At 37.1% G+C, this 72089-nt stretch overlaps 3 protein-coding genes across 3 annotated transcripts; 1 reads left to right on the top strand and 2 right to left on the bottom strand.

Annotated features, from left to right (window-relative positions):
• Positions 1-41031: 41031 nt before the first annotated feature.
• Positions 41032-53717, bottom strand: LOC139741230 (signal recognition particle 14 kDa protein-like). Its single transcript, XM_071651825.1, has 5 exons — positions 53349-53717; positions 49940-50012; positions 46410-46531; positions 45687-45719; positions 41032-41173 (listed from the first exon to the last, which is right to left on the bottom strand). Exons 1-5 carry the CDS (start codon positions 53370-53372, stop codon positions 41078-41080), a joined length of 348 nt encoding a protein of 115 aa, XP_071507926.1. The 5' UTR covers positions 53373-53717; the 3' UTR covers positions 41032-41077.
• Positions 53718-56238: 2521 nt separating this feature from the next.
• LOC139741229 (SUMO-activating enzyme subunit 1-like) lies at positions 56239-62190 on the bottom strand. The gene is made up of 7 exons (XM_071651824.1): positions 62003-62190; positions 60667-60838; positions 59972-60228; positions 59073-59269; positions 58181-58325; positions 57561-57630; positions 56239-56697 (listed from the first exon to the last, which is right to left on the bottom strand). The coding sequence occupies exons 1-7, from the start codon at positions 62083-62085 to the stop codon at positions 56605-56607; spliced, it is 1017 nt and encodes a 338-aa protein (XP_071507925.1). The 5' UTR covers positions 62086-62190; the 3' UTR covers positions 56239-56604.
• A 266-nt stretch (positions 62191-62456) lies between these two features.
• On the top strand, positions 62457-70997 carry LOC139741228 (protein dpy-30 homolog). Its single transcript, XM_071651822.1, has 4 exons — positions 62457-62470; positions 64693-64745; positions 69331-69533; positions 70279-70997. The coding sequence occupies exons 1-4, from the start codon at positions 62461-62463 to the stop codon at positions 70346-70348; spliced, it is 336 nt and encodes a 111-aa protein (XP_071507923.1). The 5' UTR covers positions 62457-62460; the 3' UTR covers positions 70349-70997.
• The last annotated feature ends 1092 nt before the right edge of the window (positions 70998-72089 follow it).

Raw genomic sequence — 72089 nt, 5'->3', positions numbered from 1 at the left:
TTATGTTTTATATCTGATGAAGTCTTTTTTTCATGATGCGTCAGAGAAAAGGTGACATTGAATTAGATGTAAAGTCACTCGCTATACAGAAACCACTGTTTCCTTTGAGGGCGTTCCGATGTGTTAGCGAAGAAAAATGCAATGCATATTCCCCATTATGACACTGATCCAGTTTTCTCTAACCTCTTGGTATTTCCAAGGAGGTTAAGAGAATGATGTCACAACCGTCTTATTTCCTTTGCTAGATTTTTTATGCCGCCGCTCGAAAACATGTGAAGCGTGTGCCAAACTGGATCTGCCGCGCATATAGGAAGACGATTGACTCGTGTTCATTGCGTAATCACCAGCCACTTTCTGGGAAAAATAATTAATGTCTTCGTGGTCCTACTTATAAAAGATCGGTAATATACATGTATAATGATAAAGACACGGGGACGCGCGAATACAAATTGCGCCATAAAATGATTAAAAAAAGAAAATTACTTGACTGGGCATGTCTAAACACTAATCTGACACATCTATCAATAAAGAATTATACCTGAAGATTATTCCATATTAGTTTTATTATGGAAATGAAGTGGAAAGTGATAAAACCGGCTTTCCAACATGGTACAATTTTAGACATTTTCAAATGATACAGCTCTGATTTACACTTTTGCACAAATTTCTGCAAGACTTCTGTTTCAAATGCTTTATCATTAAGTGAGATTTCATTTCATTTCATGAATAAACAAACAAAATGTAGCCAACATTATGAATCAAAATGAATCTTCAGATTGCTCAGCAAGACGGTGACATCGAACATTGATCATATAAAAGACAGAAATGCACCTTTGGAAATCTTTTGTACATCAATAGAAAATGGACAACTGTTTGAATAATACAGCCAGTTGGAACTCCAACTCTTAAACTTCCTTGGTATTTCTCACAGACAGTCAAACATTATGCCAATCTCTGAGAAACAAACATAGGGCACTCACACAGAAACTTATCAGGACACGCAGTCAACTGCTTCTTATACAACGTATACATCCGTTTTGCACGGTGAGTATATGAACTCAGTGCCTACGATATTTTTGTGGTACATCGTGGAGTCGATATACACGGTGATTCCTGTTCCCACAAGGGATAGGTCAGCGGCGGATCTTCCGGCAAGATATCAACAACGGATCACATCAGCATACAACGCAAACTGAACTTCTCTACTCAAGTAGGTCATAATGACATCGTTTCAGACGTTGTTTGAACCTATACAATGATTATTTCGTCAATATCATAATCATCATGTATAGGTGTCAACTATCTGATTACAGCGACGTGTGCCTGGGCATGTAATCATTACAGACAATGACAGATACGTAAATGATATACATCTAAGAAATAGAGATTGTTTCGATGCCTTTTACGGGCTGTTCCATGATCAATGCTTATAACCTTCTATTTATTAAGTACGATGAAAGTGCATTATTTTGTGTTAGTGTAAATACCAGAAACAATAATAAACTTCATCGTTTAGCCGTCTGTCTTCCTCACAACACCGGAAAATATTTTAAAAGAAAAATATATAAAAGTTTTAGATAGTAATAACAAACAGCAACGACAATCTCTTGGATAGATTGATATAGACTGATTGTTCAGGAAAATTGTATAACGACGAGTATACTGTCGTGGCCTCACTTTAACCAGGTGTGGCTCTCCAATTTTGGATATATGTGTATAATTATAGTAAAGCAAACTGAGTTTGCTTTATTATATATAATGTTTGAGTAATTTTATTTTGCTGTTTTGTATATTTTGAATTATTTCATTGCAATCATAACCGTTGCTTTTGAGTATTTATGCCACACTGTTGCTACTGTCCTATTACTTTCACCGCCGTGCATTTCAATGCATATCATTGCTGTTTCGGTGTAGTGAATATCACCTTAGGCCTATGTCATGTTAATGTTTACCTTTTTTGCCCTCTATTTTGCCCTGTTTTGCCTTATTCTGTTCAAGTGCTTACAAATTGGTTGCTTTTTGTTATGTTTACGTCCCTAGCCCTGACGAAGACCTGTAAAAGGGTCAAAAGCTTGGCAGCAATATAAGGCAATAAGTGAACTACTATATAATTATACGTACATATATACACTCAGCAAAAAAAGAAAGTAAACACTTTTTCAAGATTGTATTTCTCATAGAATATTTGGCTAAAAGTTAATGAATTATATACCATATTGAAGGTAATTTAATTTGCTATCAGCCTAGTAGGTCAATAAAAAGGGAAACTTTATGCATGAGTGAACATCTTTGTTTTTCTCTTCCAAGGCACAAAATTAAAAATTGCAAAATTGAACAAGTTGTTATTCATGCGCAAGTGCTCTTCCATATAACAATAAGAACAAAAGACAAATTTAACACAATTAGATACATAAATTAAGTCGCAAAATTAAACCTTTGATCTCGACAATATCTTTGAAGCCCAAAATATCAATAAAGGCCAAAAATAAGGGATTAAAATGAAGAATCTTAGGTCAAACCCATATTCCAATGAAATAAGAGAAGAAGCAATAATAACAAAAATGGTAGAAATTTCAATTTGTTTTCAAATTAGGAAAATTGTGAATAATCTTTGGTTCTAAAATTTAGCTCATGAATCCTTAAATTACTCAATAAAAAGAGTAAAATCAAGAAATTATGTTTATTTAATCATCTTTATGCCATTACTTCCTATGTCGTTTGAAGTTTAAGCTGACAGAAAATTCTTATTTCCCCCTTTAGTTTCCCATTTTCTTTTTGTTTGAAGATATAAAGAGACAAAGAGAATAAAAACTTGTTTTTGCTATTTCATTCATGTCTCTCATTGTGTTAAACTGGCTTTTTGTTGTCATTGTTATCTTGAAGGGCATTGCCCAAATTAAAGACAACTTATCAAATTTTGCAATTTTTACTTTTGTGCCTTGGCGGGCAAAAATGAATGTGTTCACTCATGCGTAAAGTTTCATTTTGTATTAACCTACTAACCTGATAGCCAATTAAATTACCTTTAATATGCTATATAATACATTGATTTTCACTAAAATCTTCTATGAAAAATATGATCTCGAAAAAGTGTTTACTTTCTTTTTTTGCTGAGTGTATACATATATATATACATATATGTAATTATATATATATATATATATATATATATATACATATATATATGTTATATACACACTACTTGGTGATTCTATCCTTTTATGAAGAGTGCTCGATATCCTCAAAGGAAGAGCTTTAGACAGAAGTATTGGAACAAGTTCACGAGGTTGACTGCAGGTTCATCCGTATTTATTGCAACTCTTAGTTTCATGCAACCTCCATGAGGTGCAATCATCAGGCAATCAATATATATAAAACATATGACAAATATTTCGATATTCTTTCTTTCGTCACATAAGTGATGATCAGGGTATATATCCTCCACTCTCCAGTTATCACATGGTCCCCGCACCTGTACCCGTTATGGTGACAGGGCCTTTTCTGTTATTTCCCCACTTCTTTGGAATAAACTCCCTCTTTATAATCGTAATGCTGAAAATGTTGATAGGTCCAAGTCATTGTTGAAAACTTATCTGTTTACACAACCTTAATTCTGTTGCTGTTGTTGTTTTTGCTGTCGTTGTATCAATGCTGTATTTTACTTATATGTCATACTTTCTTCTTTTCTTTTTCCGGATTGATGCGCTTAGAAACATCAGTATTAAGCGCTATATAAATGTTATTTATTATCATTATTGTGAGAAACTACAAGTCAACAAATATAACAAAGGAACGAACTGAACTGAAACTGGAACATGCATTTGCATTACACGGTCTCTTTAATGATAATACAGCGCCTCTAGCCGACTGAATCAGCCTGATTAAATATAACATTAAGTCATTCATATGGCATGAGAAAAGAATAGAAAATGTGTCTTCAAGTACAAGGTTTGACATGACCACATTCAAATTATACACACTACTTGACACAATTACTCAAACGCTACGAGTACTAAATACGTATAGATTAGCAAATACTCAGTATAAACATTCCCCACGAGGTAGAGAGCAGAGACGAAAGGAATAAAGTCGGAAGACTGATTGCAATCATGCAATCAGGCAATTAAAATGAGTCCATCTTTAAATGTTTTTAAACGAAGATTTAAATTAATCTTATTGGAAAAAGAAAAATAATTTCCTTATTCGGGTATTACTCTGTGTGTTTGTTTGTTTTTTGTTTTGTTTTTACGTGTCTATTGTATTTCTCTCAACATGATGTTTAATTACTTTGGTTTCAATTTCCATGCACTTTGTTCAACTTAATATGACTTTTATCATAAAAACTTTTGTTATGGTGGCAGCTGCTCATAAAACTTATTATTTATTTATTTATTCCGTCATATTTAAACAGGGTAGTCCCCTCAGTTTCACAACTGCTTTCCAGGGGAGCCCTGTGTACATATACATAATAAAAACATTGGATTACAATAGACTTCATTAAAAAAAACATATACAAGTATAACACATATACACAAAACAATACAAACTTTAAAAGATTCTTTAGACCATGGAGACTGACTTAAAATGTATTCTGAATTCGGCATAAACAAAATGTATTATTATAAAAAAACCTGTGTAATAAAAATTACTGTAATGACACATCAAAAATAAAAAACTGAGTTTAAAATACCACAAAAGGGGTTAATGGAACCAAAGAAGAAAAATCAATAATAAAACCCAATACAAACAGTTTAAAAAAAAAAAATTATCAAAACATTCAAGAAATAACCATTATACCATAATAAATATTTATTTAAAACGTGTAACTCAATTGACGGCGTAATTTTCTAAATCTTTCAAAAGAGGGGCAAGTTTGTAAGAATACTGGTAAGGTGTTGAATATTGCACTTTCCTGGTAAGAAAAAGATGTTCGCATGTATTCTGTTCGTGGTGTAGGCACAAAGAGGGGGCTGTTGACTGCGTATTTGGTGAGGTAGTACACTGGTCTAATGGCAATGAGTGGTTTTAGATAAGCCGGCACTCTGTCATTTAAAATCTTGTAAACCATTATACATTGTTGGTATTTAAGTCTTTGTTCGATTGATTGCCACCGAAGCGTTTTCAACAGAGGAGAAGAAGACGAAAATTTATCGGCATTTAAGGCCAGCCGAGCAAACTTATTCTGGCATCTCTGCAATCTTTGCGTACATGTTTTAGTCTTGTTGCCCCAGACCGTACAGCAATAATCCAGATAAGGAACAATTAAAGAAAAATACAAATTAATTAATATTTTCTGGTTAACGTAGGGCTTAATTTTAAAGAGACATGCATATGTTTTAGATACTTTTTTTTACAATGTTATCCACGTGACTAGACCAACTTAAATTCTGTTTTTCTTGCTGTCTCCACATTTTGTTACATTTGTATTGTCAATTTCAATTTATTTACATACCTTGTCTGAATGTTTTTTACCTGTTTGAATTGAAGAAACGCGAATTACGAATTGAATTGAATGCACATCACAATATCTCACATTTTCTCCTATGTAACGTAATATTCGGGTTGACTATAACTAATCGTAAGAAGAAGAGTTATATCTCCCACCTGTTCACACCCAACAAGCGTCCTACGTTACAACGGCCTAAAAAAACGGCCCCTTTTTTCATTTCTCTTTTGTGTGTGTGTGTGTGTGTGTTCAGTGTATTTTTTCCACTCGGTTTTTGTCTAATATTTTTTTTTTTTTACTTTTTTCCACTCGGTTTTTATCTAATATTTCGTGTGTGTATGAAATAATCATTGCACACCCACAAAAAAAAATATTGGACAAAAACCAAGTGGAAAATGTACACTGAACACACACACACACATACACGCACACGCACACACACACACACACACACACACACACACACACACACACACACAAACACACAAACATAAAGGAGAAGTGAAAAAAGGAGCCACTTTTATTTTAGGCCGTTGTAATGTAGGACGCTTGGTTGGGTGTGAGCGGGTAGGAGATATCTCTTCTCAGATTAGATACTGTAGTCCATTCCACTTCATCTTAAATATCCTTAAAGTACTACTGTAACGTACAGAAATGAACATCCAACATCATGCATTTATTTGTTTTTGTTGTTGTTGTCGTTGTTGTTCTTACTTGTTTTGCGAAGGAACCTATAATGAACCTCTTTTTAGTGATTGAGTTATAAGTATTTTTTTTTTCATTGTTTATTTACTGCGGATATGACACTAATGCGAGACAATATACCAGTGGCTGCTCCTGGCCGGCACGTGAGAAGGTACTGTTATATCATCTTTTTTTTTACTATATGTTTTTAGCACGGATACTTTTGGGCCGCGAGGGGAGGAAGTACGCAAGAAATGCCAGCAATAAGCCTACAAAGTGGAAACAATTTAACTGCGAGATTCAATTAGCCACCACGCGAGGCTGTCGAGACGGAATAAACGCCAATCCAAGCGTGAGGATGCGCATATCAACTAATTTTGTGCTTCGGCGCATTTTGCAGACGAGAACGTATCGAGACACCAGCGCGCTCTGATTGTGTTCTCAAGGCGCATGATATTTCCATAGTTCGTGGGGAAATCGTCAAGGAAAGTGTTACCATCCTTTTAAAACTGTTTTGACGTCATCAAGTCTATCAAATTCCTTTGAATGTATACCTTGTTTTGCAGATGCTACTGAATTTGAAGCTGGGAGGAGTATGAATAGTAAAACAAAAAAGAAGGGAAAAAAAGAGAAGAAGGGCTTTGTATTTCCTTGCGTAGAGTTAACTTTGTTTTATGATTTCTGTACGTTACAGTAGTTCTTGTAATTGTGCATCAGCCTCAATGAATTTCACACACGAGGTAACCATAGTTGCTTTACACAGGATGTGTCTTTTTTTTAACAATGATGACAACATTCTGTTTTGTGCTTGGTTTCACCCTTCTTTCTGATGCCTGTCATTTATGTTCCCTTAGCAAACAGTTTAAAATTATTTTAGATTTGGCGAGAAGGTCCTCGACATTCCGCGCTGTATCCTTCTTTCCAAAGTGCGTTCAGGGTAATGTATAAACACTGGGATAAACATATTACATCTAGTAAATGCACTTTCTTCGGTTTTAGTTTGCCGGTTTTAATCTATTAGTTTGTTTTCACACAGTGTGATGGAAAAGAGGGGAAGGAAGGTGCGTAAAGCATGCTTTGCTCGGATAATTTATAGGGGACAAAAATGCTATAGATTCCTTTATTTTTATTGTCTTCGCCTTCAAATCATGCCAAATGAATCCTTTTGTGATCAAGAAAAGAAAACTACAAACGGCTTCTTTCGTGCCAAAAGTAAGAAACAGAAACAACACACACATTCACACATGCATTTGCACACATCAGTGCGGGTATCTTTATCATCACCGACAAGTCTTACAGAAATTATAATCTTTTTAAGCTTTGTCTCCTCGAGCAAACTGTATAAGTAATGTTGAAATGAAAGAAAATGTGAAGTCTTAGTGGTGAGCACATAGCATGTAAGAGGAACTTGGTACAGTGTTAGACGGCACCGAGATGGCATTTGCATTACATTCGTGATTGGAATACGTTATGTCATGATACAGAATCTGCGTTTTGTTTTCATGAGTGTTTGCTTTCCTGTTTACTCTTTTCTCTTTCTTGCCTTTTCTCCGTGTCTGCGCACCTGTGGTAAAAGGTCATAACTGCCGACAAGTGCCGGGTACTCATAAGTTTCTTGTCGCACAGGGCAAAACCCCGTGCATGAGTTTGTTAACGTTGTCATGAAAACGATGCGTGTGCTTCACGCTAGAGTTAAAATCTCTTCGAAGCCACGGAAATATCTTTTCGAAATGCAAGTAATCCTCGTTATTTTTTCTTTAGATTTCATTGATTAGCAAATGAAGTGAAGACTGAAATATGCATATGATATAATAGTCTGAAAAGCGCGTTGAAATTCTTGACAAGTCTGAAATGCGCTATGTGAAAACTAGCTGTTATTACGATATTGCTTAATCGGTAATAAGGTATTGTAATTACCATTGCACGAGCAATAGCAGAATTCACTGAGCATTAACTGTGGAAAACACATTCACTTAAAATGGTAAAACTAAAAAAAAAAATCACATGAAAATAAAACGGTCAATTACAACTCAAACTACGCATAGCATTCTAATAGCGTGAAAAACCCTGTGCGTGGATTAACGCACCATTGTTGATGTTCTCACGTGCAGTTTCAGCTGGCTGTTATTGTCTTCTGTTATAGGCTATTAAATACGGGCTTCTCCAAATACAAACAAACTAAATTGGTTTACAAAATATCGCGTTCAAATGTATGCTGTAAACTGATTTTCCCTTTATTCACGTTCTACAAAACCTATAATATCCGACAACTAAAGTTTAGGCTTTTATCGTCAGGCGTCAAAAAATCTAGCACTTGAAAATTTCATCCCTCAAACTTGCAAAGACGAATTATGCTTATACCCCCACCCCCTTCCACTTTTTAATTTTCAATTCAGCCACAAGACACAGCTCTGAAATGCCAATATGCGAAGGTTCCTGGGATTACCAATAATGAAACCATTTTACCCTAAAGCATGATTCATTTTTGAGGAGAAAACAGTCACTTAGAGACTTCACCGGTTTCAGCTTCAAGCTGCTGTGCATTCTGTAAAGCTAAAAAGTAGTGAATCTGTGCGCCCTATTATCCATACTTCACTAACATTGAGAACAGTGTATTTGATATACGAAACACAAATCATGAATATCTATATATACATTATCCATACTTGACTAAATTGAGAACGGTGTATTTTGATATATACATGAACCATATACTTGACTAAATTGAGAACGGTGTATTTGATATATAGGCCTACATGAAATTATGTACTTACATATACGTACACAAATCATGAATATATCTATCCTTGACGAACACCAGATGTCTAGACCGTTTCGTTTCGCCGTTGTTGTTTTTTTTTCTTCCAGAGAAGGAATAATCATTGATAAGAAGTAATAAAATATACCACGAGAGATTCGCAGACTACAGCGGGTAGAAAATCAACTTGTAAAAAAAAAAAGCTAACTTTCTCCCCCTTTGTCCGTATAGGGGCATCTAATTATTGTAGTAAAAGTGGTGATGACCTTTGCTACCAAAAGGTCTCTAATTCCGCAGAGATTATTTCCGCACGTGAAATGGGAACTCGATAATTTCTTGTTGCTGCTCGTGATAAACAGATCCTGAGCACCCCTTGTTTGCTCTCTGTCTCCGCTGGCATTGGTTTTGCTATGTCTAGCCCTGATGAAAGACCTCGATTTCTCAAAGTTTGTTTCCTGTGAATTTTGGCCTACTTTCATCCGTGTGCGAATGAACTGCTTTCACTGCGCGCAATTTGCGCGAGAAAATGGAGCGTCAAGCACTTCAGAGCTACGGTAATTCGCGTGCTTAAACTTCCCCGTCCCCATCCAGCCCCCATACCCCTCCCATATCATGTGGTGTCTCCATGGCGGATGAAGGTATATAGGCCCAGAGCACCTCGAATCAGTTCATTCAACTTTCACACGTGAGCAGCGGGGACACCCAGCAAACATCGTGAATTAAATATCACCCTCGGCTTGGTTCATTAATAAGACCGGAGTGGAGGATTCCTGCTGCAGCATGCCAGGATGGGGTCACTAACTCAGGCGCAGCACTCCTGGGGGGTCTCACCTTCTCGAAGCGGCTGGCGGTGGCGGATATACTTTCAAATGTCACACTAGTCTATAAGGAGAGAGGAAAATAGTGGGCTAAAGACTCCAATTTCCTTTAGAAATTATGAGGGTGAAAAAGAACAACATTTTCTTTCAATTTAGGGGAACCTCTTGCGAAGATTCTCTATACTTTTTGATTTATTGTATTTTTTGTATTGTATTGTATTGTATTTATTCAGACAAATTAAAAACAAAATGTATAGGGGTGCAAAAAAAGGTACGAATACCTATGCATGCCTGCACCCCTGAAGCACATCATCACCAAATTAAACAAATTAAAAAATACGATCGGAACATTGAAATACAAAAATCTAAATACATTTAGGTACAAACATTATACAGTTACTGTGAAATAATTAGATGATAAAATGTTGTTAGAATATTGTTATTCCATCCTATGACAATATATATATATATATATATATATATATATGTATATATATATACATATATATATATACATATATGTATGTATATATATATATATATATATATATATATATATATATATATATATATATAAAGTTACAAAATATTTGGTATAATGGAAAACTTCCAAAAATGTTTCCAAACGTTTCCATATATCCTTTTTTTTCCAATCAATAAGGTCAGCTCTCTCCTTCTGTCTGCCCCCCCCCCCTGCGTGTGTGTGTATTTGTGTGTGCGTAGGTGTGTATGTCTATGTGTGTGTTAATCCGCGACGCGTTTGGTGACGATTACCTGCTACAATGGCGTGTATACCTGAGATTACCTATATGCTGCCAATCCGAAATACCGACGCTCACCCTCATGTAGTGGCATCGCAGACAGAAGTCTCACACTGCCTCACACGTATAGTTCCTTTTTCACTCTCTTCTTATGTCTTTTTTCCTTGTAATTCTTGATTGATATTACATACTATGACAAGTTCCGGATGATCTCATCAGTCCCAAAAGAATGGACCGTTTATTTCCACACTATTTCCTTGTCGACCAGAGCTGATCGTTCTTCAAATCATACTACATCATACATCGTCAGTTTGATCTATTGAATGTCCTCCAGAGTAAATAACAGTATAGATGAAACGATGAGAATCGTGATAATTGCCTTTGATTGCATAGTGTTCCCCTGCTAATCTAATACTCAATTCGGAGGTTAATACCAATGCCCTTTATAAAATCTTAACGCACCCTATTCAGGCATGCAAGCAGAAATATACAGTGTATCTACTAGACTTTGAAAATACATAGATCCAGTCATCAAGATTTTGGTAAGAAGATGAGTCTGTCGTTTCCAGCAGTATTTTATCTTGTATTTTACATTTTTTAAAATATGACAGTGTAACATAATCTGGTTAGTAAGGTTGAAACAATCACAAAATGACGCAGTGACTGCGACTGATTGGGCATGCGCCGCGGACATCTTGTGATTAAAAAGAGAATGAAACCCGGATATCGTGGGTTGTGGGAATGCAACGATACCAGTAAAAAACATTCAGCGAAGTTGGAGGAAAGTCGTACAATGCGCTCACAGGTTAAGTATGAATTTTTAGAGTTTCTGTCCCACCATCGCTGGATGAGAAGACTGCAACATCATGTGACGTCAAGCATGGACGACGATTTCATAATATAAAGACGATTCAAGATATTTTCACTTTTCTATCATATTGAAATAGCACTTGACGTAAACCTCTTTCAGAAATCAGGGGAAATGATTATTACTCTTACCATGTGTGTGAGTAACAAGTCGAGAGAATGCGTGCTTCTCATTTAAAAACAAAATGAGAATTTTGTGAAATTCTCTTTATATTTTCTTTTTCATCCATGAGTGACGTGATATTTTCTTTGTAATGTAGTGTTGTTTTGCAGAGATTTCAAATATTGTTGCAGTCCTTTCAGCCAATGACGGTGGCACCGGATCTTTACAAATTCATAACTTTTCAACGGATCGTCTGGACTTTTTGATGCTTTAATTCGGTGGGTGTGTTCTACTAATTTTGCTGCATTCACTCAATCCACATGTTGTTTTGTTTTCATTGAAAAGTCACTTGAAATGAAAAGTGCATTTTACCTGCCAATGGCTTTGTGTAGCTTTGGACACACGGGAAATTTGTGCGTCGATTTCGTACTACTGCCGTTTTGGTTTTATTTTTTAAAGGAAAAAAGCTTGAAGAGATTTCTGCCACAGACACCAAAACGCAGGCATCGATAGACATCCATATCAGTCATAGATTATCCAACAGTTGGTATACTGGATGAGAAATTCGAGTTCAAACATTCAGCGCATTATGTTGTTTCAACATATCAGCTTTTGCGCGGAATTTCACTGATATACGTGTGTGTGTGTGTGTGTGTGTGTGTGTGTGTGTGTGTGTGTGTGTGTGTGAAGGCTGAATATAATTATATGTATACTGGTAAAGGTATTTATTGATCTTTTTATGTATTTATTCACTGTTCATTTATTTACTAATTTATTTATTATCATCTATCTATTCATATATCTATTTGTTTATTCATTCATTCATTTTTTATTCATTTATTTGTTTATCTATTCATTCATCTATTTATTCATTGATTTCAGATGACTTTTTCACACTGTTAAATTTGTTTTCAGCTCTATCGAGAGGAACCGCATTTCTCAATTGTACATCAATTCTTTGTCAAACTAAAAAGATTTACGAGGGAGAATGTTTTTACTAGCACAACGATAAGCATTAATTTGATATTAAGCAAGTGTCCATATTATCCAGTAGCGTCAATCCCATTTTCTTCCCAGAGCGCAAGTTGTTGTTGTTGTTTTTCTTCAGTCTATCATGATGCAATCCATTGTGTCTGCATTATTGTACCTTTCTCGCTCAGTGGCGACAAAACACATCTCGTTCTTACGCTTGAAATCCTAAGTAGGTGAGAGCGTTCGTGCAAATTGAATTGTTGCCGTATAATCTACTTGAGTTAAATGCATCCATGCCGAATACAAGAAGCGAGTGTGCGTCGCGTTGTGTTCCTTACCATGTCAGATCGAATCACTGGGTATCACGTCGCAGTGCCAGCTAACCCTTTTGAACAGCTACGAACGATCTCGTCACAGTGAAACCGTTGAGTCATACATAATTCCCGCCATGCGGTCGACGCACGGGACAAGTGATGAATTAGCGCGGGAAAAGCGCTTCTAGTGTACAAAACGTAGGTACATCGTCTGGTTCACGTGCGTTTTCTGTGTTTCACAGGACAGTGGGAGTTAGGATAGCGCATTTAGCATGTTTAGTGAGTATATATCTGAACTTCTGAAGCAATCTAAACTCTGATTCCCTGTAAGCACCTTAAATGGCAAATTACATATGAGTCTTAAGTATGACAAAAAAAAAAGCGTCGACGCTTTCTTGTAAAAGTATCGAGTCCTCATAAAGTACACATTACAATGGAATGGAAAGATCATGGGTATCATTAATTTGCTTTCTCTTAAAGCTAACACACAAAAATAAATATTTACCAGAAGAATTCTTCATTGAACACCAAGTAGGCCCTATCTGCTGAAGATGAACCATGATAATCATAATCATTTGGTTGGATTGCTGCACCGCCGTAATGTAAGGTCTATAGGGTTCCAGCTTTGCAGCGGCGCTGGTGTCTGAGCTATAGACACGTTATCCACAAAGGTCCCGTCCGGGGTCCCGTCTTAGCCGTAGCTCCATGGTCTATAGCTACATGTATACATTCCTACCCGGTAAGAAGCTGATGCACCAGTGTGTCAGAATCAGCATGTTTGCTTCCTATAGGGATGGCGGGATCCTGGCTGGAATACTCCCTAAGAAAATGGAATGAATACATAGAATATTATTCCATGCGGGTTTATTTAATTCCATGGGTATTTCAATTTGAATTCTAATTACAATTCATTTTATTTTTATTCTTTTTGCAACAAAACATAACACAAGATAGATCAGGAATAACATTTATATCAAAAGCATCAACTGGATTGAGCGAAAGATAAATGATTGTTAACAAATAAAGATATACATGCATACATACCGGCAAAATACAAAGTCACGTTTAGATTTTAAAAAAAAAAAAAAACTGAGAGGTCCGCGAGAATGCATGCTTGTATATTGTGAACCACTACAAAAAAAAAATCAATGAGAATACTTATTCACAAATATTTAGCACAAAAATAATCTAAAACAGGACGGAACAAAACAGGAGAAGCACAACAACATGACATGACTTGACGATTAAAAGGAATGAGGCCAAACAGTAGAAAGGAAAGAAAAAAAAGAGAATGCCTACTCGCTGAACAAGGAAAACGGAAGAGGGAATTGAGGAGGTGCTTCGGACGGCTGATGGCTCCACGCAGCTGAGCAAGGATTATGCAAGTCAGATGACATATTTCATTACGTAATGATAGATTCAAGGATTGATGATTAACCTTGAGGCTGTTGAGACCTAGCTACAATGAAATATGAATATCCCGGCGAGAATTTAACAGAAAGCATTTCAACTTGCGCTTAAAAAGATATAAAGATGGAAAATGTTTTATTTCACAGATCAATGAATTCCAAAATTTAGGGTCAGTGTATGTAAACGTATTCTGAACGTATTCTGAGGTGGTGAAGATGAGACACTGTAAACTGCTTCGTGTTGGAAGAGCGCTATACACAAAAAGAAAAAAGAAGAAAAGAAAAGAAATGCTAATGGAAAATGCCAGACAGGTTTCAAAGAGAATTGCTCTCTTCTCCAATTTAGATTTTCAAACGAAAAATTGTTTAAAAAAGATTTTTACTGAGATGCCAAGGTCAGGGAGCAGCAAGGCGTGAGATTTTGCTGGATGACAGGGAGCAAAGCTGGGGACGAGACCGACCCCCACGAGTCATAAAGCCCACGATTCGTAAAGTCCACAAGTCATACAGCCCACCAGTTATACAGCCCACGGGTTCGACACTAAGTAAACAAAGCCCACGAGTTCGACATCAAGTGAAATATGTCCACGAGCTAAACAACCCAAGTTCGACACTACGCGAAAAAGGCTCACGAGACCGACACTATACGCCAAGAAGGCTCACGAGACCGACACTACGTAAACATAGCCCACGAGACTGACAATGAAATGAAATAAGGTTCGTCATTCCGAATGTTCGTAAATCCAAAAATAAATTCAGGTTAGTTATTCAGAAGATATTTTAGCTATTCCGAAACATACAAAATTCTGTATACGTGTAGATGTTCATTAATCCAAAAAAAAAAAAAAATGAAATAGGGTCCGTCATTCCGCTGGTTCGTAATTCCGAAGGTTCGACAGTCCAGAAATGAAAAAACATTCGTTAACGAGAAAATGAGACTGACGAATCTTATTTCGATTTCGGATTAACGAACTTTGGGGATAACGAAATTTATTTTATTTTCAGATTATCGAACGTTTGGAATCATGAAGTGTAACCAAATCAGAAAGTACATTTACCAGCAGACTTTAGTCCATCGTTTTAGTGGTGACGAAAAAGTCAAACTCTCTCAAGGAAAAAGAGACATCAAATAAAGAAGCAGATGGAAAAAAAAAACCCTTCCGGCCTCACAGTACTGCATTTAAATCTATATGATGGTTGGGTCCAGTCTTATGAGTAATGTAATGTATTGACATTCATGTTGGATTTAAACATGCGGAAGCGATAGTATATCACGAAATTTCATCGAAAAAAAAGTAAAATCTGTAGGAACCTATGTGAAGCGCGTGAGAGGACAAGCCTGGAGCAAGATGACGGACTTACAAGTAGCACCTATCCACAAGTCAGCGCCTGCATGCTGTTTGCGAGAGGGACTCGAGACCAGCCGTCAAATATTTGATCACCCCCTAACTGGTGTTTTCTGTGCAATCGATTCATGTAATTATGAGGGGAGAGGTACACCTGTTTGGGGGTGGGTGGGGTGGAGGGGGGGGGGGGAATGGATGCCTCCAGACTGCACAACGACATATTGGCAATTTTATTCTTTTTTGACTGTGCTGTCTCCATTCAAAATCAGAAATATTGCACAATAAGGAAGGAGGATGGAGGACAAGACAAGTGCATATTATGTTTGCCTCTGACTGCGTTAAATCGACCCCTGCACTCATTATTTTCAAAGAAATTTTCAGAAAGAAACATCAAGGTTCTATTTCTTTAATTCAGCGGCTACACGATGATGTTCAGGGTCGCATATAGCTGTTGACTTGGTGTGTTTTTATTGCTATCCAGGAACAAGGGGCTTTTATCCAGATATTATACCAAAGAAGTGATCGCATGGATGATCTCCGTGTGTACTGACGGATATGTGCTCCGAGATTTCAAATTTAAACAATAGAAATAAAGATAGTAGAGTGAAGAAAAGGGGTCAGCAAGAATTTGCCAATTGAGTATATGAGAGCATAGTTTGTTCTTGTTTACACAAGATGATAGTAATGACACTATAGATGAGATAGGCTTAACACTCTTTTTTCTTGTATTAAATGAGATTTCAATTTGTAGTGTGTAAAATGATATACGATAAAAAAATACATTAATAGTAATTGGCTGTTCAGCTGTTATCGTCCTGTATGAAAACATGTTTGAATCAAAGAGATATATTGATAAATCATTCACCAGTGATTTTTTTTTTTTTTTTTTTTATGAGAAGAAGTGTGGATGAAAGGGTCGGCTTGAAGAAAATAAAAAGATACGTCATTGAGGGAGGAAATCAGGAGCAGACGATCTAATACCCCATTACTGCTTGACGGTGTCAAGTGTCTGCCATCTCCCCACCGTTCTGCGTTTTTCCCAAGTCTAGATGAGCAGGTGAGAATGTCAATTTATTCCTTTTAAAGGCAGCTAAGGTAGGTGTGTATCTCTCTGGTAAAGGACCAAAATTCGTTTGCATGGGTTGCATCAAAGATCCTACACAGGATCTTTGGTTACATCCGAAAGCAATTCACGGGCACGTACTGCATTACCGCCGTGGAAGGCTGTCAGGAAGTGTGTATTTTCACTGCAGAAAACAAACAACACACCGACGCGCATGTTTCAAAGAAAATTGTTAATAGAAGGAGATGTTTTCCGTGGTGCGATCACTTGGTCTAATTAGTCGTGTGACTCAACTGCAGTCGCAACATAGGGTGGTTCATGTCTCAGAAAGATAAACAACACGCACTGTTAAGCTTAAAGGAGACCAAAAACAAACATAAACGTCGGTTGAGTGAAAGGAGTGAAATTAGTAGAACACATCAGTAAAAGTTAAAGGAAAAATCAGACAATTGATTCAAAAGTTATGAATGGGTCAAGTTTCGGTGACGTCATAGCTGGATAAGAAGACTACTACAGTTCATGACGTCATTATGGAAAATAATATGAAGAAAATCCTTAAAGAAAATTCATCATTTTTCATTTTTTCTAGCATTATGAAAGAGTATTTGACTTACCTCTTTCAGAAAGCAGGGGGAATAAGGAGAATTATGTAATGTCATCGCTAAATCTTATCTTTTCCATTACATAATAAGGTTATGTTATGAAATATATGTAATGATATTATGTTATTAAAATTTCATGAACTATATGTAATGACATGGAAAAATGATGTTTATGGATCAATTTAATATGAAATTTGTTACTGGAAGAGTCGTCGCCGCGACTTCCGCGACTGATCGGTAGTCGTGACTCGTGCGACTCGAAAGACCCAAAATGGGATGTGCTCTCACCAATAATGTAGAAGGCAACTCCAGAGCGATGTCCGAGACGTCTCCGAACAAGGTGACAACGTATTCGCAAGGAAGTCGAGGGGACTTCTCCGAGACGTCCTCTTAAGTGCGGACTTGTCTTCGCGACATCTCCACATCGTCATCGGCAGGTCACAATCATGGTGGATCTCAAGGTCATGGATTGGGGACATGCCTTGGAGACTTTGCGGAAAAAAAATTAGTCTCCGCGACGTGGGGTACGTCGTGGAGACATCTCCGAGACCTACTGAAGGCTGGAAAAAAAGGTCTCCGAAAAAAAATCGAACATGTTCGATTCTCCCGCAATATATAAATATGATTATTATTATGAATATAGTTGCACATGTATTGGGTATGATTTAATAATATAGTTTTGTATAATTCCTGACAAAAGTTTTGAAGTTTCGGTACTGCCATAGCTGGATAAGAAAACCACAACAATTTGTTATGTAACAGCTGGACAACGATGTAAATAAAACAAAGAGAATTCCACAAAACAACCATTTCTTATGAAATATTCACATTCTTTTCTCTTGTTATTGATATGATTTAAAGGAGATAGTCATTCCCCTGCCATTTCTTTCATTATGCTATAGAAAGTGAAAGTATGTTACATTCTCTTTATATTTTCTATATATCTATATCTACCATGCATCACAAGTTGCTATAGCCTTCTTATCAAGCGATGACGGGATACCGAAACTCTGAAAATTCATACCTTTTGAAGGGGCTGCTAGATTTTCCTCAAACTTTACACTCGTCATGTGTTCTACTAATATTCTGCGTTCACTCAATTACCACATCAAAACTCAGCTAAAAAGAAAGCGAACATTTTCCAGTTCATAGTTTTCATAGAAGATTTTGATAAAAATCAATGTATTGCATAAGCCATTTTAAAGATAATTTAGGTTATCAACTTGGCAGGTCAATACAAGGGAAACTTAAGGCATGAGTGAGCGCATTGGCCCTTATCCTCCAAGGCACAAAAGCTTTATTGGACAAATTTACGTATTGTCATTCATTTGCAAATGCCCTTCAGGATAACAGTGATAACAAAAGACATATCTAACACAACGAGAGACATGAATTAAACAGTAAAAATAAGTTTTTGTTGTCTTATATCACTATATAGGCTCGAACAAGAACAAAGTGGGAAACGAAAGGAGAAAATAAAAAATTTCTGTCATCTCAAACTTCAAATGACATACGGAGTAAAGCCATGAAAGTGATTAGATGGACAGAATTTCTTTATATCTTTGCTCTGATTTAGGAATTCAAAACTCCTTAGACAAATTCAAGAACAACATATTTTTTACCTAATTTGAAATAACAATTCAAATCTCTACCAGTTTTGTTAATATTGCTTCTTCTCTTAATGTCATTTGAATTTTGATTTGACAGAAGATTCTTCCTTTTCATCCAATATCTTTAGCCTTTCTTTATCTTTGGGGCCACAAAGATATTATAGACATCATAGGTTTGTTCTTGCAAATTGATTTATGTTTCTTCTTGTGTTGAATGTGTTTATTGTTCTAACTGTTTATGGAATAGCACTTACGCATGAATGACAACTTGTTCATTTTGGCAATTTTTAGTTTTCTGCCTTGGAAGAGAAAAACGAATGTGTTCCATCATGCGTATAGCTTCCCTTTCTATTGACCTACCATGGTTGATAGCCAATGATCTAAATCTTAATATGGTAACAAAAAATGAATTAATTTCTAGCTAATAATTCTATGAGAAATATGAAGTGAAAAAGGGTTCATTATCTATTATTTTCTTTTTCCTTATTTGCTGAGTGTACATTTTAGGTTTCATTTCCCTCTTAAAATTTAGCCATAACAGGCGTCGTTATATGCTGTCAGCTTGGTCGTATTTCAGGTATAGTGCTCGCAATATCTGGAGATTTCCTGGTCGTGTCACCCATAAAAATGTTCAATTTCAACTTAATGTGTCATTTCACATCGGCTGAAAGAGAGAATTGGTATCTTCCCTGACTTTTAAGGGAAATGAGAGGAGATTTAAAATGACCATTATAGTGTTAACAAAGTTGATGCAAACTTTTTGGTGATACTGCATGAACTCATTAGATTTACTCACAATCCTTTGATAAGTGATCTAACCGACAAAGGCGCACGAAAAGGAAAAACAAGTGAATCCATTTCACTTAAATAATATAAAAACAAATGAATGCGCAAAGATGTTTTTCATTAAAACGCTGTATTCTCGTATGTTAGCAACATCAAACAGGGCTGTGAATTATTTGCTTTTCATATTGTTCAAGTGTTGCATCTGGCGCTTTGCTTAATAAAAAAAAAGATATTTATGCAAGTCAGTACGGAGGCAACTTCAGCTTTCAATTAGTGTATACATGAATAATGACATCGTTCAACATTTAGGTGTGTTATATCGGTTGGATGCCCGCGTAAGGACAATGGAGATGAATGAGGCAAGTTTACTACTTTCCTTATAAGGATTCATCGAGCGTCATTAGGAGTTTGCGGTCGATGATTCTATATAGTCAACAGACAAACAGCAGGAAAAAACTGCAAGGGATGTTGTGTGTACGGTTCTTTCCGTCGATGAATAATTCATGGTAACTTGATGACAGTGCTCTTTCATTCTCGTCAGAGAGGATAATTCAAGTGATTTTTCTCACCTCGAAGAACGGGCGTGACGTTCGGTTTAGGAAGGCGTTAGTTTGTCACGGAAACGGCGGTGTCTCTTGCGTCACGAGGAATAACCCAGCGTGCTTTGTTCATGTCATCACAGAGAATTACCCGGATGAGAGCAATCTCGACCACAGATTTGCGGTACTCGGCCTATCTCCATTCTTACTTTTGATTTCGTTAATTTCTTTCTACAACGTAGTGGGAAAAGGCGACATAATGGAAGCGACGAGCGCGGATTTACGAATAGAAAACGTTTTCACCAGAACGCAGCGACGAGGATAACACCTTTTTTTCACTCCACCTTCGTTCGGGAACTCTTAAGATAATGTTTTATGGTATCGGGTGAAGGCAATCTGAAGTTGATTTGTATAATGATATCAAACTAAAGTCAGAATTCCTATATTGTCGAGGACGAGAGTCTGAATAAGCTTATTCATCCAAAAATCAGCAAGATGTTTAATGATGAAGTCCTTTCAGATATCAAAATCACGTAATTATGAAAACTTTTTTCAGGTCTATTATAATAAAAATAAATTTTAAAAACTTTTCAGGTCTGTTGTTCACACATAAGTCAATATGATAATGTTGGCGTCAACATTATATACTGTGATTTACATTGTGAATTACGTTGACCGGAGGGAAAAAAATAATTTCATTTATCAGTATTTTATTTACCAGAAAAGTATTTTCCTTTTTTACAGATTTTAGAATATGATTGCAATTACAAACGTTTGAAGTGGTCCCATACGGTATTATACTGTCATTAATTATTGAAGTCGATGAAAAGGAGCAGTTGTCGTAGCATGGTCGTAGTGACGTCAGCAGTAGGCGAAAAAGAAGTGGTAAGGAGTGGTGGAAGTGGTGGTCAGGAGCGTTATGAAGAAGAGTACTAGTGGAAAATAAGGCAGCAGAGGTTACAAAACGTAGCAGTAAAAGTAGTGCGGAAGAAACAGCACAAGTGGTCTTGTTCAATAGCAGAATAGCGGCGGAAGTAGTAATGGAGCAGTAGAGGCAAAGGTAGCACTTATAAGCAGGCGAGTCACTAAGTCACTAAACAACTAACAAAACATCACCAAGGAAGCAATATCAGGGTTTTAAGATCGGTAGACTGCCAGAGAATAGTAACAGAGGCAGATGTATATAATAGAAACATCGGTAGGCCAAATAGCAGGGATTATAGTAGTCCTATAGTACTATAGAAGTTGGCCTAGGTGTATCAACAAGAGTGATAGTAACAGTAGATGGCATGTAAGGTATAGTAAAGTAGATGATAGTGGTATCAGTGGTGGGGAAAGTAGGTGGAATAGGTGTAGAAATTGTACTTTCAAGGAGTTATCCGTAAACATCGATAGACATGACTTTGTGATGTGGGACATCGTCCCTGCTACCCCGTCGTTTTACAGACTCGCGCTATTCCGGGATCGTTGCTCAAATCGTATACTTTGGTCGACAACAACCTCAAAATCATGATGGATTCTTTTAATTTACTACCATGCACTTTTCCACTTTCGATTTCCATCTGGGACTTGATCTGGTGAACGCAATGGTCGTACATTTTCTGCGATCCTGGTCAGCAGCTAGTCGGACGGAATACGAAAAGACACGTTCCTGGAGTATTACATCTGCATGCCTCATGCTCCGCGCGTTCGAATGTTGCTCCGAAGGGATCGTCTGTGCAGTCGACTTTCTATAAAACATATAAATCATACCCCGTAGATGGCGTCAAGGAGGGACAGACTCGGTTTCTATTTGCCGAACTCGAACATCCGGGAAGCAAGGCACTCTGGGATCGATACCTTCGAGTGTGATTGATAGTAAGCGATAAAATGAAAAGCACTTCATTTCCTATTCGGACCTATGATATTTGACATCAGTGTTGAAATGAATTCTATGATATGCGGTTTTGTAAATTTCGCTTTCTCTTTTTCGCTGAGATCTATTTGCCAAGACCCGAATGTGGATGAGGTCAGAGGTGTCCGTTGAGAAGTATGCGGCTATGTATATGACATATTGTATGTAACGCGGAATAAAAGGAGCACACACAAACACACACACACACACACACACACACACACACACACACACACACACACACACACACACACACACACACACACACACAAAATGCAGTCACTAAAAATATGTCAAAAGCAATATAAGCGTTTTTGACACAGTATAGTTTTCTTCCGATATTACTTGTACATTCGTACAACTTGCTTGAAAATCCGAATTGATAAGTTTAATGGACTCAGTCGCGACAGTATGTTACTGTTCAATTTTGGATTATATGGTTTGATTTTAAACCTAGTTGAAATGGTAACTAGCCCGTATGAAAGTTCTAGTCGAGTTGTGCAACGATTCGAAATCACAGAGCAAAATCACGCAATATTCATGAACTGGAGGCGACAGCTAATAGGCCTAAATAAGACTGAATCGATAACCGCTCTCAAAGAAAGCACTTTCCGTTTCCAGCGTGAAGCAATATTTCAGCTTTTTAGAAAGTACTTTGTTAATGATGTTTTGGTGGCATTGACATTTTGTTAATTTGCTTCTATTGCCTCCCCCCCCCCCCAAAAAAAAAAGAAGGCAAATAGGTTTACAGACTGTTGACAGAATTTACGCTTTTGAAACATTCTGCGCCTATACCCTTTTCTGCCTTTGTCAACAGCCAGAAATATACCATGGGTCACGCGCTCACCGTCCTAAATGAGCACCTTACAAGACGACGCAAACATACACACGCCGAGCCCTAAGGGAAGAATGTGTAATTGGTGGCGTTTAAGAATTGGCTGTCGCTGGTGTCGCATATCGGATATGTAGCTAGGAGCGAGCGAGAGACAGGGACAGACATGTTTAAGTAGATTACAAGGGGAATAGTAAGAGATATGGAGAGAGAGAAGGAATGAGACACTGTTGCAGGCCCTTTCATCTATCATGTAGCAACAAATTTTGAGGGCAGACGAGAAGAATGAAAAACCCGTGACTGTCTTTGATTACCTTGCTGCAAATTCCCTAAAAATCGAAATCACGGAGTGTTATTGCACTTTTACTCGTGACGTCACGATTTCCATGAAATAGCCTATAAAACTTGTATGCCTAACCAAGAAAAAAAAAACAGATGGAAACGTGAACTGGCATCGTTTTCCACAATTCACCGCGATACAAAATCCCACGCTCGCTCACTCGATCTTGCCCCCACCGCATCCGGCTGCCGGCTGCGTTTCAGCAGGGCTCTTCCTGAGCTCATACATCCATTCAAGAGACGTGAAAATCAAGACGCCTGTGCATATCCATAATATTTAAGTAGCAAGTACAAACGAGACAACATTCAAGAAGTCCAATAATGAAAAAGCAAACGATGTTGCTCCTTTGGCACTGGCGTAACACTATATCAGCGATGACCGAGTTGTTCTGCCAGTAAATGTTATCGACAGGGGGCCCACAAGAAAAAAAAGTCGTACCCAAAAAGAATGAACGTCGATCGACTTAAAAAAAAATCCTATGAATCATTAAGTATTAGTAAATGCATACCGCGGGGATGCATATGGGAAAAAGCTAATAAGTCAAAATCTGATTACGATGTCAATATCATTATGATCATTCAACTCTGCCACCACTTTTGACTACTTTCTTGTTCATAGAACATCGTACGCATCGTCCTTTCAGCCTCAAGATCTCAAGATTACTTAAATCGATATCCATAAGTATAGTTTCATTTATTTCTCGATAAGTGAATATGAAATCCATGTCTGTTTATGATGTATTAATGGCGCAATTTTTGTTTAAAAACTACATTGTGCTCAGTTGATTACAACGTCAATCTCGTCAAACTTTTTCTATTTTCTCGGTTTTCTTTTTCTTTTCTATTTTCTTTTTTTTTCTTTGCAAATTAACAACTCGATATAGTGACCAAAGGAATTGTAGAGCAGATGTTATCATGTTGGAATTATCTATGGCTTGGTCATGAAAGGAATTTTTCTTTCTGAAAAGACATTGTCACAAGCAATTCTGCAAATGAGTTCATATTGACGTGATTTTTGCCTCTTACAACTTTCATTTAGTGTATTCTTATTCTGTCTGTAGTAAAGTTTCCTCGTAGATAAACACGAAAGGCTGGGTGTGTCAGAAAAAAAGTATAATATTTTTCTCTTCGTAATTTGGATTTAAGGTCACATTCTGTTTCTACTTCGGGTAACCTCTGAAGCAGTCGTTGAATAGTTAACTGTTCGTTCATGAAAATGTAAAGAAAAAAATGTGCAAAACGTCTCTCCTGTTATGTTTGAAAAAAAAAAGACTGTCTAAAGGAATACATTCAACAGACGAATGAAAAAACGCCTGTCAACAAGGAGACAAGAATCAATGAACAGCTTGCGATCCCAGTGAAAAAGGGTCATCCTTCGAGACCGACACCCACGAGTCATACACCCTACGAGTTCGACATTTAAAAAAAAGGTCCATGAGTCATTCAGTCCATGAGTTCGACACTACGCAAACAAGGCTCATGAGACCAACACATTAAGCCCCGTGTTGCAAATCGAACTCGTGTGCTGTTTTCAACGATAGTGTCGAACTCCTGGGACTTATTTGCCTATAGTGTCGAACTCGCGGGCTGTATAACTCATGAGCTGTATAACTCGTGGGGTGTAGGCTGTATATCTCATGGGCTGTATGACTCATGGGCCGTATGATTCGTTGGTGTCAGTCTCGTGACGTGCATTCGTGGAAACACTGTGTCGTGCTCGGCGGTCTAAAGTCTCTAAATCATGTGTATATAAGCCAAATGCTCAAAATGTGTTTGTGCCCTTAAAGAAGAGCTTGACAAAATTACAGAAAGCGAAAGAGTGGCTTTAAAATGCATCTCTCCGGTTAGAAACTTGATTAACATCCAGGAGAACAAGAAAAAAATATATAATGGAAGAGGAATAACAAACTAGTTGGAATACGTTCGATTTCTGTCTTCTCAGTTTTTATTAGTGACAAGCGTGATCCCATGAAAAGGCAACGTGACCCCGCTTGGATTATTGGCACGAGAAATTCAAGATGTGCTCAAATTTGTCGCAACTAAATTCGTATAATTCGGACTAGATTGTGACACTGATTGTACACGGCGTTGAGTGACATTTATCCACTACACTACCTTGGAAGTCCAACTCCGGGACGACATACTATGAAGCCATTGCGTATATTGTGACAGTGAGGCAGCTTTTGCAATCTGCATTTACAGTATAATACAACAGTACTTTGGCTTGGAAAGCCTTACAAAAAATCTGAAGTTCGATTACCTCTGCTTGAAAAATTCACTTCCTCGTAATCAAAAGGAAGGACACGAAAATTGGTTCAGAGTATTCTTTCATGCAGTTACCTTCGTTGGTAAAACAAAAGCAACAACAAAAAGTACACTTACATACCGGTAATTACATTAGTTGAACTATATCTTGGCTTTGTAATGCACCAAATCTTTTGTGTTCACTCGCCATTATTGGTCATCATGAGCTCCTTTTTTAAGGGGGGGGGGGGTGAAAATCAAATGCAGAAAAATCTGCACGACAGAATGTTTTCTTGAGAGCGGTATTCTGCATTTCTAGGCGAAGCACTGCTTCAAAAATTTAGTCGAAATGAGTGTGTCCTCGGTGAAACTTTATCATGATTTCCCACTTTCCTTTCTTGTATACCATATCCGCTATATTCACGCACGCGCACATACACACACACATATACACTAACAAACACACGCACACGTACACACGCACACGAACTCTGGTTTGCACTCATATTCGATCTTTTTTTCCATTTCTCATTGAATACATTGACTTTTAGAATGACCCGTTAAGTTTGACACTTGGCCTAAATACCAAAGGACTCACGATTGACTCCACTTCTTTTCTTTATATCGCTCTGCGGCAACATCTCATATCGATTCTTTTCAAGAATTATGTTTCGTTTCCATTTCCATTTCGATTATTTAACTTCCAACAGGTATATTCACAACAACGTCTTGAAACAAACAAACTGCGAAGTGAGAAACAATGTTGTGAATTTCATGACAAAAACCAACAGAAAATTATTGGAAATGGAGGGGAAAGGACCTCTCTCCTCCTTTTCTGTTTCCCCTTTTCTTTTTATCTGTTATATCGTCGATGAAAAGGAAATCTCCTGGCAAACGAACGAATTCATAACAGATTTATCGTTACCCATTATACTTCATGTAGACGCTACTAGTAGAGGCGATGGATGAATACAAGATTCGCTTTGTCAAACTATCGCTCGCATGAATTTGGCACAACGCCTATTCTTTCACTTTCATTGATCAATATGATGTAAGCATGTGAACCTGCCATTCTTCTCAGCAACTTAGTAACCTCTGCTCGGAAAAAAACCTCCCAACACGACAAACATTTACCCTGTGACCAATGTGAGCCTGTCTATTTCACGTTGAAAATTATTATGTTATATGTTCCAGAGCATCAGACTATATTATTAAAGACAATATACAGATATACATTTTACTGACAAGTAAGCCAACGAGAACAACAACAGCAACAACATCAACAACAAACAAGGATAATCGTTGTCTTTGTTGGTAAGTAACATAGTTAGAATACATAACTTTTTGATATGTCTTCATCACTTTTGAAGGTTTTTTTTTTTTTGCCACTGCCTAAACGCTCATGGAAGAAATTGTGAGTGAGAGAGAGAGAGAGAGGGAGAGAGAATCATTCATCTTGTTCGCTGTTAACACAAGGAAGTAACGAAATATAAAATACTAATTTGCTTAGTAACATAAATGCATACGGGCATGGCAACTGATAGTACACATGATAGACAAATTAGAGTGTGGGAAGGGCGTGAAGAAAAACACAAACAAACAAACAAACAAACAAACAAACAAAACAAAGCAAACAGACTAACTCTGGTATAGGGATAGAACCATAAACTTGGCACAATCCCAAAGCAGTCGTATAATGATAACTTCGTGCGCAGAGCTAGGTGTGTGGAACGGAACTTTCCTGAGCTGGTTGGAGTCTCAACGATAAATATTTTATGCCATTCCCAATCTTCATGCGACGTCTGGGACAGCTCTCTCTCTTCCCTCCGCTAGAAAACGAATTAAATTTTCAACCTTTGCGCGCGATTAGCTTTCACCAACATTCATATAATGTTGAATGGATCGCAGTGTGTCGACACCAGCGCAAATACGGCGCGTGCTCCCGCGCCACGAGCGACGGCGGCCGAGGGTTCGTCTCGACTCCCTTGACACAAACCTCTGCTCACTGCTGGGCTCTTCATTCACTTATGAGGTAGCGTAGAAACTATGTAAATTTGCCATTCGCAACCCACCATCTTGTATCGGTTTACCTTAAATGCGCATGAATAAAGTATATCGATTGCTTTCCGTTCCTTCTGTAACTGAAACGCCCGCAATAATCGCTGGTGAGCTAGAGGAATGACATTAAAGAGGCAAGTACCTTGGCAGGTGTAGGGAGGAAGAAGTAAGTCAGGTGAATGACGATCCCTTCCACATTTTCAGCATGACGTAAATATGGAATGAGAGCCCATGTGCCGTTTGTTCAAAGATCGTCTTTCAGTTTGGCAAATGTAAGGCTTTAATGAGCTTTGCGTTCTCTCATGCGGCGTACTTCATGTAAATTCAAAGGATTAAATGAAAGCACGATCAATTCGTGGTCCACCGGAGCCCCTGATTTTCTGGTCGTATATAATGCGTAGGGAGAAAGCAGACCTGGAGACATCGGTTGAAACATGCAGCATCGGTTGAAACATGCAGCAACGAAAGGATCAACACCATTCGGTTCTAGATCCTTATCTGCGGAACAAATCTAACAAAAAAGACATGAGCAGTATAAAAGAATAGTAAGAACATAAAGATCCACATAACACAAGGCGGTTAAGGTGGTATTATGATAATTAAACTCGCAAGTCAAAGGGTGATCCTCGTAGTCAAGTTTCGAATCAACAAAAACTGACTGATGTCGAGATTAGTACTTGTAGTAACATACGGTAATAGCATTGCCAAGATGTTTGCTCTAGATAAAGACACCACGTATTAGACTGAAAGCATGATCATATGTCAAGAGTTAGAAGACCGGAAATCAGATGAAACACGAGTTTAAAAACATTCGCAATCAGCAGTATGAATACTCTTCATTTATACTGTTGTGATTTCTCAGTGGTTGAAACAATATGCAAATCTTAATTTGACATAAGAAACTGGTATCGACGCACGTATTTCTGCTAAAAGCATGCTTGATCGGCAGCTGAGAGGCTCAAAGTAATAGGATACTTGGTTGGTTGGTAGGTTGGTTCGTTGGACATGAGGTTGGTCTGCTGGTTGACTAATCAGTTGTATGGATGATTGGTTGATTTGTTGATCCGTTAGATGATTGGTTCATCGGTTGGTTGGATGGTCGGGTAATTGGTCGATGAATACAACTTGGTCGAATGGTTGATTGGTCGAAGGGTTGATGGGTTTGGTTGATTTAACGGTTTACTGAATGATTTTGATTGGTTGAATAATCATTGCTCTACTTGGTAATTCGTATATATGGGACAGATGGTGGCTTGGTGACTGTCGGATGGATGATTTATTGATGGTATTGTGGTCAGCCAATGAGATGGTGCGTGAAATGATGGTAGTTTTGCGATCGGTTAGTGTGGGTTGGCTGGACAGCTGAGCGGACTGCTGAGGCGGTTGGTTGGTTGGTCACTAGGGGCTTGGGTGGCTAGGGCGAGTGGCTACAATAATTATTGTTTGGTTCATTCGCTTTGTTGATCAGAGTTTATCGGTTAGTTGGGTTTGGATCTCATGGTCTGCTCAATAAGAGGTGCAATCAAAATTCAAACTTTTGTACAGTGTATTCTGAAATAGGTCATGTTGGATACACTGGATTTTTAAACTTTGGACAAAACGCAGTTTCCGCAGAACGAGACTCTGCTGATGCTAGCGAAGAACTACTTTCCATAATATGCTTTGCTGCTTTAAAAATAAACAAGGAAAAGTAGAAATTACGCGGTGCGTAATATATGTCCCCGCCGGAAGTAGCATTTTGTAGCAAAATGTACAATACAGGTCAAAAATCAAGGTCAAAGGAAAAAATTCTGTGTACAAGTTTTGAAGCCCTCACCTGGTGCCATCACATAAAGCAAACGGATTCGAAATCGGGTTAGAAATGGCGAAGGAGTAACATTTTGTAGCCATTGTACAATATAGGTCAAAGGTCGAAGAAGTCAAAGGTCAAAATTCTGTGTAGAAGTTTTGAAGCCCTCACCTAGTGCCATGATCACATAAAGCAAACGGAATCGAAATCGGGTTAGAAATGGCGAAGGAGTAGCATTTTGTAGCAAAATGTACAATACAGGTCAAAATCAAGGTCAAAGGTCAAAGAAGTCAAAGGTCAAAATTCTGTGTAGAAGTTTTGAAGCCCTTACCTAGTGCCATCACATAAAGCAAACGGAATCAAAATCGGGTTAGAAATGGCGAAGGAGTAGCATTTTGTAACAAAATGTACAATATAGGTAAAAAATCAATGTCAAAGGTCAAAGGTCAAAATTCTGTGTAGAAGTTTTTAAGCCCTCAACTAGTGCCATCACATAAAGCAAACGGAATCGAAATCGGGTTAGAAATGGCGAAGGAGTAGCATTTTGTAGCCAATGTACAATATAGGTCAAAAATCAAGGTCAAAGGTCTAATAAGTCAAAGGTCAAAATTCTGTGTAGAAGTTTTGAAGCCCTCACCTAGTGCCATCACATAAAGCAAACGGAATCGAAATCGGGTTAGCAGAGCTACCAAGTCTCACGCATTCTGCGTGAGACTCAAGCATTTAGAGTCCGTCTCACGATCTCACGCAGGGCACCCATTTTTCTCACGCATCGGGTGAAGTCTGCAATTTGGGCCAAAAATAAGGAGCATAGCTCGAAGGATTCAAGTGATAGTTGCAATTGAAGGTATATTTCCCTTTTGTCTTTCAAAATACGTAAAAAATAGCCACTTAAGTATGCACCTGATCGCACTATTAAGAGCTAAAAATTGAAAAGGCTCCCTACTGTGAAAAAAAAAAACCCTCCTACACCCTCGCTCGCGCGCACATTCGCGCGCCGAGATGCACAGTCATGAAAATCTCACTCATAAAAAATTTTTGAACTTGGCATCCCTGGGTTAGAAATGGGGAAGGAGTAGCATTTTGTAGCAAAATGTACAATACAGGTCAAAAAATCAAGGTCAAAGGTCAAATAAGTCAAAGGTCAAAATTCTGTGTAGAAGTTTTGAAGCCCTCCCCTAGTACCATCACATAAAGCAAACGGAATCGAAATCGGGTAAGAAATGGCAAAGGAGTAGCATTTTGTAGCAAAATGTACAATATAGGTCAAAGGTCAAGGTCAAAGGTCACAACTGAAATTCTGTGTAGAAGTTTCAAAGCTCCCACGTAGTGCTATCATATAGAGCAAACAGAATCAAAATTGGCTCATAAATGACAGAGAAGTAGCAAATTGAAGATTTTGATCACACACGGACGCACACACGGACACACGGACACACACACGTACGGAGCCCGTTTCATAGTCCCCTGCTCGAACTCGTTCGGCGGGGACAACAACACGTATATCAACTGATATAGGATATAATGCACATGTAGATGTATAGATATACACATGTAGGTACATACAAGCGTATGATCTACACATCACGCACACAGGCATTACCGACCAGTGTAACGATTACCATGCAGAGTGTAAGCTATAGCCAGGAGCGTTCGAAACTTTGCGCTTGTAGTGTGGATTCATTTAGCATGTTTTCATTCTTTTTTAAGTTCAAAGACTACACATGTTAATCATTGATCACATTTATAGAGTGATACAGAGCATGTACTGAACAGTTACTGTTGTCCGCATGATAGAGCATCCATTACTGGCGCCTTTCCCTGGATATATGAATGCATGTGTGTGTGTAGTGCCCACTGTTTGCATTCGTAGGGCGAATAACTTCCCGAATTAAGACAGCATCTTCATCCATCACGCCAAGACAAACTGTATAATCCGCATCGAACTCTCAATTTCCACCGTGTACACACAGCCAACAGATCAGCAGCGGATAACCGTTCGAAAAATGTATGGCACACGAAAATGTCGGAGATCGAATACGATTGCTCCATTTGCATTGTGTCAATTCAATTGTGAGAGTCGTTGACTCGGGAATTTAAGTAAAGGAAATAATTCTGCAACACTGACAAGAAATTAGGGTATCTGGCTGGAGAGTCATTACATATACCGGTGTAAGATATCAAAATTTTCGATCTTAAACCCTCAAAAAGATTGGGAGACATCCTACTATTTTGTCGAAATTCTTGTTTATTCTTTCTCTCTGTACGATTTTAATTCTTGTAATCAGAATATCTCAATAACGCCAAATCAAAACAGCTTCACTTTATTTTCATTTTACATGTAGTCACTACATGTATTTATACCCATCGGCACAGGAAAAGAGAATTTCCCCTTGCCAGTGCAATCACTCAAAAGTCATTTAGATGTCATTTTGTGAAGTGACATTATCAATCATTATCTTCATGACCATACGTCATTTATCACCTAAATTTGGTGTACACAAACTTTCGGTTATGAGTCAACAAACTGTTCCATCACTGTCCGTGTGTGCAGCATGACACACGCGTCTGCGCGCGCCGAAATTTTAACTTGTTCCAATTAATGACCTCTAATTCTCGAAAGAAATTACAAATTTTGCAAATTAGGGTCAAAGGTCACAATTCATTTAAATATCTTTAGAAATACACGCCCTATCGCCCCCATATTAAGCATACATTAAACCACGTCAAACGGATCATTTCATATTAAAAACTAGAAATGTCGCTATGGCGACTGATGCCTCCACCATAATGCATGATTCTCCCAATAGGCGTATAGTGCAATGTCTTCATAATGTGTGATCCATGACAGTTTCAAATAACTGGCAAAATATTGAAATGACAGGTTTGTCAGAAATGTCTTGAACTGGGTTTGCTATAATTTTCTAAGAGTGCAGGTATACATATTTGGGGAATTGAGAATTTTTACTTGAATTCTAACAGACCTTTTTATAAGTTTATGCATTGAGTAATTTCCAAGGTATGAAGAAAGGGTGTATTGACAGCACAAAATAGATTGTTATTTTTATCTATTTATTTTCATTTTTTTTTTTTTTGGGGGGGGGGGGCATTGAAACCTGGCCTTTGACCCTTAACCTTTGACCTTTGACCTTCTGGCTGGAAATTTCCCAGAGAATCTCCATTAGGTAATGTATGATTGTATTAAGTTTTGAAACTAATAATGCAAGCATTGCATATACTAGTATATGAGGGAAATAGTAAAATTTTGAGGAGTTGACCTTGACCTTTGACTCCTGACTATTGACCCATGACCCCTAAATTCCCTAGATAATCCCTGCCAGTCAGTACATGCGTATGTACCAAGTTCCACGAAGATACATTGAACCATTTGCGAGAAAAGTGATATTGCAACATTTTCACCTAACCTTTGACCTTTTGACCTTTGACCTTATGACATTAAACTCTCTCTGGAGAATCTTTACGCAGTAGTACATGTCCACACCAAGTTTCAAGAAAATACCTTTGGGCATTGCATAGATATGGGGGAAATTGCAACATTTGTAGCATTTGACCTTGACCTTTTGACCTTTGACCTCTTGCCAATGTCACTAAAATCTACTCAACTAATTGTTCCATCATACATCATCCTTGGACCAAGTTTGGTGAAAGCTACTTCATCCAGTTTTGAGTTATCACGTAAACAGATACATTTCAGGATTTGACCCTGATCTTTGACCTTTGACCTCTGTCCGATTTCACTGAAAAACTAATCAAGTAATTGTCCCATCATACATCATCCTCCAACAAAGTTTGGTGAAATTTGCTCCATACAGTCTTGAGTTATCGCCTAAACGGATACAATTTCATGATCTGACCTTGACCTTTGACCTTTGACCTTTAGCTGATTTCACCCAAAACCTAATCAAATAATTGCCCCATCATACTTCATACTTGAACCAAGTTTGGTAAAATTCCAGTAAATATTACTGAAGTTATCGCGTAAACGAAAGCGGACGGACGGACGTACGGACGTACGGACGTACAGACGTACGTACGGACGTACGGACGGACGGACAACCCGAAAACATAATGCCTCCGGCACCACTTCGTGGCGGAGGCATAATAAATTGTCTAATTTAGACACTGTCTTACCTATACAAATTAGGGTCAAAGATCAAACGATTGAATTTCTGTATCTTAGGAAACACATGTCCGTCCTACCCCCCATATTTCGCACACATTAATAAACCATGTTAAACGGATCATTTCATAAAGTAAAGACTTCTTCATCAGGCGCCATACTGGCTTCGCAAATTAGAGTCAAAGGTCAAATGACTTTTGCTGTATGGTATGGTTAATGACCTATCGCCCCACATTTTGCACAGTGCACGTCATATAGACCATATGTTACATGATGGATCATTTCATAAAACAACAACTTTCCTATCAGTTGAGATCTTGACTTTGAAAATAAGGGTAAAAGTTGAAAAATATTTACTTCTGTATCTTAGAATTTTGTATTCCTTTACGTTTGCAAATCATACATGCCCTATCACCCCTACATTTTTTACATATAAAACCATGATATACATTGTACATGTACATTGATCATTCCATAACTAAAACCTCTTGATCAGATGATCAGATCTTGACTATGTAAATGGCAATCAAAGGTCAAAATATCATTGACTTGGTCCTGGGATGTATAGCCCGTAAATGCTGTCAAATTTTGTATTCATTTAGGACAGGCCACCAAAATCATTTCAGGAAGTTCATGTAATTCATACTTCATTTATATTTTGCTTCTTAGGACTGAAGATGACATTTCTTATGGTCATCATTCTTTGCCATTAACTTTAGATTGCTGCAGATCACCTAACTATACACAGCCCTGTCGCTGTACACAGCCTGTCGCGTTGTGTACAGCGACAGGGCTGTGAAGAGTTACAGATCACCTAATTCACCAACAGTGACGAGTTAAGTCTATTAAAAGTTATTCTTAGCATCATGTAGCTAAAATCTAAAATAAGTTATCATATAAATCACCTTACACGCCCTGTGGAAACGGGTTAGAAGCTAAACTAACTGAATAAACATACAGAATGCACATAAAAGTCAACATATTTGCGTAATCGATGAGCTGTAATCAAAGAAATAATTTATCATATGACTGTCTTCAATATGCATTCTTTAAAAGCATGTCAGATACTATGCGCATGCAAACATTTTGGTGATCAGGTGAACAGTTTGCAAGACCTTGTGGGTCATCATGCCCCCTTCACCGTCTTTTGAATCTGCTAAAGCACAGTCCTTTTAGGGTTAAACAAAGACATAAAAATATTCTCCACCACCGACACGAAACTGAATATGTGATAGTCTCTTTAATAACACTTGGTAAAGCACTACAATGTGCTGAACAAAACAAAAGAATGAGTCAGAATCCATGTAAACTGACATGCAAAACTATGACAAATTTCCACAGAGAGTACCTAACGAAAAACATAGTGAACATAAAAACTGCAAGAAAATCATCCCTTATAAGGTATGCACTTAAAATGAAATGGAACTCAGTGACATCCTGAGCATTTCATTGTACTTTGTACCATTCAACATGTCATTCATGTGAGTTACTATGACAAACGTCCTGTTTATGACTGGATACATTTTAACCACAAAAACTATGAAAGAAGACTATATCTGTTGGACACACACAGAAATAAAGTAAAATCCTAATTCACATTGTTTAAACATGTATAAAGAAAGCAATGCTAATGATCAATATCTTCTAAAACGTTGGAAAAGAAAAGGAAAATGAGCAATACTGAATCGACATGTGATATCATACCAAATGGTAACTAGAAATATCGCTATGGCGACTGGTATGCCTCCGCCTTAATGCATGGTTCTCCTAATAAGTCTATACTACAATGTCTTGACAATGTGTGATGAGTTTCACATAAATGGTAAAATATCAAAACGACAGGTTTGTCACAAATGTGTTGAGTGTTCACTTTCCTTGAACTAGGTTTAATTGGATGGATGGCTATACTGCCTAAGAGCACAGGTATTTGGGGATTTGAGGATTTTTACTTCACTTTTGACTCTTTTTTTACAAGTCTATGCATTGATTAACTTTCAAGGTATGGAGAAAAAGTGTAACTAGAACCGGAATTTGTCAACACTGACAAATTAGGTGATCCGATCTCTTCGAAAATCAATGATTTGAGTCCTGATCCCAATAGGCATGACCATACCGGTTTCATTTGTGTCGAGGAGACATTGGCCGTGTGATGTTTGGATTCTCATTTAGAAAAGGAAGTCAGACTTGCCATCTTTGGTACCGAATTCCGTATCCACTAACGAAGATACAGAATGAAGTATATTTGACCTTTGACCCCACTTTGCACACCCAAGATGGCATCTGAGCAAAAAGTGGTTATTTAGTGAAGTGATTATTGTAACATGCCCTTTGCGTGTGCAAAATATGGGAAAGACAGGACATGTATTCACCAAGATACAGGATGAACAATTTGTGACCTTTGACCCTAATTTACCTACCCAAGATGGTGTCCGATCAAGTAGTTGTTATTTTATGAAATAATGTACGTGACATGAATTAAACATGTGCAAAATATGGGGGTGATAAAGGCTGTTTTTCTTGAGGTATTGCAAAGAAAGTTTCAGAAAAAAAATATCATAAAACATCAAAAATAAGCTTTAATTTCAACCAAGTTTTTTGACATGATGCCGACGTTGTATGAAGAAACGAATTGCACATTACGATAGCCCAAACTCTCAGCTACAACATATAAAAATCTGGGAGAAATTCACAGAAGGGTAAGTGAGCTAGTTCTCGATAAAGACAACCATGTCAATTTTCACATCTAGAAAAATTCCCTCCCATAGAGATAATACGTCATAACGAAGATAGAGGAAAAAAGTACATATGACCTTTGACCCCACTTTGCACAGACAAGATGGCATCTGAGCAAAAAGTGGTTATTTTGTTAAATGATTCTTGTAACATGGTCTTTGCGTGTGCAAAATATGGTAAAGATAGGACATGTATTCACCAAGATACAAGATAAAACATTTATGACCTTTGACCCTAATTTACATACCCAAGATGGTGTCTGATCAAGTAGTTGTTATTTTATGAAATAATGTACGTGACATGAACTAAACGTGTGCAAAATATTATGCTTATAGAGCTTGTTTTTCTTGAGTTATTACAAAGAAAGTTGCAAAAAGAAAGGAATATCTCAATACAGCGAAGATAAGCTTTAATTTCAACCAAGTTTTTGGACGTGATCCCGACATCAAATGAAAAAATGGAGGGCACAATAACGATAGCCCAAAGTCTCAGCTACAACATATTAAAATCTGGGAGAAATTCACCGAAGCATAAGGGAGCTAGTGCTCGATAAAGATAGTCATGTCAATTTTCATTTCCAGAAAAACTGCACTCCCATAGAGATAACACGTAAACTGGTCAAATTTGACAAGATTACTTTCAATCCATTTTTACGAGGTAATGCCGTCATCCAATCAAAATGTTGTTATTACATTAATGAAAGAGTATTTAATAAGCTACATCATACTGAAATCTGGGTGAAAATTGGCAAAGGATTAGTGCGATACGCTCGAGTGAACTTGAAACTTGATGACGTCATTTAGAATTTACTCTTTTTACTTTATTAAGAAATGTGATATCTTTTAATCATGTTTTCAGTATCGCCAACCCATGAAATGACATGTACAACTCATCAGCTTTCAGAATATAAAAAGAAAATGGGGGGTCACCGTCCATCCTGACGAGAAATATCAGATTTAAAATTGGCGGTTTTTTGGCATTGTTGCACTGTATACCGCCATTGACGCGCGCGCGGAATTTCAACTTTGACGGGCCCGTATAACGTCATATTGAGTGGGATTGACTTGAAACTTGGTAGAAATATTCCTTGACATTTCAGGCATCCGATAAACGTAAAAAAACGGGAAATTTCAGTTGCATATGAGCTGTGCATGCGTATAAGTGCGCACGCGTACGCGTCCGTCCGATTTTTTCAATTTTTCAAAAAATGCTCCAAATGGTCTGAAACGTGTGCAAAAAAAATTTGAGCTCGATTTGAGCATACAAATATTTCAACGCGCGCGTTTTAAGAGAAAATATGAATTTTGAGAATATGAGTAGAATGCGCATAACTTGAAATATATGTGACGTAAATTTCATTTAAAAATTCCATTCCATTAATGAGATATGACTGAGAAAGTGTTTTCATATAATGACGTCATAGTGACGTCACGGTCGACTGATCACTTTGATTTTAGTTCGATTGCCGTCTTTGGGAGACGATACATATATGGTATAAGTTTGAAATTGATAGAAGAGGACTTTCTGAGCTAATCGATGCACAACTTTTGGGGAGAAATAAGAAGAAAAAGACGAAGAAGAAAGAATCCGTACAGAAACAGAAGGTGATCCGAGAGGATACTCGGATCACCTAATTAAACTATCAAATACGTGGTAAAATTTTTGCATTTTAACTTGGCCTTTGACCCTGGACCTTTGATCCTATGACCCTAAAATTCCCAAGAAAATCACTGTCAGGTAGAACATGCAACTTAGTACATACTGTACAGATATGTACTAAGTTTCATGACGATACCTTGAGTCACTTTTGAGATATGGACGAAGAAATGAAAGTTAGCACTTTCACTTGACCTTTGACCTTTGGGCAAGAAACTTCCCAGAGAATCTCTTGAGTTATAAATGTATATATCAAGCTTCAAGAAAAATCCGGCAAGTATTGTATTTGAATAAGAGGGAGAAAGTGAAATTATGAGTTGACCGTGACCTTTGACCCATGACCTTTGACCCATGACCCCCACATTCCCTAGATAATCACTGCTAGTCAGTACATGCATATGTACTATAGTTCCATGAAGATAACTTGAACCATTTCCAAGATATGGAGAAAAAAGTTAAACATTTTCACTTGACCTCTGACCTTTGACCTCATGACTCGAAACTCTCTCTGGAGAATCTTTATTTGGTATTACATGTATACACAAAGTTTCAAGAAAAACCTCCAGGCAGTGCACAGATATGGGGGAAAAAGTGAAATTTTGAGCATTTGACCTTGACCTTTGACCTTGAGCATGTGTGCCCAAAAGATGATAGGCACAACTTCGTCCACTCATGCACATACCAAGTCTCATTAGGATACCTTAAACGTTTTTTTAGTTACGCGTCCACAAAATTCATTACGGACGAACAAAAGGACGGACGGAAGGACGGACAACCCGAAAACATAAACAATGCCTCCAGAGACACTTCGTGGCAAAGGCATAAAAATTGAAAATGACTCATAAGAGATTCCATTACGTGTATGTGTTGCAATTCAAGATACATTGTGTATAGTTGTCATATGATATGTGTAAACCCTTTCATACCTCGATGTGTTGGCTGGTAATCATTCAGTGGGCAAACGTGTATAAAACATACCTGTTTCTTATCATAAAAAGGTAGTAAGTAGTGGAAACAGTACAAGTACCATTGCTTAGCAAAGTATTAACAGTATTCAATTTGGAGGCTTTTTATATAAATAAGTCGGAGGCTCAAAATTCAAGCACTGAGTTCAACTTTCGACGATCTCACTAATTTCTGTTGATCCAGATCAAATGAGTACCGTCATCATTTAATGTGTACACAAAACCGGGGTTATTCATATTCACATAAATGACTACACGTGTTATATAGACAACAGAAGCCTTCTTGGCAAATGCTATAACGTGAGTACAAGCACATTTCCATTTGATTTATAACACCTGTGAGTGCATTGTCTGTTGCAGTGACTGGCAAAACTGTCAAAACATGGGATAGGTAGGAGTGAAAATAAAAATCAAATTCATTCGTTAAATTCATTCATTGAGTTAAAGATTAATTATCCCTAAATTTTATCCATTTCTAACCAAAAATCTTCCACTGACATTTTTGTACAACATAACAAGTCAACTTAGCATGTGCTGTCCCTCACTTCTCAGATATTCAGTGGTAACTCAGTGTAAAGAGATCTAATATGATATAAGAAAAAACCTCTAGCATTGTAAAATCAATACATGTACCTTTCTTTAAGGCCAATGGAATAACTTCCTTTATATTTCAACATTTTAGCTGCTGATATATAGCAAAGTACCTGATACATGGTAGAAAACCATTCAGTCTCAAAGATCTTTGTATGCTGAGTTTCCACTAGAACAGAAGTACAATTGTTCAAGTTGCATATATGATGTACACAGCAATTACGGTTTCATTTATCTTTCAGCATTTGCAGATAATATCACGAGATACCTGATTTATGAAGACAAAATTGAGGTGTGAATTTTCTTCCATTTGTCTCCCTCTACAAATGAAATTTGTAAGATCGCAACTGCTGATCAGTAATTTCACAAACATGTTGGAAAAAAAGGAACCGCGGGACTCCAACCCGAAGACAAAATTTCAAGGTCCCAAAGGACCATCCTATGCCAAGTTTCAAATTTACCATGAATTGTTGCATTACAAATGGAAACAAAATTCACAAGTTTGTCTTTCCTAGTTCATGCTACTGATATACATGTATAATAAACTACATGTACTAGTCCCTGAATTTCCAATTCCCTGGTGCCTTATAATGGCGAGTCTCCACCTTAACAGGAAAATGTCCATCAATGATGCAGACTACACTGGAGTAGATAGACTTTAACAGTGAAACCTGCATTTACATGCATTACTGGTTTACGCCTGCACTTGGTGTTCAATGCTTGTAGCATTAGCTTATCACCCGTTTCAGGGCAAATCAAATATTCATATCTTGCTGTCGATCATATACTTGCACACACAAGCTGTCAAGATTGACGGATGTGATGCCACAGTCAAATAATTACAAGGAGAATACCCGTGGGCATTTGTATCCCATGGCAAACATGCAGCAGTCTTGCTGAAGTCAATTTTCAATTGAATGTCCATCGAAGGTATATATATGAAATGTGCTCTGTCTTATCAAAATACAGAAATATGAATGAATAAATTTAACCAGAGAAACCTAGTCCAAATTGATAGATCTCAAAACTACATTTGCCACATCGATTTCATAGAGTACACAGTCAACAAAGTCAATAACAATGTACATTCTGACACAGTTTGACACAAAGAGTTACATTGTATATGGAAGATCATTTTCATAAATCACAGAAAACAGCACTATTAATTGTGAACATGAAATACAGGTAACATTGTCAGAAACCAATGAAAAAAAAAATACTTGTATATTGCAATTCCAACACAGTAGCAACAGGAATGCCAAACTTGCAAATAGCACTGCAGTCTTCTGAGGGCTGAAAAGGCGCATTTTTGGTGGAAAAACAGGACTTTTACCTTTCCTGCAATATACATGTACATTGGGAAAAACAGTATTTCCTATACAACTGCAAATACATGTATATCATGGAAAAAAAAAGAAAAGAAAAGAAAAAAAAAGAAGAAACAGTTGGCAGTTGGCACCTCTGTAGCAAGACACTGGTCAACAGATACAGGTTGGCAAATTCAATCCACTGTTGCAAATTAATTTGACAAGCCACATTAGTCCCACTCCTCCATTCTCATGTCAGTAAAAGGACAATTTCTTTCCAACAGGACTGGCATATATACCGTTGATACAATAAGGTACATCCATGTCTCTTTTCCTTTTCTCCACGCACCCCTATAAGATGTGAGTCATGACCACATGCACAACACAAGTAATTTGCACTTGGAAAGAGGTACAGCTTGAGTCTCTGGGGCTGCTGCGGTCCAAAGAAAACTATGTTGCTTTGTTTGTTTTGCTTTTGCTCTTTGCAGATCTCTTGTCTCTCTTCTTCAGGCCATCCATGTTACCCTTCATGACATTGGCATAGGCCTGTAAGGGAGACAAAAAACAAAATAAAGGATGGGCACATTTTGGAATGATATATGGCAAGGAATTTACCCTTGAGCATAAATCCATTTGCTACAAAATGATAATGATGATGATGCTGACAATTAATACAATATCAATAATGATGAAAGTATTTCAATGTCATTATTGCGGATAACTGTTAATAATCTACTGAGCATGTTCATCAATAGCGCTGTTTTTAGTACAAGTATCACAGATTTATCATATCCACAATTTATAATCATGACAATTACTGACATCATAATCATCAATATAACCTCCATCATCACTGAAATATCACTTTAACCGTGTGATTCAAATTCATTTTTTGGGAATGTAACTGTATCAGTTGTGATTTGGTATTTGTCTGTTTTTAGTTTATTTGTTTGTTGTTGTTATTGTTGTTGTTATTGTTGCTTTTATTGTTGTTTTTAATTTTTGTTCACTGTAAGCATTCAGAGGGTGAAGGAAATTTGACAAAAAAGTTAATGACACAGACCCTGTGAAGCCCCGATACAGTAGTCTACACACTCACAACATAACTCTTCAAACATCAAACTTTGAACATGTCATGCATACACTCATGTACACGTAGAGGGCCTCCTCAAACTTTGTCTCTCATGTGTTTTATAAATCTCTTACAATCTTTCTTCACACACTTGTCTCTCTTTGAATACAAGCTTTCTTTAACACTCACTTCAACTGCTCAGCGAAGCACTGGCAACATCTTCACAGTGCTATACATGCAATACCGCAGCTCATTAGAGCTGAGGATCAAAGTGACAAATGACCTACTTCTCACCAAGGGTTAGTTGGAGACCCACTTTCATTAAGATTTTGTCTTCCATTCACCAATTTTCAAGTGCATCGCAGGATGACAGGCCTGGGGTTAAGGACCGAGTGCACTACACAAAATGGACTCTCTCACTTTATTCAACCTGTCCTTCAGGGCTGTCTAAAAACTGTAAAAAGCTTTACATCAGCAGTGAGTTAAAAGAAAAAGTAGCTCAAGAAGGGTTTGAAAAGTGAAAAAAAAAGCAGCTAAAAAGGTCTCAGTTAAAAGAACAAAAATAGCAAAAACTGCTCAGTAAAAAAAAAAAAAGAAGTAGCTCAAAAAAGGCTCAGTTAGCTCAAAAAAGGCTCAGTTAAATCAGTCTTCTAATGGATTATGGCCATCATAGCAGTCACAAAGGATTTCATTCACAGCTGCCAGCCAATACACCATGCAAAATCAAAGTTGTAACAATCTGCATTACCCATGGTGGACAGAATAAAGATATCTTGCTCAAGGATGTTACAAGAGAATATGCCATAATATCAAAACAATTTCAAATCATGGGACTGACGCATTTGACTGACATGCATGACTTGACTGATATCCCTAATCAACAGCAATAATTTGCTCAATCATCATACAAAATTTGAGTGATGTCACACTGTTTTTACTAACAAAATTTTAAAAGGAAAAAATATCCTTTCAGTTTACTTCCAAGGACATTTTACTTCATTTCTTTACTAGTACACGATGCATCATTTGAACTGAATAGCGTGTATTTTTCTTCTTCTTTTTGTATAATATCTGAAATACTGTATATGCCATGTATTTCGCGAGTCTAAATTTTTGGGAATCGGGAAGTATCGAGAATTCCTGACGATTTCGCGAGTGGTTAAATTCACGATTGTGGAGTCCTGTACTGAACGGAGAAGAGTACACGCATACGTCACATTCACTTCGGGAATCAGAGTCAATATTTTCGCGTGTCTTCAATTTCGCGAATAGCACCTGACTAGCGAAATTCGCGAAAAAAAAACCTCGTGAAATATTCGGCGTATACAGTATTCTTGCCTTAAACATATATTCAACTGATTCAAAATATTTTTGTTTTTTACTGTAACACTTCTCAAACACTTCTTAAACAGAGTGTGTTGCATTCATCAAACTCAACTTTCCCTCAAATTTTGCTTTGGCCTTTGTCTTCTTGGTAAGGTAAAGGGTGCAATAAGTCTCCTATACATGTACTACATATTATCTATTGGTCATGTTAACATGACCTCTCTTTGACCTCCTGAGACTACTACCTTCAAATTGGGCCAGTAGTGAGAGACTTTAATTACAACCTTCAGGAAAAGCCTGAGAGAATTGTCTTTTGCCAGCAAAGATAACAATTGCTTGCCATCCGTGTTTGTTTTCTTTCCCCTTTCTGTCCCATTTGAAGTCCATCACACTTTCTCCAAGCTTGTATCTAAATATCATGATGGACACATGCCAAAGAGTGTAGGGGACTTATTGAAGCATCAACACACACACACACACACACACACACATCCACTCAGAACTTGTTAAAGATGTACTACAAAGGTAAAAAAAAAAACCCAAACCTCAATAAGTGCTTGTTTGTGTTTTCATGAGACTGTTCAATCAAACAGAGGGTTAATCAAATGGTGTTCCCCACACTCAGTCCACTGACACAGTAACTCAAGTACATGCAATACCAGTAGCCCATAAATTCCTGCCTACATCAATGGAAAAAGTACACCTTTAGAGGGAGCTATTTCACTAGCCATCGAGGACATTTTACCAACCTTCATCAATCAGTATTCCTAATGCAATCTTCACATGGTATATATTGAGAGTCATGAGATTTAGAAAGTGTACAATTTGTAATGAAATTTATACCCAGTTTGCTGAATTCTTTTTTTTTTAAGATATCTTCATCATTTCCCTCAAGTACACATACTCACAGCATCATGTCACTTCAAAACAAAACACTCATGTATGCATGTTAAAATGTAATAATATGACAAGTAATCTATATTAGTTAATAAACTATTCTCTTAGTCATGGCATAACAGGAAGGTGAAGATAAGTTTCTTGAAACATGGCATCTTCAGTAAAATTGATTAGCAATGAGGTGACTGAAAGTTCAAACATTAGTTTGAATTTCCTAAAATGATATAACCCACAGTAGGCAGTCGACATGATTTGCTTGTGATAAACCATATCTTAAAGTTTTGACACTTTGCGAGTATTTCAATTTTGTTGACTTACATTTTTGTGCCTTGAATTATTCTGTTCAATCCTAGGTATCAAAGCAGATTTGTTACCCTATCATAACCCATTCAAACCAAATTGTTGTTTTCTTTTGAAATACTTATACTTGTTCAATTCTACTGAGCTTTGTATATCAATTGATGTCTCACCAAGAAATCAAGGGTGGTATTCTGAAATCCTTCCTAGGAAGAAATTTCTTCCTAAGTCAGGATATTTTCCTAAGTGGTATTCTGAAAATCTTCTCAAGTTTCTTCCTAAGTCTGTTCCTACGTTTTTTTCCTAAACTTAGGAAGAAATTTAGGAAGGGGGCGGGAGTATGCAAATTTCTGACTTAGGAAGAAGTTGGTACAGCAAACCTCCATCTGAGAAACATATCTCATGTTCGAAAGTATCTTACAGAAGATGCATGTAACCATGCAGTGCGCTCTCTAGTTCTGAGCAGGCTTGATTATGGAAATTCTCTGCTGACAAATATGAATGTCAGTGATGTGAAAAGACTCCAAAAAGTCCAAAATCGAGCGGCTCGCCTGGTGCTTGGTGTAAAGAGAAGATCCCCGAGTGCTCCTTTACTGAAGCAGTTACACTGGCTCCCCATCAAAGAGCGTATCGATTTCAAACTAGCCCTTCTTGTCTATAAATGCATGATGAATACCGCTCCTCAATACCTATCCAACCTACTAACCACCCCTACAGCCACCAGATATCAACTCCAGTCACAAAATGATAAGACAGTCTTACAAATCCCACAAGCAAAAACCAAAGCTTTCGAACGTACATTTTCATATGCTGGATCTGTTGTCTGGAACACTCTACCAAAACAACTCCGTCTATGTGATTCAGAGGAAATGTTTAGAAGGAAACTCAAGACTGAACTATTTCAATTGTAACTACTAAGTATGTTCCTATGCTTTGTGAATGTTGTTTGTTGATGTATGTACAGCGCTTTGATCAGGTCCTGTAAAAGCGCTCAATAAGAAATAGTTATTATTATTATTATTCTAGAATGCACTTAGGAAAGAAGAATTTTCGGAAGATATTTAGGAAAGCTCCACCCCTGTCCTAAGTACATGTACGTTGTTAATATATAGCAAGTTGCAAAACATCGTGATAGGCGCATGTCATTCACTGCACGCAACATGTACTCTGATGCGCGAATTGGGCATGAGAAAGGGAACATGCTGCGCACACGTGTATTTAACCCTACGTCATGACACGGCATTTCTTATGATACGGCATTTCATATTGGCTTAAGAAAGGACGTGGGCGAGGATAAGGATGGCCTAATTTGCATTAAGAAGTGCCTAGGAAGAAATTTCAGAATACCAATTCTGTCTTTCCTAGGCACTTCCTAAGTTTCTGACTTAGGAAGAAACTTAGGAAGAAACTTAGGAAGATTTTCAGAATACCACCCAAAATACCTACATTCATTCCCTCTTCACTTACCATTTGAAATTTTGTGACATCTTTCGAGCTTATCTGAAAAGCAAAAAAGAGAGAAAATGTTTTATTCATGACCGCATCATTTATTACAAATATTTGACACAAATGATTTTTTCAGTGTTACACAATTAGTTTGTAGCTTTCTGGACAATTTTTGCCAGTATCAGTCACAGAAGTTGTGCAACCACTAAAAAGATATTTGTTCTTAATGATGGCATTAAGTACTTGTGTAAAAGGATCATTTTTGACAATGGCAGTGGAAGATGTGCGCATTTCTTTTGAACGTGTTATTGAAGCAAGCAGCATCAAACTTAAAGACTAAACAATATGAGTGCATTGCTTCACACACATGAAATGAAAAATTCAAAATACAAACATAATGTAGATAAATATGTTCTAAACTCTTGTATGTTACAATATTGTGGCCATAACTCTGATGCTAAATTTTGTGCACAGTTTGTATTCCATTGTCAACTTCTTTGCTCAGAATGTAAAAGTGCAATATATTTTATGCATTGCAACTTCAAGGCACCATCCTCAATCAAATGTAATTCATCTGTGCGCTGCCAAACATTTTCTTTTCAAAGGTTTGATTGCTTTTCTTTTGTATTGTTGAACTGAAAGTTGTGTGACTGACATGAGTGGGCAGAAACTGACAGCTGGTTTATGGGAGATGAAATTAAGGTCAGCAGATGAGGACCACTCCTTTCAATAATCTTCTCTTACCACAGTGGAAATCTTCTTCTTGCCATTTGTTGCTCTGAACAAACACTTGTGCTCTGACTGATCGGACACTGATGTCCTGTCACCCTTGGCCGAACGAGGCTTGGGTTTGGTCTGGCCATAATCTACAGATGAAAATAAAAAATGCAAGTGCACTCTTACGTCCAAGTTGAGACTGAAATGTCAGCATTATCATCTGATAAGACAGACTGGAAATTTTAGAGGAGTTTGTGGTTCATGGAGATGATTTGATTCTTATCATTGTGACATCTGTCATGACATTATTCATAGTATCAACAGATTTTCATCTCTTCTTTCAGGTATACATGCTGTCTTAACAGATCTGTGCAGTTTGTCTAGAACTTGTCAGTCAATCTGCAACAGAAATCGCAACACTGCACTTTAAGGCATCACCTGAGCAAAAAACAAACAAACAAACAAACAAACAAAAACGATTGGAGTGAAGGTCCTGTGAATAGCATGTGGATGCCATGTATTGTTACGAATTACCAGTGCTGTACCTACAATATGTCCATTTGGATCTTTATAGAGAATCTGGTCACAGCGTAGTAATTTACAATTTACTCTCATTTACTGCACTACTGGTGACATTTAAAGAATAAATCAATAAATAAGAGGAGTTGCTCATATTATGCAAGTCCCAGATGGTCAAAACATGAATAAAAAGATGTCGAGTCCATACAGTGCTAGTATACATACATGTACTATACTACACACTTGTAATACAAACAAGCACACAAGCACATCATATTTGAACACATACCATTATAATGATTATGCAAGATTATGCATGACATGTATTTGTATATCATTAGGAGTGGGTGTATAGGTCACAGTAGGTCCTATTTGGAATTTACAAATACAATATTTTTAATTGACTGTGACAGTTTGAACTGACATTGTTTATTGGCTATACTGACACTCTTTAATAATTTCCAGGTTACACCAATATTACAACAGAGAAAAATAAAAACCAGTTGTGCTCACATAAAGGTTAAATTATGATGCCCTTGACTTTTAGAAATTAGTACACATACAAAAGCCAAATGAATGATAACTATTGTGGTATTAACAATTCTGCAAAAAATATAAAACAATAATGTAAAAACATCATAACTCAGTTACGTGTGTCTGGCCTTATGGTTTTTATTATGAACTGTGAACATATCCAGAGCACCTATCAAGTCACCTCAGGACTACAATGTACACAATCCAGAGGGACAACCAATTCAGCCCGCCGTCAAAGTGAGGCCGAGTTATCCCCGAGTCCGAGTTTAGCCTGACCCCGTTTGGGTAAGTTCTGAGACTGAACCTTTTTGGTTAATATTTCGCATTTTCGTCGTTACCCATTGAATATCTTGTTATTACAGTGTTATTCCGCACATTTCCTAGGCATACGTTCACATATGGGAGCGAAATTTGACAACTTTTGCAGGCGTACCAGAACTATGTTTTGGCTTTAATCCAGATGAGCCTTATGTACTTCTTTTGACACCACATTGCTGTTCGCCCATTTGCTCGGGAAAAAGTCCCTATTTCAGAGTTAGTAGAACTGTGAACAAGAATTAAATCTGTTTGGAAGTAGATTTCACAATTGGTGACCAGAGTTTGACAATCCTTTCAGGGTTTACCTAATATGTGCAACAAAACACATCCAGCTACCAAAACAGTGACATGGAAAAACCAGACTGGGAAATGCACCAGGCCAGGTAGATAGCCACAGTCTCATTAACGTTACCATACTGTATAAGCTGTAATTTTCGCGTACAGATATTTTTGTGAATGCGGAGGTCATCAACACTTTTGCGAGCTGTTGTTCTCCCGAATAGACACAGAAGCTGTCATCAAGTGCACAATTACACCAGGGCATGGCGACATTTTCATGTGTTGTCAAATTCGTCATCCAACCAAATCCACCAAAAATTAAACCCTCGCATAAATAACAGCTTGTACAGTCTACCCTATTTATGAGGCGAGTGCTAAATAATGTAAGTTTCTGAAGCCTCATTGAGCAGCCTTGCGCAGGGTTTTAGCTCAGTATATAAAGTCTGTATAAAGCAGATAGAATATCGATATACAGTCTTAGCAAAGGTGTTCAATCCAATCAGGCTCTGAATTCAAATGCAGGGGCACAGTTTCAGAGCCTCCTATAGTGACCCATAAGTTAATCAAGCTGAAATTCATCGCTCAAATATGTGACCGACAATGAATAAACCATGAAGCTAAAGTGAACAACGTTCATGTTACCATGCGGATGTACATGTAGTATTGAAATTGTGTGCCATTTATTAGAGGGAATCTTGGTAACAATGAGAATGGAGCCAGTCAGGACCTGTTCAGGCAAAATCTGAACAAGCGGTTTCGATAAACAGACAAGAGATCTATTTTTTTTTTCAAGTGTTTTCAAAACTGTTTGCAGAGACTCAACATTTTGATCACAGTATAAAGGGGTATTAGCAGCAGATCTTCTAAAGTTAAGAGACAGTAAGGTCTATTGACATGAAGCAGAGTAATTGGGGTAAAAAGTTTTTCCCAAAGCTCAAGAAAACAGCAGAGCTAAATGGAAATTACACCAAGGATAAAGGTACAGTATAGGTATTAGAAATTAAATATTTCACTTAGAACCAGGACTATCTTTATTCAGTGTCAGAAATCAGACAATTACTCTGTGTAGATTTGCTTTGTCATGGTTCTTCTGCTCCTTGGAAACCACCTTTAGAGAAAATAATTGATGGTTGTTGGGCCAGTTTCTTTTTTTTTTATGTGTTAATGCTAAGACAGATATGATGATGAAACACAAAGTTTACACTGCTATGCCTTCACTATCAAAGATGATGCCTCATACATGTATAAGGAGTACACAAGTTGGGAGAAACATAAATTAAAAAATGTTTTTGACAAAATAAAAATGTAACCTGGCCTCTCTAAAGTGCAAGAGTGTCTTCTTGGCCTTAAAGGGATCGTATAGTTTTGGTTGAGACCTAATTTCAGGTTTCTAACATTTTTTGGTGAGATAATGAGAAACTTCTTATGAAATAGGGAAGAGCATGTAGTTCCATGAGGAATTCAATGTTTATTTGATGAAAATTGGTTTTGAAATGGCTGAGATATCCAAAACAGAGCGATTCTAAGAAAGTGTTGGACCCACCTTTTATTACAATCGCTTTGTTTTACTTTGTTTTTTGATGTTTCAGTCATTCCAAACCAAATTTTCATCAAATAAACTTTGAATTCCTCGTAAAATGGTATGCTATGTACTATTTCCTATGTGTTTTCTTGGTATCTCGCAAAAAGTTAAAAGCCCAATTCTCATCTCCACCAATACTGTACCATCCCTTTAAAGGGGACCTCTAGGCTGAGAAGGCTTTTTTAATACCTGTTTTTGCTTTAAAAAAAAAAACTTACCAAAGGAATATATAACATCTTAAAAATGGCTATAATGACTTCAGTGAAATTTTTTTAATTTCATTTATTTAATTTCAATTAAATTTGTACAGTAGAAATACACTTACATTGCTTCATTGTAATGTAGACTGTTCCTGAAGTCCGTGTCTTCTGAAAGAGACGCGTCAGCTCAGCCAGGAACTGATTGAAATAACATAAAATAAGAAACGTTGAAATACTATTAGAAATGAAGGAGTAAATTATATCATCGTTCATAACAACACTGATTAATACTTGCAATCAACAATAACCAAATATCAGTTGGGGGGGGGGGGGGCACAAGTAACTGTTAATTCAGCCTATCTACTATTCCCCTTGAGTCATCAGCTAACTGAAAGCACATTTACTGATTTAGGGGAAAGAGCAGAGCACATACTTTAGAGCATGTATGCCAACCTCAAATATGCTTAAAGTACATTGTATACTCCCAGTTCATTGACACTATCTACAAAAAGATAACCAAATCATTTAAAAATCTATAAAAATTCCTGAATCACTACCAAACTTGAATCATCTGTTCATTAAGTCATTATCAACTTTTACTGCAAGTTTCATTCAAATCAGTCAACAACTTTTGTTAGTTATTTTGTGATGATCACTTAACCTCCTCATTCCTTGGCGGAGGTAATGTCAAGCTGTGTGTCACCAGTGAATCCGGTGGTCATGTGACAACAATATCAAAATACATTGTACAATTGCATACTCCCACACAAACATTTCTCAAGTGAAATCTCTATCAAATTGAATTTTACAAGTTCACAGATTACATGTATAATATATCCCTATCTTAAATACAAAATATTGTTTCAATGTACTTAAAAATTGTTTTCACATTTTGTTCCCCTTCAATTAATCGCAAGGAATGACATAGAATGTACAAAGTCATTTATATGTAGGCCTACTTGGTCATAATGCTTTTTGAATCCCACAGGTTCCCACATGTGAGTAAAGCAAGTCATAATCTGTTCACATATTTTGGGTGAAATGTGAGCTTTCTTAAAATCTTACAATTACAGCTGTACACAACTTACTGGGAGCAACGTTTACTCCTAATGGCTTCTTCATAGGAAACTTTCTCCCAAAGATATAAATACTGTAGTGTATGTTATGGAGAGCATTGTCCAGGTATGAAAGAGCAGTGTGTCCATCAACTTAGGGAAGCTCTACATGTAAAGAGCATAATGGTATTTCCATCAAATAAATGCTCAATTTAGAGTTTCATGTTGTGACATTCAGCAATAGCAGCTTTCAGATTAACACTTCAATGTAGCTTATTTATGAGCACGATCTACATGTATTGCCAGTTGAAATCTTAAAGGGACTGTACAGTACTGGTTGAGGTGAGGGATTCATGTTTTGAACATTTCTAAGTGAGATAATGAGAAACCTCTTATGAAATATGAAAGAGCATGTGATTTGATTTTAAGAAGGATTCAATGTTTATTTGATGAAAATTGGTTTTGAAATGGCTGAGATATCCAAAAAAAGTGATAATAATAAAAGGCGACATGCCACAACTTTATTAGGATCTCTTTGTTTCACCTTGTTTTTGGATATCTCAGCCATTTCAAAACCGATTTTCATCAAATAAACTTTTGATACCCTTTAGAATTGCATGCTCTTTGACATCTCATAGAGTGGTTTCTGAATATCTCACAAAATGTTAAAAGCCAAATCCTCACCTCGACCAGAACTGTACACACACTTTAACAGCAATGAGCATTAATTACAAATACCATCAGATTGATATGAACCACATGGACAATAATGACTGCAGTACTGTATTTACAATAGAATGCAAGATATACACTGTATGTAATTAAAGACTAAAATGTCATATGGGCGGATACTCTTCATTTTGTGGACCACAGCAACCCTAAATATTAATTTACCTTGACTACGTTTAATGAAGGAATGTAAAATTTATTTTGTATTTGAACATGATGCTATGAGCTCTGGTTTATTAGTCTGAGTCAGACAAGTCAGATGGACTTGAAAAAGAAACAAACAAAAAAAAAAACTTCTCACTGAACATGTAGGGTCTACATTTAAGTAGAGACCATACTGCTTAAATGTTTCACCTAATCTAAATATCTCGATAGCAGGGTCATGCACTACTTGTTTACACATGTATCTCAATACAGTACTTATATCCTTATATACATGGAATAGATTCATCTATCATGTACTTATATTTTCACACAAAACAGGTTACACAATCTCATTACTCACCATGCTTTTAATATAAATTTAAAACATTTACATGTACATATGAAACCATGAGTGACGTACATGGTAACCTATTAAAAGGAAAATACATGATGTATCATGGTACTTCTATTTCTTAGTGTACACTAGTTTGATTTTGCCATGATACAAAAGGATGCAGGGTGGTCCCCAAAGGATTTGGGCATGTCGCTGCAACATTCTCAAATTCTTGTGCAATATCCTCAAGAATTGGCAACATGCTAAAAATAAAATGTATTCAAACATGGAAAAAAAACATGTGCAAAACTTGATAAACATCAAACCACTTCGAAAATTTGTGTGCAAAACACGAGTCAGAACAATGAACATAATAAGCAGCACAACTAGAAATAATTTGCGAAATATTTCGTGCTATGTACGACATGTGTATATGTGTACACTCTAAATGTGCACTCCTGTCCTAGCTCCTAAGAGTAAGACATAACAAATTTCACAATATCATCAGTCAGAGCTTGTAAAATGCTCAAATTTCAAGTTGTGGACCACCCTGAGGATGCAAAAAGATCTTCAGTAGTCTAGAACTTTCCAAAATTTAGATGAAAGAATGAACTGAACTGAATTGAGCAACAGTTTCTTGCATCCAATTCCAATGCATGAGTACCTTCCACACAACTAAATTATCAAAAGAAGGAAACTGACCTAAAAGGAAAAAAAATACATCAAAATTTTATGCTGTGTATATAAAATGAAAGATGGGTGTATATGAAAGATCGGTAGAACAGAGCTGAGGGACTTTGTCTATAAAATTGAACAACTTGGCAACAATTAACAATTAATTTCAATGGATGGTGTGGCAGATCGCGGATGCCAGGACGCAGATTGAGATGGTACATTTGAAACTTTCCTTGAATTGATTACTTAACAGTCAACACATCTGTTCAGCAAAGTCTTGACAGAAACATAAAAGTAAAACAATGGAATAACATTACACCGGGGTAAAGTTTGGCATTACTACACTCACAGTTGCTCCTTTTAGTTGTACAATCAATGTGGACAACTGAATGACATTTCAGTGGGACCTATCCCGGTATCCTTCTGAATACTTATTTTATAATTAGGCACCTAACGTTATAACTAGAACTAGGTTCTATAGCTCATTCATTCAGACTGGTGAGCACTGCCACTGCACTGCCACTGGTGTTCATAATCATGTCGTTGGCATTGTGGCAACCTCGTGTGTAAATTGTCAACAAGGAGAGAGTTACTTACAGCATCATTGTCGAGAAGCACCATGTTGACACCTGATAAATGAATGACTTAACCGTCACTGATGACACAATGCAACGAACCAGCAGTAAATTTATGCAGCAGTGCAGTGCGTGCATGCAGTGCGTGGTTCGCGCTTCAGTAGTCTCAACGTCACAAACGCAAAATCAATTGCATGGGACTACGTAGTATGTTCTTGTCTTGTTCTTTATCTGATTTATAAAGTGGGCAATTAATACTTGTCAAAAACTAATCAAGCACAAGAAGCTATGTAGCTTATTGTAAGTCGCCAAAAATATCCCAATTTGAGGCTTCAGGGTGGCAGTGTCGCCCGAGATTTATCACGAAGACTTAGCAGCTGAGCAGCGTACCGCAGGCTACAAGGGCCACGAGTTCACTGACGCGACACACAATAAATGCCATTCCCGACGTCGACGTACAATACGTACAATTTTGTCCGTTGGTAATGTTTGAGGCCCCCCCCCCCCCCCCCCCACCCTTTCTTCACGAATGCAAAATTATATATGTACACCTGTAGTAGCAAAGGCTATGTAGGTCTAAAACTCGGAAATTCAACGGATTTCAGGACTAACAGTTATTTTGATTCACTTAAAAAATACATTGTAGTATATATGACGAATGTCATTTTGGAAAATATGGGAGGAAAGTTTCCTCACTTATATAAGTTACAGGTGATCAATGATAGGGAAATCATAATACCGGTACATGTACATGTACTAGTATGCAAATCCCACCTCAATTAATCAACAGGAGGCTGGAATATACTTGCACTGATATATGTACTACATATCATTCTTACTCAATTTTAGTGACTGGGCTTTTGCAACCTATGTGATAGTAAGGAAAATAGACAAGTTGAGCAATATGTTTATTCCCCTTGTTATATGTCCTATTTCATGTGAATCAAGACCAGAGTTAAATTTTTGCACACCATGTAAATTGTTGATTTTGCCTATGATGGAGCAATTGTGACAGTTCTTAAACACAGACAACAATTATGGTATCTTAATTGGACACTATAGCAGTATGTAACTTTGTGATTTTACCCGGTAATGAACAAAGTCCAATACACAAATTATTTCTAGTCAAGTTTTGAAGTCTATAAACTTCCTCAAACTACTTATCCAGACCAAACCAGGGGCGAATCCAGGAATTCTGTAAAGGGGGGGTGACTAATATTTCTGGTGCCACTTCCGGATTTCATTTCATTTTTGTCTTTTTCTTTCTTTTGTTTTTTACGAAAAATAAAGGGGGGCGTGCGCCGGTTGCGCCCCCCTCTGGATCCGCCACTGCAGACCTTATTTCTTTAATTCAAGAGTTTAAAGATGTACAAAGCAATACCTATCAAACAGTTATTTGAGTGAATATAATCAGTTTCTAGTCACATTTGTGTACTTCCAGCAACAACAACAACAAAATCATGTCACAATTTCTCAGGGCCAATGACCTCCAACAACCACAAACTACTGCAATAAAAAAACCCAAAAAACCTCAAGATGGCATGCTTGGTATAAAATGACGACTTTAGTAGGAAATCCATCATCATAATACACGTAGAGCGTACATTTACATTGTACAGTATGCTGGCAGACAATTCATGCACAGCTGTTGCACAGTGGATTCAAGAGATGATCAACTAAAAAAGAATATGTACACAAACATATGCAACATACATATTATGACTCATCAAGTAACCCTATAATAACGTCATAGACCTGAGAACAGAAAAAGTGCAAAATTTGATTTAGGTGACAACTACCAAGACTAAAATTCATTAAGTTTTTCTTGTTCTCTTATATTCATTACTTTTTAACAAAAATTCAATGTTCAAATATTTTGAAAGTCAGCATTTTTAAGTTTTCCGAAACACCTTTTTGCACTAATCTACAGGTTGACCTGAAGTTGGAACAAATTTATGCTGGTGTAAATCTGCTGCAAGTGGTCTCAAAATTCAGAATTCCAAACCAATCCTACTGATTCACTGCTACACAACAGAAGTTTAATTATCCCTAAGGTCGTTAAACTACATAATATGGCAAGTTCTCCATGGAAATGGTGCATGACACATGTAGGAAGCAAACGCTGAACACTGGAATGTGAAGCATTTGCCCATGCAGAGACCCTCTGTAAATGTTTGTCCTGCTCTGGATTTTCGTAAGCGATCCCTACTTCATTATAACGAAGCACATGTCTTTTCTTTTTCTTTGTCAATGGCGTTTGGAAATTACTTCGTAATAACAAAAAGTTCGCTAAATACCTGTTCATTATAAACAGATGTTGTTCCATAGACTTCAATGGCGATAACTTTGGGACTCACATTTTTACTTCGCTATATAAAATGCTGATATAACTGTGTTCATTATAACAGCAGTGCACCCTATACATAATACAAGTATGCCTCCTTCCAAAGCTGGAGGAGGTGGGATAGAATGCAGTTCTACACACCCATAATATTCCTTTTTATTGTACTTAAACTTCAAGACTGCCTTTTTCACGAAATTGTGTGCTCATTTAGACACCACTAAAAACTGTGCACTAAAATGAAGCCCACTGTTGCATACATGTATGTCATAAACTTATTCATAGGATGTCTGTAGTGCCAGACAGACACCTGTTTCATTCATTTCATTCGTGAATGTGACATTAAAAGTGAAAGGTGTAGCCTTATTGGTATTTGCACATACACGTAGATTAAACCCAGTTTATTAACATTGATCATGAAAATAAAAAACAAAACAAAAACAAGGAAAGTTCCATCAAGATTGCAATCCTCTTTCTCATGCAAAAAATAATTTTTGGTCTATTTTACACACAAATTGAGCTTGGATTGCTCAGAACTACAAAGTTATTAATACATGTGCATTGTATTTTGTTCAGAGACAGCCTGGATATTGCAGTTAGCCATCCAACTCATTTCGTGCAATAAAGGTCAATATGGCACTGAATCTGCATCCCTTCTTTTTTTCTTCTTTTCATGCATTCATACAAACAGCTTCAATTTCTATTCTTCTTTCATCATCTTTCAACTTCCTGTGCTTGAAGCTAAGAACACACGATGAAAGTGGCAAGAGTTATCAGAGTTCATGGCAAACAACACCACGGGCAGCACAGTTCGTCTCTTTCACTGAAATTTCTGCCAACTACAGTGTATCTTCATCAGCTCTTGTTGTTAACTCTTTCCATGGGCCTCTCCACATCCTAAAATGTTTTCCACAGATGAAAGGACATCATCGCAAGGTCAAGCAGCAGTGATGGAGTCCACCATTCCAACACTCTCAACTCCATCGTAGAGGAAGAAATTATTCAGTGGTGCATCCCTTCCTGATGCCGCCTGAAAATAACACAAAAATAACAAAAAACAAAAAACACAGCATAAATTATCATTGTCACAAATGTCCATTACTGATTAACCATATGTGACCACCCAGTTCAAAGCCAACAGAGAGGAGGACAAAATTAATTTCCACTTTTCTACACAGTTTGAACAAATGAGCTCTGAGCTTTAAAATGATGTATAACTTGTTAATATTGGCCCATCAGGCATCCTAACACATTAAAAAAAAGTGATTGAAATAAGGGACATTTATGAGGAGCAGTTTCATAGAAAATGGAGAAAAGCAGATGTAATGACTTGGGTCACTCAAGCATGCTGTAAAGGAGTATCAATGAAAACATGTTCTATTTCACAGTGAAAACAGCACCTGTCCGAAAAAGATATCATAATGGTTCAGAAAAACTACTACACAGTATTTGATTTCTATTTTGTTTTAAGCTGCCAAATTTTGATAGAAGGTAGGGAAATGAGTACTCTCTTAGGTAAGAAAAGCTATTAAAATTTGAGCAGGTCAACCCAGATGACATATTTCAGTCCATAACACAGAATCCTAATACACAATTTTTTGTTGGTTTTGAGCTGGGCAGTCATATATGAGAAACTTTTGAGTTTGGAACAAAATAAATACACCTGATCTTCATGCAAACATTGAAGGCATAATAGCCATAAAACAAATGAAGGTGGAGTAAACATCCATCTTTCAAATAATAGCAGAATACTTGATAAAGTTGGGTACACAAGCAATAATCATTACACATGACAGACTTCAGATTTACAGAGTATCTGGTAAAATGTCATAGAAAAGTCTACATGTTTTCTAGCAAATTAAGGATGGGTTACAGGAGTCCTTCAGATCTTACCTTGATCATTTCTTGCCCAATGATCCCACCCACGATGGCACAAGTGGGCCCTAACTCTCCAGTACAGTATCTGTCAAGGTAAGATTTATTGCCAAAGTTACTCACAAGCTGAAAGTAACATTATGTGGTTAAGACAACAAACAAAACATAAAGTAACTTTAGAAACTGCTAATTTTTCAATACAGTATTTTGAACGCCATGACAGAAGAAATAATTCTTCTTTGTTTTCACTATCAATGGAAAATTTATCGCAAAGAAAGTTACTCACATGTCAAAAATCAGCATTATGACATGTGGACCTGAGACAACAGCAACTACATAACTTGACAACTCCTTTGTCAATATTGTATACTTCACACTCTATGATTGGGAAAACATTTCTTCTTTGTTTGAAAATACATACAAAGTTATCATATATCTTATATGACAGTTGTCATATATCTCATATGACAGTAGTCAGGTCACCATTTAAGAATGCACTTCAGGTATATTAATGGTTCTTATAAATTATTTACGTTCTTCTTCTTTCTTTTTTTTCAATGCTTCTGCCCTGCAGGGTGTTGGAGCCACTATTATTTTTTCAGGTTGTCACTGAGGTCAAGTAAAACATGTCATCTTACTCAGTGTAATCCGTGGTTATTAAATCACTCTTCAGTCCCATCTCATTGAAGGCCTCATTGTGCAATCGCTGCAATTCAGTTCTGTCGTTTTCTGCACTTACTGGTTGCAGCTTTCGCCCAAACTTGCTGTGAAACATGAAAAGGGCTGAAATCAAAGAATGAATTGGTTATATAGTCTTATAATGTCTGTCAGCATGGAACAAAACTAAAAGTACTGAAGTTCTCAGCAAATTTCTGGCTAAACTGCATACGCATATTCCTGCAAGTTTATCTGTAATAGCTACTACACCCTAGGTGCTAAAATGATATATTGTGAATGTGTTAACATTGCTATAAAATGCAATGTTATATTAATGTGTAAACTTCAAATGCTGACTATACAGATATCCTTTACTATTTGATAAACCACATGAATAAATGCAATAAAAAGTATAGAAATTCTGGTTTTCTTGACATGCATCAATAGAGAGGTCAAATCTGAGATACTCCCTTGATCATGTTTTGAGTTTACAATTTTCCAATGGCAATCCAAACCCAAGGCAGAATGTAACAGCAGCATATATCTTGCTATTCACTTGCAATGGGCAGATTGTGAGATTTATTGCCCTAAAATTACATTCAGCATCACACATATTACTGTTAGATAGTGAAGGGTCAAACAATTCTAATTTTTAAGGACAAAATATAATATCATTCTTTTGCCTCCAGAGAATTGACAATCTAGGCAAATTATCAATTCCTTTTGAAGAGAGTATACAACAATAACACTGTCCTGACATTAATACTGTAGAAATCAATACTAAAACTCATTTTGTCTGTAAGAAAGGCATCAAATATCATGTACTGGTACACACAGAAATGAGATTTTTACTTATGAACACTGTGCACCCACCTCTCAAAATGAAGAAGATGTAGGGTGCCCTCTTGAGTTGCTTCTCAGACAGACCTGACCAGTCCTTCTCAAAAGCCTCCTTTAGGCGATGGAATGTCATGGTTTTCTTGACAAACACTGTTTCTGTTGGGTCAGCCTTGAGTTTCTTTGCTTGGCTGTCTGTGGCACTGCTTCCCTTCACTTTTTTGACTTTCTCTCTGGGAACAAAAAAGAAAGAAAGAAAAGAAATTATCATATACATGTATTATATGATGAATATTGGAAAACTGTAAAAGCAGTTATTTTCTTGCACAGATATTTTCATTTCATGAGGAGAGCACAGAAATTTTTGTGAAATGTCGTTTTGTTTTTGCGATTTCACAGCGACCCTATCATAAGTGCACGTATGCCTGTCCATTTACAATATTTTCCTGTAATGTCGAATTCACAGCCCAACGTTGATTCAGGCAATTTGCACAAAAAATTAAATCTTCATGAAAATAATAGATTTTACAATACAGCTAATCACCACACTAGTGCGCAATTAGCTTGAGGGGAAAAGACAAGCAAGAAATGTTCACTCCTGTCTTGTAGTTGAAAGTATGGAACAGCTGGAACAGCTCGAAGGAAGACTATATGAATCTTCTTGCACAACTAAATAATGCGAGAGGGAAAAAGCAGGCTTTCTGAGTGATTCATTTGCACGTTGAAAAAAACAAATCAACTTATTTTTATCATAAATATGTATGCATACTCACACTCCATGTACATTTATACATTGGTACACTAAAATATCAATAAAACACTTAATTTCCAATGTTACCCAATGAGAAGCATTCTAGGTCTGAGGTATATGAGTGAATAGACATAGTGATTTAAAAAAAAAAAAAAAATTACTCCAGTTTATGCAATCAACTCACTCCACAAAGCTGTGATGGTTCAGATCAGTAAATGAGAATCCATAGAAGCCATACACGTCCCCAGCAAAGAACTTGATGTTGTTTCTGTGGCAAATATCATTGATCCTCATCATGGTTGTAGGGCTGCAGCAGGTCAGGCACACGATGTCAAACTGTTTGAAGAATTCTTCAGGCTTCTCCATTATGTCTCCAACTTTCACCTGTACATCCACATTGGGATTGAGGTTCTGGGCTCTCTGTCTGGAGGCAACTGCCCTCTACAGATGAAATTTCAACAGGATATACACATCTACTGACATTATCTGATTCACATTGACTTTCTTCAAAGATGCATAAAGAAAACAGCTTTCTCTCTCTTTAAAGAAATAAAAAATGGCCTCTTTAATACAAGAAAGAATGCAGCTAGAATAAAATGACAAATATAATTCTTTCAAAAGCATATTGTAAGATTTAGATCTAATCAACTAAATGTATTACCTCTGCCAATTTTTTTTTCTTTTCCTAAAGCTATTGCTTCCACAAAATCATGGGGGAAAAAACTTTGCTGAGATCCAATACACAAAAAGATTTTGACATTGAAGGCAAATATAATATAAAACAGATAATCCACAAAGTCGTGAACAAACAACAGCTCTTTTTGTTTTTAACAAGAAAAGAAAAGATAATATCAAAAAATAGAATTTTGAAAAGCTTACATTTTTGCCGCAGTCTTCTCTGGAGGCAAGAAACTGTGAGCTGGAATCATTTTTGGATAGAACCTCAGAATCCATGAGTGTGACAGACTTGATGCCAGCAAGGACAACATTCTTGCAGACCTCTGCTCCAAGACCTCCCAAGCCAACAAGAAGTATACTGCTGGCCCTCAACCTATGGCCAAAAAAAAAAAAAAAGCAACCTCGTGTTCAATGCAGGGCATCCATCATTTCTAAACAATAATTGTAGCTATAAGCCCAAATCACAATGCATTAGATCAGGTATAGGCAAAGATATAGAGTCTATATCTCGATTATCAATACTTTTATATCTTACCACCTAAAAATGGTAGGAAATAAATGAAAGCATGCTGTGCTGTCACTGTAAAGTATTCAATTCAACATTCTGTTTTCTCTCCACCATGGCCGAGACAGTTCTGGTTGCCAGGGATTTATAGCTGTACATGATGCAATGTAAACACCCACACAAACAAATTTACAGCCTAAAGAGTCAAGGTATCAACAACAACAACCACGGCGCTACTGTAATTAAGGCAGGAAACTGCACTAGCGCCTCAATGACCATAATGACTTCAAAATGATATGGAAGTCCTAGGGAATTCCTATCTGATCAGATGATATGAATATGATAGTATGTTTCACATTCATTATCATTACAATATACTACAGTGGACTCCCGTTATAACGATGTCCTCGGGACTGGCAATTTTCTTTCGTTATATCGAACATATAAACAATGAAAATACAAAGAGTGGATAATGTTGCGGCCTGAATTTGTACTTCGTTGTAACCGGAATTTTGTTATAACCATGTTTGTTATAATGGGAGTGCACTGTATTTGATAGGCCCTTACGGCCCTTCACCCACAGTTCACATACACTGCAGATTACATCTTCATTGTAGACCAATTTTGTACCTCTTGGCCTTGCATTTTGGTGTTGTTATTACTTTCAGGAATATCTTTTGAAATTTTAATTCAATTTATGTGACCTGTACATGGTTGATCTCTGCCTTTTTACTCTGGGTCATTAATCAACATTGAATATTAGGACTTCTTCACCCCTTTGGCTTTAGGACTATAAACGTTAGGAGTTTTCCTAAGTAAACACACATAAAATATAAATTTACTTACCTACCGGTAGCTCTGGGTCATACGCTATCATATTTTCATACACATCTAGAAATAAAAATTAGATTTACAAGTAATAAAAAACTACTATACATTTGTGTTCCTGCCAGCTTAATACCACTGTCAATGCGGAATAACTTGGCCTTAGCCTTCGCTTGGGGCCTTGGGCCATTTTGGGGCCATACAAACCGTTTTTGTGCATCCAGTCCCCACAGTCGTATCTGTCTATCATACAGTTCTGCTTCCTCTTCAGTGATTTGCTGTTCTTGCATGTTGATTTCTCCTCCAGATGGATCACTTTCAGTCTTAATAAGAGGAACCACTGCAACAACACTAACGTTACACTGTTGGCGATGTTTCTTGTTAATTACTGAGCAGTGCAGCATCCGCACATGAATAAAAGGACATGTGTGATGTGAACAAAGCTGAGAGCTCCAGCAATGTTGCCTCAGTAGTAGCTAGCGGTTCGTACCGGTGCGGCGTGCGGTGCTGGCTCGCCGGCCGGCCGCGGGGCTAGGCTCGGCGTGCGATGGCGATGGGACAAACAAGGGCTGGCGCGCTGGCGCTGGCGGCGGTAGCCGCGCCAGCCGATTTATACTGCCCTCTACGTTCGTCGTTTGACCTTACTATTGCCTACCGTCGACAACATGGCCGAAGGTAAATATTGCAGCGATATCATCGAACTTTTTTCTTGTTTCACCCTGATTTGTGATACTGCAACACCTGGAATCGTTTATTTTGAATCTTAATTCTGTGTACATGCTTTCAAGTATATGAGGACTGAGTTTTAGGTGGATTTGTAGAGCCCAAAGCTATCCGTCGCTGATGCACTGTGCGGTGGTCTGTGTGTTGCTAGGTCGCGGCGGACAGTCCCATTCACAAACATTTCTGTAGGATATGGAGTATTGCAGTGTACAATAGATAGCGCCCGAGCTCGAGTCGAGTACAGAGTAGAAATATGACTAGAATGTAACCCGGGAAAATCTCAAAAATCCAAAAAGGTCCCTCTACTTTCCTATTTAATGTTCCATGACAACTGTTGAGTATATATATGTAACCATTTTCCCATTTGCACTTTGATGACTGTCTGTGTTAATAATGTACCGTGGGCTAGTGGCCGTATGTAGAATGAGAGACATGATGTCATCTGTGCTGTGCTGTGTGAAACAAGTCAGTAGGGATTTTATGCGAGTGATGACAGTGATGTTGTTTCTTGGCCCTCGGGTTACCAAGTATAGTAATAGTATGTGGGGCCGCTCATGTGTATCTTGTTAGATTATGTACTGGTGTAGAATAGAGATGGAGTTCTTCTCTATAATTACACCCAAACTCATTAAGGTCAAGAGTATAATCTTTCATCCGTTTATGGTTTATGTCTCGAGACATCCTGTATTTTATTATTGTCATTGTGTGTTTTGTTTTGTCTTTGTCTTGTCCTGTTCCTATGTTTTACTTCCATTTGAACATATTATAGATAATTGAAATTGAATTAATAATTTTAGGTCAGCTGAAAATAAGGGACATTTCCTTTCTGGCTAGGCTGCTACTGCTAAAGCATAACTGTTAACCTACACCGTATGTATGTATAATTGTCATTCTATTTTTGCATCTTTTTTTTCTTTTCACTGTCTTACTGATATGTTTGTAATTGTATCCAAATATTGATGTTTGTATGTATTTGTTTTTAATATGTTCCTTGCTTTGGTGAAATAAAGAAACTTGAAACTTGGAGAAAAAAATCAAATAAAAAAACAAACATTCCTATTGGCTCTCCATCTCTCTCTTTCTCTTTCCACCTCTCTCTCCATCCTTTACCTGCATTCTTTTGGTAATGATGAGCAGTAGACCTACAAACAGTTAAATGGAAAGAAGAGAAATGAATGAATCAAATATTGCAGGAGCAGACTTGACCCTGCTTGACTTCTTGACGCAATCAGCAGTGTGTAACCCGCTTGTGCTAGTGAGCAAAAGCTGCCAGCTAAATGGTCTGGATCGTATGGAATGATCTAAATAGCAAATACTGAACATCTGAACATACAATAGGTTCCATATATGGCAGTAGGCAACATGCTAATAATGTTAATTACCTCTGCCAAGGGAGGAGGTTATGTTTTTATTACCATTTGTTTGTTTGTCTGTGTGCAAAATAACTCTGAAAGTTGTGAACGGATTTAGATGAAACTTGCAGGAAAGATTGAGAATGACACTAGGAACAGATGATTAACTTTTGGTAGTGATCCGGAAACTTTGATGGATTTTATGATGGATTTTCAATATTTTGGCAGGTAGGGTCAATGAACTTGAGAGTTCAAGCTGCACATTTTTTTTAGGTTTTCATACGCGCACTAAAGTGCATGCTCTACTGCGAGGCGCGCCATGCAGCTGAGGGTTGATGACGTAACAAAAGGCTTCTATATTGGGAATTCGGGCAATTTTTAGCATGCATAGCCTACATATGGGCAGATTTCACTTATGATCTCTATGGAAGAAGAAGATCGTTGATGGAAATTAGCTGCTTGGCGGAGGTCTGCGCTCTCAGAGTGCTTCTCTAGTTATATATGCTAAATAATGCCAATGTTTATTTCTTGGGGGGGGGGGGAGGGAGGGTGATAAAGGAATTCTTAACCAAATGAGTGTAGTTTTTATTGCATCTTCAGACTGCCTGATTTCTCAGGCGTTTACGATGTAATTAGTGCCTTCACTGTCTCTTTTATGCTTCATATTTGAAAGGGTTTTTTTCTCTCTCTCTCTCTTGTTCAAATCAAATCTCCTTCCATGTACAATGTATCCCAATATGCATTGTATGCAACATCATGTGAACTACCTGTACAGCTGTACATGTGTATGCCTGATATGTGTATTGTTCTTGTTTTGTACAGGAGAGCAAGCTCCTCAAGTAGCAGAGACACCAGTGCTATCTCAAGAACCTGCTGTAAGTATTGTGCTAGCTCTTTGGACAGATTTCTCTTCTATGAATAGGGGATATTTGTTTGATATTCAGTTTTACTGTCAGTTACCACATCCCTAATTGTTTGCTATTTAATTCCTCACGCAGGCTTTTTGTTTACATGGTGTGGCAATAGAGTATTACTGTATACGCTATAATTTTCGCGTACATAAATTTTCGCGAGTTGCCGCTGTCACTCATTTTCGCGAGTGGTTAAATTCGCAATTGGGGGACCAGAGAAAATATGAAGTGGCAAAGAAATTGTGAATTTTCAACTTACTAGCAAATAAGAATGATACTAGTTATACACTGCATGAAAAAAAACTTACCAAACTCTGCAAACTTGTAAGTTAGAATTCAACATTTTTGAAGTGGTTAAGTCCATCGCGCTAGATTTCTGACGAGTGGTCCCCTTGCGATAATGGATTGGCACTCTACAGTATTCGTAAGTAGACGTGGACGTGCGTAAACAAGCTTAGCCAGTATGGTCTATTCGGTAAGCCGTGACATGGTATACTAGTACTGAAATGTTCGTATCATCAAGGCAAGGGATTCATTGGAAGGTAATATTTTCGCGTGTTGTTAATTTCGCGAATAGCTCCAGACTCGCGAAATTCGCGAAAATAAAACCCCCGCGAAATATATAGCGTATACAGTAGTATACCTGGTTTTGTATCTAAATATTTCATCATTCTTATGAGCATTTGAATCAGTCTGTCAGGTTGGGTCAGCAAAAGTGCATGATGCCCATGTAACGGAGGTATCCATTCTGCTATTTCACAATGAAAATGATCACAAATGTGGTTAAGTTTTGCCGTGTCAATATGAACTTTGGCCCCTGCTATAGTGTTGCCAGTTTAAGTCAGAAATCTTTCATGGATTTGCTGTACAGCAAGTTAATTTTCTTATATGTGTTACATGGACATTACATTTATGTAACATTGGCAATGAATTCTGCGGTCTGAAATTGCAATGCCCATGATGCTTGACCATTTCCTTTCTGAAGTCATGATTGGCAAATATTTGCTTGGTTTTAAAGAGGCCTGGATTTTGAGTTCTATTATGTCACAAAAGATGACCCAACCCCGTGGACCAACTCATGCGTGTACTTCTGTGCTCCTCACAGTATTCCCCCCCCCCCCCCAAAAAAAAAAAAAAAAAAAAAAAAAAATATATATATATATATATATATATATATATATATATATATATATACAGGGGAAACTCATTGTAATGAACAATGCTATAACGAGATATCGGTTATTACGAGGAAACTTTCCTGGTCCCAAATTTCCTCCCACACAAGTCTATGTAAAATGCTACTCTTATAGCGAGATCGGCTATAACGAAATAACTGCTATAACGAGATAAATTGTGTGATTTCCAAACAAAGAAAAACATAGCCAATCAAACCTGTTATAGCGAGGTAAAGCAAAGTGTCTTCAGGTAAAGTTTTTCTTCGCCTGTGCTATCATGTTCCGAGATTGTAAAGCTCGATGCACCAAAACTGTGTCTTGTACACACATATTTTCTTCAGTGCACTCCAGTTAGCATAACATGTTGTACGTGTATGTGTGTGTTTGTGCGCGCGCGCACTGATACATGCAGAAAGTGTGGTGGGACAGCTGTATGCATACATGACATCATCATGACATTTAGCAGGTGTAAGACAATCTGATGCTGTGATTGGCTTTCTACGTAGGGAATTCCCCATCTTCACACTCAGTCATGATGTACATAAATGCAGAATGTGTCACATACACACACAGCATTGTGCAGACCATATTCAAGCTTTCCACACACAACACACGCTTGAAAACCACATACCAATCCACAGACGATCTTGACACAATCGCAAACTACATGTACGGTATATAAATTTACAAATTCAAACATCTACAATTAATAAGAAACACATTCTTGATATTGGATTTCATTAGCGAAAAAACATCTTCCTACCCGTGAAGGTGAGTAATTCCCTAACACACATTACCAAGTTATCAGTATTGATTGAAAGATGATGGGTAGTCCCACACGTGCAAATTAATGTCTTAATGTTATGCTTTCTTTTATGCCTACTGATATAACAAGATATCGGCTATAACGAGTAAAACGACCTGGTCCCGACCATCTCATTATATTGAGTTCCACTGTATATATATATGCTCAATTGTGATTATGTAACATTTACTTGATTTGGAAAAGCCAAATGGTAGAAAGCATAACATCATGGGTCATTAGACACTTGATATAATGATGATTTGTGACATCAACTTGACTTGTCATGGGTTCTTCCAGATAAACGCAATGTATCTGGAAGATACTCGGGCTTCTTCAGCACATTTTTTTTTCTTTTAACTAGATTTTTGTAGTCTTGTTCTATCATTACCCTCATTTTTTCATGCATTTAGGGCCATACTGTTTACTTAACTTAACAACAACAACAACAAAATGAGCAAGAATAATGTGAAAATAAAGCAAGTCAAATTGAATTACTTCTTCTCCTATGATGTCCGTCTTCATCTAGGCTATGACAATCATGAAGTACAGTAGGACCTCGATTATCTGGCCACACTGGGACTGGTGGGCTTGAGATAATCAATTTGACCGGATAAGAGAGTTGTGCTCAAATATAGCACTTTTTAAATTGTAGCATATCATGCTCGGGGTATACACATACATTATTACCAGTTCATTAATATTATGATTATCTGCATGGCATTGTCATGTTTCCTACTTCATAAATTGATTATCGAACTTGAGCAAAATATAAGTAAAATATCCCTTCATGTATTGTTTCTTTGAGTGATATTAACCGACACTATGAGATCAATATTGCGACTTGTCAAATACTAACTGCATTGTACTGTAACCACTGCTGTGCGCTTAATGCCAGTGACAAGCGCAGCACCAGTCATTGACATCATCTTATGAACTGACCGCTGTGATGATTGGACTATGTCCCGTCATGTATTCGCATGTTACTGTATAAGCTGTTATTTTCGTGAGGGTTTAATTTTCGTGAGAATCACAGTTGGATCACAAAAATGTCTCCATGCGGTCGAGTAATAGTGCATTTACATTAGCATCGGCATCAATTCGCAAAAACAACATCTCACAAAAATGTATATCAGATGACCTCCTCATTCGCGAAAATATCTGCACGCGAAAATAACAGCGTATACAGTAGTAATCGTTGAACATGGTGTTTGTTTTTAGTGAAATTTGGCAATAAAACTACATGAAAACATGAACAAAATGTCAGCAAGTCGATGTCCAGATGACAGAGAATCCGGATAATCAATGGCCGGATAATCAAAGTCCTACTGTAGGCTATGTTGAATTTTATCAAAATGTAAAGTTTACTTGCATTTTTCCACCCACTGCATGTCTGATTTTAGATTATCATTGGCAGTAGCTCTGTTTTTTGCCTATGAGAAAAGACTGGTTTGCCAAAAGCACTTGATTCAAACTCAAAATGAATATATGTCAGTTGGTACCTAGTAAACTCACTGCAAGCAGTAGCTCAATTAAACTTTAACCCTAACTAGGCCGGGCTATTTAGGTAGATGATAGAGCCGTGGGGGGGCCCTCCCAGGCCCCCTCCAGATCTCGGCCGTCGACCACGTGATCGTGACGAAAATTGGCACACACATTACCTATGATGAAATGTAAAGTACCATGAAGTTAATTTTTCCAAAAAATTATCATTTATGCTAAATTATGCTAATTTATGTATAATGATGCATGAAATCAGACAATTTGATATAAATCACTAAATAAACCTCAAAACAGGCACATTTTTTGTGTAAATATTCTTTTTAGTGTCCTTAGCAAATGTAAGAGGAAAAAAATTATGCCATCAGAAAAATTTCGTATTTCATCGTTTTTTTAATTTCTTTGGTTTTTCGACTTTATGTTTTTCATTGTTTTTTCAATGAAATTTGTCCGTGACATTTTTCCTAACAAGAAAATATGTTATTAAATGATTTTAATCCATAAAACCCCCAAATAATCATGCTCTTATGAAATTTGCCTGTTAGCACAGTTTGCATTGAAATTGTACACAAATTCCGTTTTTGAGCGATTTTTGGTCTGACATGCATGTACATATTTAAGCGCAACTTCGGAACCTCGCTCCCGGGCATCGCACATTTGGTGTCAAAAGTTGCGGGAGACTCAAAAGAAAAAAGTCATGAAACATCGTGGCGATAGCTTTTTGCGATGGCAATGCATTGCACGGAACGTCGAGGGGGGAGGACCTCGGAGGCCTTCCCTCCCTCCAACCTAGTTAGGGTTTAAAGTTTGATTATCTTTTGCTACAAGACTCATCTTGTTCAGACCTACATGTAGTTCTTTTTAATAAGGTCATTGAGGTCAAAGAGAATATTCATCCATACTGTGCACTTTCATGCAGACTTTTAATTCTTATTTACATGCATGTATGTTTGATTGTATCAAGTCCAGCTGCTATTTTCTGCTTTGTAGTATAAAAACTTTATGAGGCAGAGCACCTTATATGGGTGAGAAGCATGCCTCACGTGTAAGGACTACTTTTTTTTTTCTTCAGCCGGTCGTGGCTGCTGCAGAAAACCCACATGCTGAGCATGGCTTGACAGAGAATGTACAGAAGATAATCTCAACTGAGAAGGCGGAGGTGGAGAAACAGAGCAGACCCAAGGTCGACCTCCAGTCACTGACAACCAGGAACTACTTGGACACTACTGTGGTCCCCATCCTCCTGCAGGCCATGTCAGCCTTGGCTAAGGAGAGGTACAGTGTAGACTGCCACTTACCTTGAATCCATGCCTAGCATGAACCTTCCCCAGCTATCCCTCCCCCCCCCCCCCCTCTCCCAATAAAAAGACTTCAAATAAATAGGATAAAAATGAAAATTAATAAGAAATAAAGAATGACAATTTTAAAAAGAAATGTAAGTCAATAGACAATAAAATTAAAAAAGAAATAAGAAATGAAAAATTAAAAAAGAAATATAAGCCAGTAGATAATTGAATCAATTTGAAAATAGAATAATAATAAAGTAATAATTTAAAAAATTGAATAAGATTAAGATAAGAGTGCTCTAAGAAACATCAGTATTAAGCATTATATGAATGTTATGTATTATTATTATCAAAAATTACAAAGGTAAAAAAGTTTAAAAATTACTATTGTTCCCCTTTGTTATTGCTATGTGTTTTTCATCCCCTGATAGGTTTTAACGTAAGTTTCAAGAAAATGTGATTGTACATGTTTTCCATATTGATTGCATGCCCTGATAACAAAACGATGATTTTAATTTACTGTATCCTTATTACAAATTATGCACATGTACACACAGGTTATGCATTTTCATCATGCTTTTGTTTGTTTCCTTTTAACAGAAATCTTTTGATAATGAAATAAAAAGACTTATTGTGGGAGTGCCCTATACTGTCTTGGATTTGTCTTTTCTGCACAGTCAATTCCCTAGAATGAAAAATTTGTACTGGTTTTCATGTCATTTTTCTGTGAACAGACCTCCAAACCCGATTGAGTACCTAGCATCCTACCTCCTGAAGAACAAAGACCAGTTTGAAAACAGCTAGGCAGGACCTCTTGTGCAGATACGGGACGGATGAAGATTCTGGATCATGCAGCAATATTTAATACTTTCACATTAGCACTTGAATAGCAAAGGATTTGATGCCACAACTGTATGTTTTCTTCTCTTCTCTTTATTATTGAATGGCTCCTTTGTGAAGTAGGATTTTTCAATTAAGTCTTGAGACTAGACATTATGAATGTTGTGTAGACGGAGTCTTGTGTTTCACCTTTCAGTAGCACTATCTAGGGAGCATGTTTTTGATGTGATTAATTGTGCATGTGTTGAAATATTTTCCTGTTTTCAGATTTTTGTAGATCACTATGTTTATTGTGTCACATTTTGTAAAATTTGAAGTGGAGATATATGTGTAAAGATGTATTCCAGACGAATCCAGATACTTATGAAGAGTTTATATGTGTAGAAAGTGTCAAGAGATTATGTCATGTCCTATTTCACATTGCTACCTTCACGTGTAATCGGTTTGCTGGACTATGGATAGGTTAAACACACTATCATATTATCATCTTTGATGTATAACCCAAAAAAGACTTACCTTCGTACGCTACTTGTACAGATGTATACAGATATGTGGTAGCTGTTCCACATGATAATCAGATTTTATTAAATTTGCTTTCCTGTATAGATGATAACATGCATTTTCATTTGTATCTTTTTTCCTGTCTGTGTACCTTTCAAATTTTGTGTGCAGTATGGGTGATGTAGTGTACACAAAACCTATCATGGTCTTTGAAGTGTGGTTGCTTGAAGAGAGGCTATCATGCTGCATTTAGTGTACATTGTATTTACCAAAGTGATATCTAGTGCTTTCATATTAGAATTGATGTGTTTGCATTAAATGTACACCTAGTCAGTTCTAAAAGACAGTTAACCTACAGGCATGTTGTCCATAACTGCTTGGCTTCCAAAATAAGAAAAGATGATTCAATCATGGGTTTTGCAATGAGTAGGGTGCATTGCTATGTCAAAGCAAAGATTAACTATTGTTACGGCTTAAATAGACATTAACATTGCAAAGAAATTGCCCGATCTAAGGCCTATACATGTTCAAGTAAATTGACAAGCAGAAAGATTCATGGCATTTGTTCCCATTACAAAAATCTATTTCTTTATAGTAAACTGTTACATATGTTCGTTTAACATACCATATGTTTTGTTTTGATACATTCTTCAATGAGTATTTTTTTAGCATTCATGAAAGCATTTTTTTTTTCATTAGCCCTACTAAGTGTATTTGGAGTCCAGATGATTACACAAATGTATTTGTGACTGACATTTGTGTGTGTGTGTGTGTGTGTGTGTCTTAATATCTGTTTATGTGTCTGCACCGTATGCATTTATGCATTCATACTCCTACAAATGGTTTAATATCCTGTTTCACTTAAAGAGATACATATATCCTGAAATGCTCTAATTTAAACAATCTAATGTAAAACGGTGATGTCTGTAGTGTGCCAAGATGCAATCTGTTTCAAAGATATGTGAACATGCCTTGCAAGTACAGTGCACTCCCGTTATAACGAAATGCTCGGGACCGGCAGTTTTCTTTCGTTATAACGAAATTTCGTTATAACCGAACAAATACAATATACAACAAAAACAAGGAAACCACGCATATATCATATTCTGTTTGTTGAGTACTCATCTTAAACTGTGCAGATATGTGAAACGGAATGGTACACTGTACCTTTTAAATTTCGTTTGGATATTATATTAAAGAGAGC

The sequence above is a fragment of the Diadema antillarum genome, unplaced genomic scaffold, assembly GCF_040938485.1.
Source record: "Diadema antillarum isolate AM-2024a unplaced genomic scaffold, OU_Dant_1.0 seq00000910_RagTag, whole genome shotgun sequence".
Lineage (NCBI taxonomy): Eukaryota > Metazoa > Echinodermata > Echinoidea > Diadematoida > Diadematidae > Diadema > Diadema antillarum.
The sequence above is the reverse complement of the archived record's forward strand: the minus strand, read 5'-3'. Positions and strand labels throughout refer to the sequence as shown.

Bases quoted from the DNA above. Each gene is read 5' to 3' on its own strand.
- LOC139741229 (XM_071651824.1), bottom strand. From the start codon at position 62,085: ATGCAAGAACAGCAAATCACTGAAGAGGAAGCAGAACTGTATGATAGA. The intron at 60,839-62,002 runs GTTTGTATGGCC...TTTTGGCCATAG, and splicing joins GGACTGGATGCACAAAAACG to GTTGAGGGCCAGCAGTATAC. The intron at 59,270-59,971 runs GTGAGTTGATTG...TTTTGTTCCCAG, and splicing joins AACCATCACAGCTTTGTGGA to AGAGAAAGTCAAAAAAGTGA.
- LOC139741228 (XM_071651822.1), top strand. The intron at 64,746-69,330 runs GTAAGTATTGTG...TTTTTTCTTCAG, and splicing joins TGCTATCTCAAGAACCTGCT to CCGGTCGTGGCTGCTGCAGA. The intron at 69,534-70,278 runs GTACAGTGTAGA...TTCTGTGAACAG, and splicing joins TCAGCCTTGGCTAAGGAGAG to ACCTCCAAACCCGATTGAGT.
- LOC139741230 (XM_071651825.1), bottom strand. From the start codon at position 53,372: ATGGTGCTTCTCGACAATGATGCT. The intron at 50,013-53,348 runs GTAAGTAACTCT...TATTTCAATCAG, and splicing joins TGCTTCTCGACAATGATGCT to TTCCTGGCTGAGCTGACGCG. The intron at 46,532-49,939 runs GTAAGTGTATTT...TTTCATCTGTAG, and splicing joins CTACATTACAATGAAGCAAT to ATTATGGCCAGACCAAACCC.